Source organism: Muntiacus reevesi, chromosome 3, assembly GCF_963930625.1.
Source record: "Muntiacus reevesi chromosome 3, mMunRee1.1, whole genome shotgun sequence".
Lineage (NCBI taxonomy): Eukaryota > Metazoa > Chordata > Mammalia > Artiodactyla > Cervidae > Muntiacus > Muntiacus reevesi.
The window spans coordinates 158152479-158222723 of record NC_089251.1 but is presented as its reverse complement, the minus strand read 5'-3'; the positions used below and the strand labels follow the sequence as shown (position 1 = coordinate 158222723).

General features: G+C 52.4%; 2 protein-coding genes across 4 annotated transcripts; one reads left to right on the top strand and one right to left on the bottom strand.

Moving 5' to 3' along the window:
- Positions 1-15042: 15042 nt before the first annotated feature.
- Positions 15043-42191, top strand: CCR6 (C-C motif chemokine receptor 6). 3 transcript variants are annotated; one of them, XM_065927726.1, is made up of 3 exons: positions 15043-15196; positions 38742-38851; positions 38950-42191. In XM_065927726.1, exons 2-3 carry the CDS (start codon positions 38843-38845, stop codon positions 40066-40068), a joined length of 1128 nt encoding a protein of 375 aa, XP_065783798.1. In that variant the 5' UTR covers positions 15043-15196; positions 38742-38842; the 3' UTR covers positions 40069-42191. The 3 variants fall into 3 exon arrangements, with proteins under 3 accessions (XP_065783798.1, XP_065783796.1, XP_065783797.1); XM_065927724.1 differs by lacking the exon at positions 15043-15196 and adding an exon at positions 27267-27389; XM_065927725.1 differs by lacking the exon at positions 15043-15196 and adding an exon at positions 27300-27598.
- Positions 42192-54689: 12498 nt separating this feature from the next.
- On the bottom strand, positions 54690-56528 carry GPR31 (G protein-coupled receptor 31). The gene has a single exon (XM_065927723.1). The coding sequence runs from the start codon at positions 56464-56466 to the stop codon at positions 55516-55518; it is 951 nt and encodes a 316-aa protein (XP_065783795.1). The 5' UTR covers positions 56467-56528; the 3' UTR covers positions 54690-55515.
- Positions 56529-70245: the final 13717 nt, after the last annotated feature.

Sequence of the window (70245 nt, the reverse complement as noted above, 5' to 3'; positions counted from 1 at the left end):
GGTTTTATGTCCCAGATATGTTTCAGTATCTCCTAGTTCATAGTCTTTGGGACCTTGGATAGAATTTGTATCCTACTGCTGTGTGAAAATTGTATAAATCTTAATTATGTTGAATTGGTTCATAGTGCTTCTCAGGTTAGCTATATCCTTCTACTTCTCTGTATATTTATTCTATTAATTTTTGAGTCCTTGATATTGAAATTCCAACTAAAAATCTTAATTTATCTACTTTAAAAATAATTGTATCTAGATGTCCATCAACAGACAAATGGATAAGAAAGCTGTGGTACATATACACAATGGAATATTACTCAGCCATAAAAAGGACGGCATTTGACTCAGTTCTAATGAGGTGGATGAACCTAGAGCCTATTATATGGGTCAAGTAAATCAGAAGAGAAAAACAAATATTATATACTAACACACACGTGTATATGGAGTCTAGGAAGATGCTGATGAGCAGTGTGCAGGGCAGCAAACGAGGCACAGAGAGCAGACCTGTGGACTCAGTGGGGGAGGGGGAGGTGGGGCTGTCTGAGAAAGCAGCTCTGAAGCATGTGTGTTACTGCATGTGACACAGACAGCCAGTGGGAATGTGCTCTCTGATGCAGAGAGCTCTGATCCGGTGCTCGTGACAGCTAGAGGGGTGGGATGCGGAGGGAGGTGGGAGGGATGCGGTGGGAGGTGGGAGGGAAGTTCAAGGGGGGGACATGTGTATACCTAGGCCAACTCATGTTGATAAATGGCAGAAACGAACACAGCCTTAAGGCAATTATCCTCCACTTAAAAATAAATTTTTAAAAATTGTAATATGTAGTGGAATTACATGTAACTTTATTCTGTGTTTTCCAAGTCTCGGGTAAATGTGTTGCCATACTTTCACAACTTAAAACATTAAAAAAGAAAGAAAAAGAAATATTTAAAGTAAACAACTAAATTTACACATCAAAGAACTTTTCACCTCAAGGAACTTTACACCTGAAGCAGAATAAGCTAAGCCCAAATTTAGTAGAAGGAAGGAAATAAAGATCAGACCAGACTCGAATTAAACAGAGACTACAAAGATCAGATAGCTTCACTGATGAATTCTACCAGACGTTCAGAGAAGAATTAACACCAATCCTCCTCAAACTCTTCCAAAAAATAGAACAGGAAGAAATGCTTCCAAGTTGATTTTATGAGACCAACATTACCCTGATACCAAAACCAGAAAAAGGTATTACAAGAAAAGAAATCACAGGCCAATATCTTTGCTTAACACAGATGCAAAAATCCTCAGTAAAATACAAGCATGTGTAAAAAAAAAAAAAAAATACAAGCAAAGTCATTTAAATAACACTTTGAATAGATTACACACCATGATCAAGTGAGATTTTTTTTCAGTAATGTAACAATTGACAGGTTAATTATTGTGATTCATCACATTAGCAAAAACGAATGATAAAAATAATATCATCACCTCAATTGATGCAGAGCAAACATTTGACAAAATTCAACATACTTTTACAACAAAAATTCTCATCCAACTAGGTATATAGGTAATGTATCTCAACAATAAAGGCCAGGTATGAAAAGCCTACAGTTAACATCATACTCACAGGTGAAACGCTGAAAGCTTTATCTAAAAGATCAGGAACAAGAAAGGATGTCCATTCTCACTATTTTTATTCACCATAGTACTGGAAGCCCTAGTCAGAGCAATTAGGCAAGAAAAAAGAAAGAAGACATCCAAATCAGAAAAGAGGAAGTAAAGTTGTTTCCATTTGCAGATACCATGATATTAGACAGAGAAAACCTATAAGAGTCTGCCAAAATAAAAGAAAGAAAAACGCTTAGAACTAAAAATGCCATGACCGCACCCTCCCCCTTGAGCCCCGTGTAAGCGTTCTGTCTCCCTTCCTCCTGCAAAGGCTGCAGGGGCAGCCAGTTCAGAAGCAGAAAATGAACCTGTGAGCAGCTAGGGTCTCATGACGTCCGTTGGGAAACGCAGTTACCATCCTAGACGTGTCTTGCCAATGGGGCGGCCGACACAGAGACTTGGGCAGCTGGGATGGGCTCTGTGTCTGCCACCAAGAGCAGTGTGGGCAGGGGAAGCCAGCCTGGGGGCAGGACGACCCAGAAAGGGCCTGTGGTGTAGGGCCTTCCCGTCAATGGTGGCAGCCAGCACGCTGGGGCTTGCTTGGTTAAAACCACGACCCCCAGGAAGTGAGTGGGGTGACTTGGGGAGAAAGTAAGAGACAAAAGCTTTTGTGAATAACAACAATAACAACAAAGAACAGACTTTGTTTACTGGTTGCTTAGAGAAGTATGTAAGTGATGACTTTTACTGGTAAAAACCAGAAACGACTAGTTGTAGACAAAAGCCATTTCTCTCACTTTTGTACATCTAGGGAAATACCCCAGAAACTGAAGGTCTTGACCCTGGAAGACGTTTTGATTCCAGGTAATGAATGAAGAATGGAAGTCTAGACTTAGAAAAATCCTAATAAATCCTAATTAAAAAATCCATGTTTTAGTGCAAAGCAGCTACCTGGTAAGTATTGGCCAAATAATTGAAAGAAAAACATGTGAGGACAATTTCATTAATTTAAAATGTTTATCAGATGGTTGAGAAAAAAACACAGCCCATGAGTTCACTGTTTTAGATATCTCCTCGTAAGTGCTGTTATGTTAGTAATATCTGAAGGAAGTCAAGAAGCCTGGAAAGGAAACTATGGTCCAAGGTGGCAGCTCAAAAACAGAGACTGTGATCCCTGGAGTTGTGCAGTGCACATCCTGTGCAACTGTGCACGGCAATCCTGCAGAGTCACTTATGTTTGAGTTAGTATCAAAAGCCCTGGGGAGTTGGGTCTGTGGACACCGGATCCAGAACCCAAATGGGTTAAGGAAGATGTCTGTGTGGAGTGTGGATGGCAACCCAGTGTGGCATATCAGAACCACAGCAAGGAGAGAGGTTAGCTGCTCAGGAGAGCAGTGGTAGTGATGGGAGACTTGTTACACAGAGAGAGGAGAGATCAACTTGGTCAATAACCTGACATTACTGCAATCCCCATTTCTCAGGTCGAAGAAGGAATTTATGAAAGTGGAAAGAGAGAAGCCCAGGATGAACCATTCAGTGCTGATTTAAAGCTGGAGATACTGGTGACTGTCATGGTTTCAACATATGCAGACAGACATAGATGTAAGTGTCGTCCATGGCTGTGTGCTCAGTCGTGTCCAGCTCTCTGTGACCCCAGGGACTGTAGCCTGACAGGCTCCTCTGCCCATGAGACTCCCAGGCAAGAATACTGGAGTGGGTTGACATTCCCTTCCCCAGGGGATCTTTCCAACCCAGGGATCAAACCCAGGTCTCCTGCACTGCAGGCAGATTCTTTATCATCTGAGTCAACAGGAAATGCAGTGGTGCCGTGAACCCATGTGTTAGTTTTCAGGTAGCATTCTCCACCACAAGGAGCCAAACTTGGAGATATGGCAGATCCCAGGGCTGGAGTCGGGAAGTTGCAGCATGGGCTGAAAACAGGAAGTAAAGAAATGCTCAGACAATGATGTAATAATGTCAAAAGGATGTAGGCTCAGCTTGCAAGGGCTCAAGTTGGTCAAACCTGAAGAGACTTTTACATCAAAAAAATATGTTATTATTTTTATTCTTTAATTGGAGGAAGATTGCTTTACGATGTAATGGTGTTACTATTAATGAAAATAATAATGAGTTATTGAGTAACCCACTGAATAAAATAGGAATCCATGAGCCTGATCTGACATAAATAAGAAGGGAGATGAGAATGCTTCTGGAGGCAGAACACCAGACGGGTGGATGGCAGCGTGACCATTGGGTACTCTCCTAGTAATAAGTAATCCAGGAAATACCCATGTACGTGGGAACCGGCTGCAGGTCTGATGAGGGTAGACTCTTTACAGTCTCAAAGTGTCCCCTCGTAAAATTCTCACTCATTACAAAAGGGCAAAGAATGACCTGGCAGTGGGAAGCCTGGCTGATACCACCTGCAACACGTGGTCACAGTGAGTACAAGCCGCGGGACGGGGCAGCTGTTTGGGGGAAGCACAGGGTCATCTCTGTGAGGCTTCCGCCAGAGATGCATGTCCTGTGTCTGGACACGGGGGAGCCCAGAGAAACCCAGACCCGGGATCGGTCCTCAATCTGCAGTCATGAGCGTCTGTGTGTGGCCACGAGGGAACCCAGAGAAACCCAGACCCAGGATCAGTCCTCAATCTGCAGTCATGAGTGTCTGTGTGTGGCCACGAGGGAACCCAGAGAAACCCAGACCCGGGATCGGTCCTCAATCTGCGGTCACCTGAGCGTCTGCGTGTGGCCACGAGGGAGCCCAGAGGAACCCAGACCCGGGATCGGTCCTCAATCTGCAGTCATCTGAGCGTCTGCGTGTGGCCACGAGGGAGCTCAGAGAAACCCAGACCCAGGATCAGTCCTCAATCTGCAGTCATGAGCGTCTGCGTGTGGCCACGAGGGAACCCAGAGAAACCCAAACTCAGGAACAGTCCTCAATCTGCAGTCATGAGCGTCTGTGTGTGGACCTGAGGGAATCCAGAGAAACCCAGACCCAGGATCGGTCCTCAACCTGCAGTCATCTGAGCATCTGCGTGTGGCCACAAGGGAACCCAGAGAAACCCAGACCCAGGATCGGTCCTCAATCTGCTGTCATGAGTGTCAGGGGAAAGACTCAGATGCTGCCTGAAGGTGAAGGAGACTAAGGACGTGAGCGCAGCCTGTGGCTCTGGGGCAGATCCATTTTGCTCTGATCAACTTTACGGGCAAGTGGTGACACTTAAAGCATCTCCGGGGATTAGAGTTGGGCTGTGGATCTGGGTGAAGCCCACAGGTTCTAACTCTCCCTGCCTTGGCATTCCATCCACCCCCGGCCATTGCTTCCTAAGAGTGCAAATTGGCCGCAGAAGGTTTCTTCACATTTTCTGCCCACTTAGAGAGGTAAGACATGATGATGATAAGGAAAATAGAAAACTAGTATGTTTGTAAAGGAGAGAAACATAAAAAAGGATTTGGAAGAAATTATTTAATGAGAATAATAGAAGAGAGACATATGTTTGTTGGCTGAATGGTACAGCCAGTGGAATCAATATTTTATTTTTATAATCACTGTCCTTTTAACATCAAGCATTACCTTGGTTAACCTTTTATTTTTATTTATTAAAATTTTAATATTTGAACATATATTGGTTCTGAATCACTAACATGCAGAGACAGGCAAAACCACTGGAAATCTTGTTCTTGACAGCTCCTATCTGAATGCCCTAATGTGACAGATGCTCAGAAATTTAGTTACAAGAAATAATAAGGGTAAGTGGGGGAGTGGTCAGCTTACTCAGAGTCAAGACTTCAAACTGGCACCTTTTCTCAGGAAGGTGGGAGAGAAGGCAAGCAGATGAGAGAGGAAGCCTTTCCTTCTAATAATTGAAAATTCGCTTTTAATTTATAATTCTGGCTTTTAATTAGTAATTCTGGCAATCCAATACATGATATTAGATGCCAGCAGGCAATACTTCTAAATAATTAGATCTTGATATGTATTAACAAAAGTAATTGCCATGAATAAATCTTCGTTAGCACATTCACACTGAATCTCCAAACTCCTGGCATTAGGCTGCATATTCTCACCTTCCCAATTCAAATATACTTTTTTTTTCTATAGTAGTTGATGGTTCTTATTCAAAAATCACCAAATCTGTAATATTGTTCTGATTTGCTCAAGGGGGGAGAAAGTAGATCTACTTTATTCTTTCAGAATAAATGAATTTGTGATTAGCACTGGTTTTTCACAAACATGCAAAAAGCCTTATTTCCAAGTGACTTTTCTGTTTACTCTGCTAGGATCCCACTGACATCCTTGAAATTGTGTATTTCAACAAACAAGAACAAAACATTTAGTTGTAAAATGTGTTTTGAATGTATTAAAAGATATTTATTAAAGCAGAAGGATACATTTATCCTAAAATGAAGTTGTGACAATGTTTATGTATTTCATAAGTTCTGTCTTGGTTTGGGGTTTGCTAGAAGCACACTCTGATTCTAGTGGAGGTATTCTACAACCTGGTGCATAGAAACAGTGAATGTAAAGTAAGTCATCGGGATAAAAGAATGTGGGGAAAATCGTGTCACTTGCTACAGCATCTCTTCACCATCTGGATGAATGAATGTTTTATTGGTGATGAATTGTAATTCTTAAACTTACCAATCTTGCTGTTTTCTTCCAAGCTGAATGTCTTTTTTGGCTCCTACTAAATTTTTTTTTTCAACAATGGCAGATATTGTCAAAAGATAACTGACAAGTTTGAGATAGTGAAAGATGCCCTTGAGACCTCCTTGGAAGGGATATCCATACTCTGCACAATTCTCAGTCCTCTTGTAGGGAGTGGAGTGGGAATCAGAATGAAAGGTCTGCTTTTTCTGAATCAGTGTGTGGTTGTCAGTAAAGAAGCACAGTAACAGGGACCTCTCGGGAGACTGTGAGCATAGAGACGAAGCGTAAACTGTGTGCATACAGAAAGGGCCTAGTAGGTAACCCATTTACCACCTCTGCAGGCTGTCCCAGTTCTAACTGCATCATATTACTCTGATGAAAAATGTCAAAGTTTGAGTGAATTTCCGTTTTAAAGAGAAGGAGACTTGAATATCCATTGAAACAGTCTCCCCGCCAGCGGACTCCTCAGTGAACCCACGCCGTTACTTCCAGAAGGATGTGAGGAACGTGAATGCAGGAGATTCCAAATGTCACGAGGAATGTGAATGTGGGACCTTCCGAATGCCGCGCGTGCTGGGCGTCACGCGGACAGGCGTGTGTCACAGCCTGTCTCTGCAGAATCGGATGCTTCCTGGAGGAACTCGTGAGCTTGCAATTTACCCTACTAGGACTCCCTGCTTCCTTGGTGGGAGGGTTATCAGTTCTCTGGGGAGGGCTTTTAGGAGGTCTGGCTGAAAGACAGACGTGCCGTGTGACCTCCACCTCGAGCTGGAGGAGTCTGTGCCGGACCCCGAGTGGGGCCTGGGGCAGCTGGCCTGGGCTGGATGGGCGAGGTCGTCCAGGAAGCATGATGTTTGAGAGTGACGCGTCACCCTGCGAACTGGTCCTCATGCCGAGAGGTGGCCGTTCCCGGGAAGGGGTGGGGCAGGTTCCCGGGGGTCCTGGATGAGGTGGTGATGCTCACGGTTCCTGAGTGCGGTGGAAGTCCTGAGAAAGAGAGCTCAGAATGAGAGCTCAGGGCCACAGGGGCACGGGGAAGCACCTCCCCTCGGGGCCGGCCGTGGGCTCCGAGGCTGACCGATTCCCTTCCGGCGGGTGGGCCTGGTGCCCTTCCCATATGGAGGCAGCCAGGTGAGCACCCAGGAGCCAGGCAGAGGGTCTCTGAGGGTCCCCTGAGGACCGATCGGCAGTTAGGAAGTCACTTCTCGTAGCAACTTGCGTTCCTACAGGGATCGTAGCCTCTTCTTATTAACTCTCAACCTGAAGTAAGATCTCGTTTAAGAACTGGTCTTTCTCGTGCTGTGGGAATAAAGCTCAGGGCTCAGTCCAGGCCTGAGGGCCACTGAGATGGGGAAGCCAAAGGCCTCTCTAGGATCTACCGCTGGAGCGGCAGCAAGCACTCCAGCCTGGACCACCCTGGAAAGTCCCGTCTCGTTCTTGGACCCGCCGAGAGCGGACGTCTGTTCAGGTCTTCCAGGAAACGGTTGAGGATAAGACAGTCCCGCGTGTCACTTCAAACCTCAGAGAGGCCCGACAGAGTGGGACCTTCCTCCCTGCGGTGAGGGGTTTCAACCCGGACGCCTGGGTGCCCAGGAACGTCCCCGAGAACACAGCCCTTTAGGTGGCAGGAGACTCGTCCCCCACCCTCCGAATCTTAGGTGTCTTTTCAAAGCCACGCAACTTCCCGCTCTGAGTCCTCTTGGCCACGAAAGCAGCAGAGTAGAGGGCCCGGGTGCTCTCTGAGGCTATTCTTCCCCACCGTGCAGGTGACTACATGATTCCAGTGCGTAAAGCGTCAAGGAAGCGGCTGACGGAGAAGAGCTCAAGATCACCTTTCAAACTCATGCTTATTTGCCGCGTACTGAAAGCCCAACCACAAACTGGGACCACGGCAGGCCTCTCGAGGGAAACGCCCGGGTATCAGGGGCCTGGGCAGTCACTTGCTCGGCTCACATCCCCTCCTCATCCCCAGCGCGCTTCTGTTTCCCCCGTGGGTGCCTGATTCTGAAGCTGACTCTTCTTCATTCCTGGAAAGCACCTCCAACATAAGTCTAATGTAGGCAACAGAACTGTACTTAACATCTGGGGATATTGGAGTGCTGGTTACAACACAGAAAAGGCCAGGAAAACCTAAAATTAAATATGAGAAATTTATGCTCGTGTATTTATTTATTTATTTAAATTGGAGGCTAATCACTTTACAGTATTGTAGCGGTTTTTGCCATACATTGACATGAATCAGACCTGGGCATACGTGTGTTCCTACACTTGTGTTGTTTTATTAAGCATCTCAGGTGGCTCAGTGGTAAAGAATCTGCCTGCCAGCACAAGAGATGAGGGTGTGGTCCCTGGGTTGGGAGCGTCCCCTGGAGAAGGGAATGGCAACCCACTCCAGTATTCCTGCCTGGAAAATTCCATGGAGGAGCCTGGATGGTTACAGTCCGTGGGATCACAAAATAGTCTGGCATAACTGAGCAACTGAGCGTGTGCACGCACACACACACACACACACACACACACACACACACACACACACAATGTCTCCCAAACTCTAGTCCAGGTTGGTCTCTGACTATATTTGTTTCTCCACAAGGACCATTAACACATTTTCCTAATCAATAAGGACAGATAACTCCAAGATTGCTTATGCTACTTATTGTTCTGTTCAAGAATCCACAAGTAAGTTTCCTGTGCTTTTGCTTAAATAGCGTTTCTACCTTTCTGAAATGTATCCACAGTACAAACAGCCTGATACATCAATAATTATCAAGACATTGCTATACAAGCGTGGGCTTGCTTGCTAAATATCAGAATCCTAGAACACTGTGAAAGTGCAAGTCCCTCTGTTGTGTCTGATTCTCTGAGACCCTGTGGACTATACAGTCCGTGGAATTCTCCAGGCCAGAATACTGGACTGGGTAGCCTCTCCCTTCTCCAGGGGATCTTCCCAACCCAGGGATCGAACCCAGGTCTCCCACATTGCAGGCAGATTCTTTACCAGCTGAGCCACAAGGGAAGCCCAAGAATACGGGAGTGGGTAGCCTATCCCTTATCCAGAGGATCTTCCTGAACCAGGAATCGAACCTGGGTCTCCTGGATTGTAGGCAGATTCTTTGCCAACTGAGCTATCAGGGAAGAGATTAGAATACAGACACCCTTAGAACCTAACAGACACATGAGAAAAGTAAGTCATGATAGAAAAGGTAGTGTTGATTTTCTCGATAGTGGCCAAGTGTTAGTCGCTCAGTCGTGCCTAACTCTTTGCGACCCCATGGACTGCAGCTCACCAGGCTCCTCTGTCCATGAGATTTTCCAGGCAAGGATACTGGAGTGGGGTGCCATTTCCTTCTCCAGGGGATCTTCCCGACCCAGGGACTGACGTGGGTCTCCCACATTGCAGGCAGACGCTTTACCCTCTGAGCCGCCAGGGAAGCTGCACTTGACATCAAAGAGGGCAATTAGCATCCCACCAGAATGTCTCCTTGGAACCACCGTCAGAGACGCTGCGAGCACAGAGAGCAGCGTCAGCCGTGCGTTCAGCAAACCCATGTCTGCAGCCCGCTGGCGACCACTAGGCTCCATTTCAGGGAACCTGTCTAGGGCCGTCGCTGGGCCATCTCAGGCTGAAGGGACTGGATGGTTAGCAGGCGACAGGACGCTTTTATTACACAGCCCACTGGCCCTCTGTCTTACTCAGCTGGCTGAACCACAGCTCCGGCTGAGTTCCGCTGTCTGCAGCTTCTGTGCCTACACAATGACTGTGTCTAGAAAAGGAGGTGTCACTACTGGTCTCACTTGAAATGCACGGCTGTCTGGCGGTCATGTCGTTCTTTATCCCGCCTGTTCTCCCTCTCCCCTGGATGGCTGTTCACTCCTCCTCCTCTCTTGTCAAAGCCCCGATGCCTCTTCTTCCATCTTCAGTCTCAGCCGATGACCTGGTTTCCTTTCTTATTGTGAACGAAGGAACAATCAGAAAAGAACCAGCATGAGCACCCACGACCACACTCTCCCGTGTACTGTGCCCGTGGGAGCTGCCTGCCACTGAGGAATCCCTCGCGGGTCCCCAGCTTCCTCCGGCCACACGAAGTGAAGGGGGAGTCCGCCTCCCTTCTCCTCCTTGCAGAGACATTTCCCTCCTCACTGGATCATTCCCACCAGGATGTAAAGACCGCTCATCTCTCCCATCTTAACAACAGATGTTTGGATTCCAGCGGCATCTCCAGCGCCTGCCCAGTTCTCTCCTTCTTCTTGGGCAAGCTCCCTGAAGTGAGGGTTTGCATTCTCTCCTATCTCCTGCTGTCTTCCAGTTAGGCTCCCCTACCGCTCAACAAACACTGTCGAGCTTGCAGCGATCGCTTGCTACTGAACCTAGTGGTCACTTTTCTCAGTTTGTGCTGCTTGATCTGCTAGCAGGGTTGACACAGTTGATGAGTTTCCCCTTCTTGAAATACCTGTGTGCTTGGCCTCCAGATCTCAGGCCCCGGACCTCTTCTCTTATCCATCTATACCTTCTCCCTTGGTGATCTCATCCACCCGAGAGCTCGTGGCTCCTAAATTTACCTGTCCTTGGAGCTTTATATTCAGGTAAGCAATTATTTGTTGTATTGATGTTTCCACTGGTCTAATAGGTATCTCTAATAGTCTAATAGGTATTTCTCACTTCTTAATTTCCTAACTAGTTTCCTGATATTCTCCTCCACCCTCAACCTGCTTCTTCTGTGATTTTATTTAATCAGATCCATCCATTGATGCTTTTGAACTGTGGTGTTGGAGAAGACTCTTGAGAGTTCCTTGGACTGCAAGGGGATCAAACCAGTCAACCCTAGAGGAAAACAACCCTGAATATTCATTGGAAGGACTGATGCTGAAGCAGAAGCTCCAATACTTGGCCACCTGATGCAAAGAGCCAACTCATTGGAAAAGACCCTGATGCTGGAGAAGATTGAGGGCAGGAGGAGGAGAGGGTGTTAGAGGATGAGATGGTTGGATGGTATCACCCACTCAATGGATATGAGTTTGAGCAAACTCTGGAAGATGGTGAAGGACAGGGAGGTCTGGTGGGCTGCAGTCCATGAGGTCACAAAGAGTCAGACATGACTGAGTGACTAAACAGCAACAAATCCATAAAGAAGGCTGAGTGCAAACAATTGATGCTTTCAAACTGTGGTGCTGGGGAAGACTCTTGAGGGTCCCTTGGACAGTGAGGAAATCAAACCAGTCCATCCTAAAGGAAATCAACCCTGAATATTCTTTGGAAGGACTGATGTTGAAGTGGAAACTTCAATACTTTGGCCACCTGATATGAAGAACTGACTCATTGGAAAAGACCCTGATGCTGAGAAAGGTTGAAGTCAGGAGGAGAAGGGGATGACAGAGGATGAGACGGTTGGATGGCATCACTGACTCAATGGACATGAGTTTGGGTGAACTCCAAGAGTTGGTGATGGACAGGGAGGCCTGGCATGCTGCAGTCCTTGGGGCTGGACATGACTTAGTGACTGGACAGCAGCAATCCTTCTACTGTTCAGGTCAAACACCCTGGAGTCACCTTCTGTGCTTCTATTTCTTTCAGATCCTACATCCAGTCTGCCAGCAAATCTTGTTGACTTTATCTCCGATATGGACATGTCATACCTTACTGGGAAGTTCTTCCTAATTCCACCTAGGTTCCCTTTCATCTACGTTTCGCATTGCCCCCAGAGCCATCGTCTTAAAATGTAAGTCCAACAGTCCTTAACATGCAGTGTCACTCAAACCCTTCCGGAAGTTTCCCACCTCCCCCTGAGGAGGAGGTAAAACCATCACAGCAGACTGGAGGGCTCCGCAACCCGGCCGCCTCGGCCGCTTGGACCCAACCCTGCCCCCACTTCCTGGGCTCAGTCCCGTCACACCGCCGCCTCGATTCCCCCGGACGCGTCAGGTGGATGTCTGTCTGCATCAGGGACGCCGTGTCCTGAAATGCCCCGTTCCCAGGGACACCTTTCCTGATGGGTGACCCCTAGCTGACCTGTCTGCCTGATTTCCCCCCGAGGCACTCATCACCGTCTACCGGATTGTGTACCGTTTTAGTTATTTATTTTGTTTATGATGTAAACCCCATAAAGTGAACGATTTTATCTGCTTCAGTCACAGCGACAACACTTTGGCCTAGAAAGCTTCTCAGCGCGTATTGGAGCTCAGTAAGTATTTGCTGGAAGCTCAAATGAATTGTGGTTTGGTGTAGAGGACTTAGAAGACTCAGGCCTTGTTTTGCAAATCCACTACTGCTGATTTATAGACTCTGGAGAAAACTACTTAAACGTCTTTACAGGCTCGTTTCTTTCCCTCGGGAAAATGCTTTGCCAAAAGCGTTTGTCAGGATTAAGTGAAACGATAAATATGAACATTTGCTTCTGATGTTATTAGACATGTTAATTAACATTAACAATACTACGTATAGTCTTGTGGGAAAGAAAGCAGACGGTTGGACTAACCAAGGAGGGAGGTTCTCATTTCTTGCCCGTCAGGGTCACTGGTGTTTTCTATCAAGGGCCAGTTTAGGACTTTCCACAGGGGTGTTTGTGGCTCCACTCATTCTATTTTAGGTTTCAGAGAAGGTGCCCCAGATTCCCCTCAAATTGCAGGACTGTCCCCAGCCTGAACAGTTGCTCTGGGGGTACAGAGTGATGGACATCATGGCTGCAAACTGTGGGAAATGGGGGGTGTTCCTCCTTATGACTGGGTTATGCCTTCTTTTTGAGATGATCGCTGACCTACATTATTTTCGATATGCTGATTCTCTATTTATCACCTTCACCTTTAAAGCATAGTCATGTGTGTGTGTGTTTTTCTTTAGGCTTTTTGTTCTTTACAGTCCAGAATGTGAGTAGTTGTCTATAAAGTTCATTAGGCATCATGTGAAACTTTTCAGAGAACTTTGTAGTCATTCTGATTAATTTGCAATTTCCAAGAAGAATAAAAAATATTCCACAGACCAATAATTCTGAAACAAGAAAAAAAAATTTTTTTTTCTCTAAAATTGAAATTATTAAGTGACCTAGTTGCATAAGCTTGCCTTCCTCCCCCCATCTTACTTTCTGCCTTTCTCTGACCTGAGGTATGCGCTGGAGGAATAAGGTTTGTGGTGAGGCGTTCCCCACACCGCCCGGCACGTGGGCGCAGAGTGAGCTCAGGGACACCGGAGGCGCAGGCCCTAGAGAGTCCGCCTCCGAGCCGCTTCCGTCAGCTCGAGGGCCGGGGGCTCTACGCCGGCACAGAGCAGTCTGAGGATTCGGAGACCTGAGCTTCGCCAGGGACAGCTCCGGGGCCCTTCCTTTGTGCAATAAGACGCTACTCTTCTGTTGGTAAGTTTTTATTTCATCTTGGAATCTAGAAAACATGGTATCCCTGTAGTCTCAGCAGTTTAATGTGTTGAAGGTAAAAGAGTGTTGAGCAGCTCTGCAGCATCCTGGCCGACACTGAGACCTCTTAGTCACGCTCTGGGGGGAGAAGCAGAGACGCTGACTTTTGCTGAGTCCACGCGTGCTGGCTGCTGTCCCAGAGGGACAGCCTCTACTGTTTATGTAACCTGACGTTACATTCTAGCTGCAGTCCTGGGAGCAGGTGTGACTAAAGGGTTAGAAAAAGCCACTCCGTCCATGGGTAGAGTGGAGGGAATGGATTCCCTTCAAGCCTGACGGTGACCAGCTCTTGTGAAAAGGCTGTGGAAACACTGGCAAAGAACCTAATAAGCCCCCGCCACCTTGAAAAGAGCGATCACACACGTGAGCCTTGCCTGGGAAGGAGAAACACAGACTCTGCAAACCCAAACCAGACGTGGTCTCCTTAACTTACTGTCCACACCCGTGCTGGGCTACCGTGCGCGGAACGGGGTGCTGGTGGACAGCAATGCGGGTGGGGCACTGGCCCGGGGGAGGGGAGCGTGCTGGACGGGGTGGCCCGAGGTAGGAACTGCCCCGGATCGTGGGGTGGGGTCTACGGGGGGGGGACAGGGCAGAGCAGCTCCCATGCAGACAGGCAAGAGCGCCGCAGGGGCGGGGAGAAGGGCGGAAGACCTGGCGGCCTGGAGCCGGCTCCGCAGGAGGGCAGGGCCCGCGGGGCGGGGGGGCGGCGGTGTGCGTCTAAGGGTGGAGGTGTTCATGGGTCTGCTTCAAGGGGCTGGACGGTGCGGCCCTTCACGGGAAGACCTTCTCCTGACACAACCATCTTTCAAGTGAAAGTGACAAATAGGTGGTGATGGGTTTCACTCTGCTGTGGGTTCATGTATTTGTGGCATTAAAAAACACTGTCATCCTGTTCATTTGACAGCACTTAGGCATTTGCCTTAATCTTTGGTTCGGTCTCTTATTAAACGCATCAAACCTTCTGAGCCCTCCCTTACCTAGAGGTCCCTTATCTAACAGCATCAACCCTCGAAGACAAACTGAGAAAGGAAATTAACAGAAAAGAGCCTCTGCAGCGAAAATAGATACCGCAGAGCCCATCTCCCACAGCTTTTCTCCCAGGGGAGACCCTCAGGGGCACATCGAGATGGCCCGACTCTTATTTTGGGTGCAGTTCTGATAAGTCACGCTGTCTGGTTTTCCAGGGCAGAGCTCCGAGAAGCAAAAGGTTCCAAGTGGGAAGGTTGCTGCTGAGTGAGACCCGGGAGGAGCGAGGCTGGAGAGAGGACGGGGTGGGAACACCCTAGAACACAGAGGGGCAACTGAGCGTGCTAAACTGGGGCCGCGTAACGCACAGCAGTGAGCCCCGGGCACCTGCGTGACCCCTGCCGAGGAGAACACACATCCGCAGCGCTGACCGCAGAGGGCTTCAGAGGCAGGGCTGGACGCCGGAGACTTTACTAGAAGGAGCGTTTGAGCAAGAATTTCGTAAGTCGGGTCTGAAGTTTTAGAATACTTAGGACTGGAAACGATCGACCTCAGTTGAAGGAGAATTCAGAATTACCTTCCCCCAAGAGCAAGGTGAGTCAGACAGCGTTGTGTTCTTCCATCAGCTGCACTCAGCCTGCGGGGCTCGCGGCGTCAGGCGAGGTCCCAGGGTCTAAGGAGGAGGCCTTAATAGAGCAGACCGATGTCTAGGACGCACAGTCCTTTGTGCTTTTTACAGTCAGCTTTGGGAGCTGAGTGAGGCATTGGAGGCCTGAGAAAGAGACCAGGGAACAAAGAAAAGATGAAGGTGTCTAGGAGGGAGCGGTCTGGGCGGAAGGGAGGAGGGACTTGGAGGAGCAATGCTGAGACGGCGGAGGGCGCAGGCACGCGGGACCAGGGTGGGTCCTGGGCGGGCAGACGCAGCGCAGGGTCGCCCGCCGCCATCGGGGTCCCCCGGGGCGGGGCCAGGCCTCCGCACGGCCCTCCTCAGCTCCTTCTCCTGGACGGAATCACAGGCACTTCCTCCCCGCGCTGTCTCCCCTTCTTCACACCAAGCCCCGGGAATCCTAGGGGTGAAGGGATGACAGGCTGCCTGCACCCTCTGGTCTTGCCTGCCCAGCCGCGCCGGGGCTGTTAGGGGCCGCGGGACCACCCGGGGTCTGCTCGGTCGGGGTCTGGAGAGGTCGTCCAGACACTCAGCCCGCGCGCTTGGAAGCCCCTCTCACCGGCAGAGAAGTCCTGGACCCGAAGGCTGGTCACGGCAGAGGAGGCCGCGGCGGCCGCTGGCCGTCTCAGTGGCCGCTGCTGGGCCAGCCGGGGAGCAGCTGGCTTGCTGTCGCATGTCACAACCTGGCCTTTCTCATTTCTGTAGCAGCTTTATAAGTCAGCCTGGCGGTTCCCGTCAGACAGGCTGAGAAAGGAGCCTTGAATCTGGGTCACTGAGGAGCGCGATGAATCAGTGGTGGCCCCAGACTCTTGGCTCAGCCCCCGCTGCGCCCCAGCGGGCACCTTGAGGTCTTCACGGGCTCGAGGAAGGAGGCTGTCGATTTTACTTGTGGGCTTATCTGACACCACGAATTATTCGCGTGGAGGTCCCCCACACGAAAGGATGTGTGGCTTTCAGGTTTGTTTCTGGCTGGTAAACAGAGGCTTTAGGAAACTGCAGGTCATGGTCCTGTATGTCTAATGAAATGAAAATGCCATGAGGAAGCTTGGCCTCCGTGGCCTTTCTGTCGCTTTGCAGACTCTGTAACACAGGCTTCAGTCGTTTGCACCCCTCCTTCCCCGCTTCTGGCCGGCCGTGGCCTCTGCTCCCCAGCCGTGAGGCGGGGGGCTCGCTGGCCTCGGATGAAGGTCTGCGGGGGCCAGCACCGAGGCCTTTCTTGGCCTTCCTCCTCTGTTTTTCTTTTTTTTTTTTTTAAGAATGGCATGCAAATGTCAGCCATCTTTTTTTTAAAATGTTTTTATTGGCCACCCTGGGTCTTCACTGCGGCTCAGGCTCTCTCTGGCTGTGCGTGAGCGTCTTGCTGCAGGGCCTTCTCATGCCTCGGGGCTCGGGCTCTGGGGAACTCGGTCTTCATTATGCAGCACCCAGCCTTGGGAGCTGTGGCTCTCGGACTTAGTTGCTCTGAATCACGTGGGATCTTCCCGGATCAGGGACGGAACCCGCGTCCCCTGCATTGGCAGGCAGATTCTTTACTGTTGGACCCCCAGGGAAGCCCCCTTTGCCTTCTTGATGTGAAATGGGGTCTTTCTGTCTTCCCCACTCTGTGACCTAATTCTATCGACTCTGATAAAATTAGTCATGCCCTCCCTGAAGAGTTTCAAAGTATGTCTGAGAAAAGCCAGCCCCACTGGAAGGGAGCTTTAACGCTGCTTGGAGCTCTTTCCTTGGTCGTAATAATCTCACATGGGTTTCCCTGTTCTGAACTGGGGGTCATGTGCAACATCTCCTTTCACCATTTCCTGGATCTGATTTGAAGGAAAGCAGCATGTTGACTGCTCAGGAAACCGATGGGAAAAGCTGTGAATACAGGGGCTCTCAGAGCGTGGAGATTATCAGGAGCTATCTAGCAGGTGCAATTTTTCCAGCCGTTTACCTGAACGATACCTGCAACAGTTACTTCCACTAGCCCTTTTCTTGTCCTCAGAGTCCGCTTCCTTGTACAACCATGCCTCTGGTTACTAAGCACGTGGAAAAAGCACAAAGACCCAGAAACAAAATGACTTTTCTTATGTTTCTACTTCCTAAGCCGCCACTGTTAGCATCTCAATGTATTTCTGCCCAGGCTGCTGTGTTCCGGCAAGAATTGCAGCATTGTATCCTTATAGCTTTGTCATGTTCCCATTTTGGCTTAGAAGCTTTGGGAAGAATAAGGCTGCCTCTAGAATGGTGTGCTCAGGGTTAGAACTTTAAAGTTGGGGCCCATATAAAATTTTTGCAAAGAAGTCTCTATTTTCACATGGTCAACTCAAAACATTGAAAACCTTCCTCTCCTCCCCCACTTCAGAGACGCCAGGCATTAGAAAGAAAGTGAATATTGGTTCTAGCAAAGCCGTCTCTAAAGCAGTGGCTGTGGCCGGCATCTGAGACCCTTGCAGGGCGCCAGTGTGTGTGTCTGGGTGACGGGGTCGTGTCCTTCTTGAGGAGCGCCGATGTCAGCAGCCAGGAGGAGAGGATTCCAGATGCTCCGGGGCCCCTGAGGAGCCTGCCTCACCTCCCTGCTCCCCACAGACCCGCCGGCTTCCCTGGAGCCTCGTAGAGCCGACCCCGCAACGCTAACCCTAACCCCACGCCCCCTCCCCGACCCCTCAGCAGCCCCCTCTCCCACCCCATCACTCCTTCCTCCCAGCTCCCGTCTCCCTCCATCACCTCCCAGGACTCTGCTTTTTAGTCGGGGTAGCTCCCTTTCCCTGGGCGTCTCACCCCTCGCCCTCGCCTGCGGAGACCGCCTCCTCCCACCCTATGTCCTCTGGCCCATGGCCTCCCTTTTGGCGCGACTGAGAACAAGGCTGTTCCTTTTCCTCGCCGGTGTCTTCCCCGTGGTCCCCTCCAGGCCTGGGGCAGCCGGCCGTCCCCTCCTTCCCGGTTCGTCCCGGTCCCAGGCCCCTCCTACCCGCTGACCACGCTCTGCGCTAAGCAGGGCCGCGTGCGAAGGCTCCCGCACCCTGGCCTGGGGGCCATTACTGCCATGGCCGTAGACCCAGAGCATTTCAGGAGGGAGTGAGCTTACTAAGAACGAAGAGCAGAGGTGATGAGGGCGCTGTGAGCTCCGTGGGCCGACCTCCAAACAGGCTGGGGAGAGACGCCGGGACCTGGGGACGGGCCAGCTCAAGGGCGAGCTGGTGCTCCTCGTGGGTTGGTAGTCAGCTCGTAGAGCCTCAAGACAAGGAAAAGTCCTGCTGGAAGGGTGGCATTCGGAGGCTGGTGAGGGTGAGTACCAGGCTGGGCGTTTCTGCCTAATTTGGGATCTGAGAGCTGGCTGGTAAGATCAGGGGAGCCTTGGCAACCCTTACAAAGGGCCTCGGGCAGTTCCGGAGGGGACCTAGGTTCTGGGCACCATGTCTGTGGCCTTGGGATAGGACTCTACGATTACTTCCATTAGATCCCGGCCTGCTCGGGACTGCCCTGCGGTTTCGACGTTCTGGGAAACCAGGCTGGTTGGCCGCCCGAATCCTGGCAGCCCACGAGGAGAAGACAGGAGGCCGATGCTGGCAGGAAACCTGGACCCCGTCTCTGAAGGCTGGCTCCCGTCCCCCCGTTGATCCTCCAGGGGCCCTCACCCTCTGCCCTCCTGGGCTGTACCTGAGGGCTGAGCAGAAAAGCCTGCAGTCAGGAAACCAGGGCTCTGGGGGTCAAGATGGGGACCATCTGGGTGGGCGGTCTCTGGCCCCACAGCTGCAGCTGAAATCAGCTGTGGGCCAGGGGTGGGTGGGGGGCTGCAGGGGGGTCTGCTGCCTTCTGGGGTTCAGCCAAGTTCCCCTTGCGCCTGTTGCCCTCTGCAGTGCCTGCCATCTGTTTCTTTGAGTCTTGGTGCGCATTTTTTAGTTTTATTTTCTATTTATTCATTTTTGAATTGGAGTATAGCTGATTTCTAATGTATTAATTTCTGCCGTATAGGAAAGAGACTCGTTTATGTGTACATATATTCTTCTTTAGTTTCTTCTCCACTGTGCTTCATCACAGAGTATTCAGTGTACTTCCCTGCGCTATACAGAAGGACCTAGTTGCTTATCACTGCCAATTAGAAAAAAATTTTCTTTTTCTACATCTGTGGTCTCTGTTTCCTGAGACCACACTCTCTTCTTAGACCCTTGTGATAACGTTTTCACTCAGACATTCATACTGAAAGCTTATCTTCCAAAAGCACTGTCAACACCAGTGATTATAGCAAAGGGCGGTTTTCAGCCCTCAGACTCGCGGCTCTGCAGGGCTCTCTCCAAGTCCGCTCCTCCCGTGCCTGCTGCAGTGACACCGAGCGACCACTGCTTCTGGCCACTGCTTTCCTCCTACTTCAATCTGTCCTTCTGCTTCCTGGCTTCCCTGACGGCCCGGAGGGTAAAGAATCTGCCTGCAGTGCGGCAGACCCGGGTTCCATCCCTGGGTCAGGAAGATCCCCTGGAGGAGGAAACGGCAACGCCACTCCAGTGTTCCTGCCTGGAGAATCCCAAGGGCAGAGGAGCCTGGTGGGCTGCAGCCCACAGGGTCGCAAAGAGTCGGACACGGCTGAGCGACTAACTCTCTCCTGGGCTTCAGTGCAAAGCCCCCGAGCTTCCATCAGCGCCTCTGAGTTCGGCTGTGGCCTCCCGCCCAGAGCTGCCCCTGCTTCGCGTTCTGCGGCTCCTCTGTGGGACGGCAGGGGAGGGGACGTGGGGGGAAGAGGAGCAGGGGGAAAGGGTGGGGGGCTGCTGTTGGGGCTGAACCCGCAGGAAGACAGGCACCGTATGTCTAGTCCGCACCTTCATCCTCCACGAACCTCCTCTTCCCTTTATCAAGGAGGAGACAGACCCCCAGAGACTGGTTTGAAAAATGCCCGTCACGTGGCTGACCCAGATCTGAAGTCAAGACTCTCCAGTGACACGAGACCTCAGCCTCCGCACCTTGGATGACTCTCATTTCCTTCCTCTTCGAGCAGTTTCTGTACCTTCCTCGTAGAGATGTGTCAGAAACCTAGAAGTGAGCCTCCAGGTCTGATCCCCCCACGACTGTTGAGGTGGAAGAGCAGTTATCATTTTCATTCCTTGTTCCTCTCGCTTCTTCCTGGGTCTTCAGAGCATCCTTTCTCTCCCCGTTGACCCCAGACACACACAGACTGCGGGCGTGGCTGTGTGCCCAGGCTCTGGAAGCTCTGAGGTGCGTGCGCTTGAGGAAGCTGCCACTTCTCTGAGTTTCAGTCTGATGGCATCGGTACCCTCTGGCTTCCCGTTAGGATGAAGAGAGCAGGATGAGGGGAACAGCAAGCTGGCTGGCTGTGCCCTCAAGCCTACCAGTGGCTCTTGGCTCTGGGCCACCTCCCTTCTGCACGGCTCCCTGCCAGGGGCCGTTCTGGGAACTGAGCCCCTGTCCCTCCACAGAGAGGAAGTGGGGGAGAGGTCGGGCTGATTCAGTGCGTGGCGATGGTGTGGGCTGTTTTTCTGTCATTATCACTCCAGGGGCAGCTCAGATCACCAGGCATTGGGGGCCAGAGATAGGGAGCCCCGCAGGAGAGCACAAGGGGATTTTCTAAGCTAGTGACCGACAGCGGGCGGAGCAGACGGGTATGCCCCTGGCTGCCCCGGAGGAGGATGCTCAGGGTGGAGACAAGCAGGACATCGATTCCGCAGGCCCAAAACCGCAGCACGTGCCCCGAACAGGAAGGCTGGGCAACCTGGAATCTCGGTCAATTCCAAGACACACGGTGTCAGCACAGCTGCAATTAATTCCCTCCATGAGATGCTCTATGAGATGCCCGAAACGTGGGAGACCTGGGTTCAACCCCTGGGTCAGGAAGATCCCCTGGAGAAGAGAATGGCAACCCACTCCAGCATTCTTGCCTGGAAAATGCCATGGATGGAGGCGTCTGGAGGGCTACAGTCTAGGGCGTCGAAAAGAGTCGGACATGACTGAGCGACTTCACTTTTCACTTCTTCATGAAATGCTGTTTGTTGCAGCGGGAAATTTGCTGGCAGGATTCGGTGAGCAGGGTTTCCCTATTTCTCTGCGGAGGAAGCGACACACCCTGGGGCCCAGCTCCGAGCCGCCCCAGTGAGACCCACTCCTATCAACCTTGCCCGCTTCACCTCGCCAACAGCATCCCTGCTCAGACGTCTTATTTCCCCCACCTCTAGCATCCTGCCAGCAAATTTCCCAGTAGGGACAAAGAGCATCTCATAGAGGCTGGAATTGACTAAGAGTCCAGGTTGCCCAGCCTTCCTGTTGGTATTCGTGGGAAGGATGTTTTTTTGAACAAAGTCAGCTTTTGCTGTGATTTCTGGGTTTGTGACCCACCGCTCTACTTCAGAAGGGGCTTGTCCGCAGGGTGGGAGGACAGCCCGGGTCACTCAGGGCTGCTCGGCCGGCCAGCTCCGGCTGTGGTGGCTCCAAACAGTAGCCCGTCACCCGCTCTGGGCTCTGTGGCCGGGGGCTCCGCGGAGAGGTTCTCTGTGCCTGTCGTGCAGTCACGGTCAGGGCCCGGCGGGGACCCGTCAGGGAGGCTCCGTGGGCTGGCTGTCCCCCGCGGTCCCAGCGGGCTCCGGCCGCCCAGACGCGGCCTCCCCCGGGGCCTAGGCTCCTCAGTGCAGCACGGAGCCTGGGTTCCGAAGGAGGCCTGGCCGGGGGGAGCCGGGGGGCTCCTGAGACCCAGCCTCAGAAGCCCCGGAACATTACGGCTGGGGTAACGATTGACCCAGCAAGCCAGCAAGGGCGCTCCAGACTCCAGGAGAGGGTCAATGTCCCCTCTGAGTGTGTGAGTCACAGTCTCTCTTTCTTTTTTATTCTATTTTATTTTAAATTAATTTATTCATTTTAATTGGAGGCTAGTTACTTTGGCCACCTGATGCGAAGAGCTGACTCACTTGAAAAGACCCTGATGCTGGGAAAGATTGAGGGCAAGAGGAGAAGGGGACGACAGAGGATGAGATGGTTGGATGGCATCACCGACTCAATGGACATGAGTTTGGGTGAACTCTGGGAGTTGGTGATGGACAGGGAGGCCTGGCGTGCTGCAGTCCATGGGGTCACAATGAGTCGGACATGACTGAGCGGCTGAACTGAACTAAATTACTTTACAATATTGTGGTGGTTTTTGCCATACATTGACATCAATCAACCATGGATTTACATGTGTTCCCCATCCTGAACGCCCTCCCATCTCCCTCTCCATCCCATCCCTCCAGGTCATCCCAGTGCACCAGCCCTGAGCGCCCTGCATCGAACCTGGACTGGCGATCTATTTCACATATGGTGATATACATGTTTCAATGCTATTGGCTCAAATTACCCCACCCTCGCCTTCTCCCACAGAGTCCAAAATTCTGTTCTATACATCTGTGTCTCTTATGCTGTCTCACATATAGCGTTATCGTTACCATCTTTCTAAATTCCATATATATGCGTTAATATACTGTATTGGTGTTTTTCTTTCTGACTTCACTCTGTATAATAGGCTCCAGTTTCATCTACCTCATTAGAACTGATTCAAATGCGTTCTTTTTAACGGCTGAGTAATACTCCATGGTGTATATGTACCACAGCTTCCTTATCCATTCATCTGCCGATGGGCATCTAGGTCGCTTCCACGTCCAGGCTATTGTAAACAGCGCGCAATCTCGTTTTAGCAGCAGAGGCACTGACCCGCGCCGTCTCTGAAGACCATCCAGCACACGGAGGGGTCGTCTCGTGAAGCGTAGCTCAGCTGGGTGCGGTTGCCAGGTCCCTGCGTGCCCAGCACTCTGCACACCAAAGCCAGATTGGAGTGCGTCCCTCAGAGACGCTGCAGACCACCCCCTGCTGGGCCCTCACAGCTGCCAGCGAGCGCCAGATTCAGAATCGGTCATATTCATCAGGGAGGCCCAGGGTCCGCTGAGACCCCAGAGTCACCCGCCCTATGGGCCACCTGCCCGTCAGCAGGCACCGGCCACCCGTGTGCCACGCGTCTTTGGAAATCACCCACAAAGTTGAAAATATATGAAACCCTTGTCATCCCTTAGAGGGACACGCAGTTATCCGTGGTGAGGAAGTCCACGTGACTGAAGCACTTTCTTTACAAAACTGTTGCCTAAAATTATTTTACCTTTTATAATGAAAAATGTGCTTGTTCACAGTCCATGCACATTCCCCCAAGTTCCTATTTTTCCCTTTTTTAAGCGTTTTATTTTCTATTGGAGAACAGTTGCCCTGGTGGACGGGTGGTAAAGATTCTGTCCCCAATGTGGGAGTCTTGGGGTCAGTCCCTTAGTCGGGACGATCCTCTGGAAAAGGGAATGCAATCCACTCCAGTATTCTTGCCTGGAGAGTTCCATGGACAGAGGAGCCTGGCAGGCTACAGTCCGTGGGGTCACAGGGAGTCAGCCACGACTGAGTGCCTAAGCAGAGCGTGAGTGGCCTAAACCGAGCAGAGTGGCTCGGTATACATATGTACCTGTGTCTCTTATTTTTCAAATTCGTTTCCCATTCAGGTTGTTACATAATACGGAGCAGAGTTCCCTGTTCTGTACAGTAGGTCCTTGCTGGTTATCTGCGTTAAATATAGCCGTGTGCACAGGGGTTTGTTCATAACCTACGCGCATTTCCCAAGTTCCTCTTTTCCCTTTTAAATTCTCCTTCCTCCTCGGGCGATGAGCTTGTCTTCTCCCTGGGGCTTGCGGGGCTGGGACTCCCTTCTTTCTGGCTCCACAGACTCTGCCCCGGGAGGAGCTGCCTCTCTCCATGGCCGAGGGGTGAGCCCGCCAGTTAGCAGGAGGGTCCCCGGGATTCACCACAGCCTCACCTCAAAGGGTAACGGGCTCCCCTCTCGGCTGTGATGTTAGTTTTCCAAACGGCCCATGGGCTTTGTCCTGGATGAACTGTTCACATTTCGTGGCAGGCTTTCAGACTGGAAACCATTCACAGAAATCGCATGACCTAGGGTGGACCTCTTGCTTTTTATGTCCATCACCACGTCATGCAGATGAGCAGCAGCATCTTATTGAAGTAGTGTTGAGAGCTCACGGGATTTTTAACATGGGAAATTTTTGCTTTTTTAAAGAAAGTGTTTATTTCTCTGGCTGTGCCGTGGCTTCACTGCCTCGTGTGGGGCCTCGCGTTGCGGCTCACAGACTCTAGCTGTGGGGCGGCCCTTAGTACGTGGAATCTCGGCTGCCTGATCAGGGATGGACAGTCCCAACAAGGGGACACTTAGAGGAAACAGATGGGTCTGAGCTTCCCAAGGATGGCGTATAATTTGGATTTTACTTTGAAGCAGAAGGAATCTGGGGGCAGAGGACATGGAGGACCACACAGGGCCCCGAGTCCCATCCAGGAACAGCCTTGGAAGTGGGTGGGAAGGCCACAGTCTGGGCTGGAGCCTGTCAGGGACCAGGGCCAGACCTGCTACAGACTGGCTCCTGCCTGGCACAAAGGAGGCACGCCAGGGGCAGCGGTCCCTCGGGGGGCGCCCCCTCCAGCCCTGGGCTCCCCCGATGGGCAGCCCAGCGCCCGTGTCCTGGAAGGGAAGGCGCTCCAGGCCCCTCGGCCTCCCAACGTCGCCTCACAGCATCGCTTTCGTCGGCGTGCTGAATCCCGCTCGCTGCCCCTTGGGGTCCTCAGCAAAGTCAAGTCTATTTTTCCTGTTTTAGGCAGACTGGGTCTGGGGTGATACTGAGCCACAAACGGGCATACCTTCCCACCATCTCGCTAAATAAGGCTATCGAAGGGGACATCAGAGGGAAGCGGTTGGTTAAAGGGTGTGTGACACCCGCGTCCCCCGATCCGGAGGTGACCTGACTCTTGACCTCAGCCAGGAGCCTGGCGTGGCGGGCAGCCCTTCCAGCAGCCTCTGCCAGCAGGAGCAGGGTCTCAGAGGCGGCGGTGGTGGCAGTGGGGTGAAGAGCAGGGGGGCGATGGAGGGGCGGGAAGGACATGGTCCCCTCCTCTCCTCCGGGCGCCAGTCGTCCAGGTCAGGGACCGCGCGGGATGTCATGGGGAGGGTTCTTTTCAGAGGAGCGGGCAGGACACCCCGTGTGAGTGGGGAGCCTTAAGGTCCAGCAGAGCAAGATGAGTCAGGACCTGGAGAGACTGTCCTTCCAAAGGACTGTCGTGACGGAGGGAAGAGGACTGTTGGGACGGCGGGGTCTTGGGGCCGTGAGATCATCAAGCCTCTCAGTCAGAAGGAGAAAGGCTCTTCTGCAGGTCGGGAGGAGGCAGGGATGAGCAGAAACTGGGCAGGGAAGTAATCTGCGAGGTCGGGGGAGAGGGTCCAGCTCTGCTCCGACAGTTCCCGGGAGGAGCAGAAAGGGGGCTGGGGCCGCGCTGCAGGGCGGTGGAGGCCTGGGAACGAGCTGGGCTCTGGGGTCCACAGCAAGGAGAGCTGACCAATGCTCAGTCAGCACTCAGCCGAGGGCCGGGGGCTGTGCGTGGGCAGCGTGGTTGGCTCAGCATGAGATGGGAGGGGTCAGGCTCGGAAGGAGGGAAGGCGTCGGTCCCCCCGGTCTTGCTTTCTGTTGATCTCGGCTGTAAAACCTTGCAAAGACCTGGGAAGCCAGGAGTGCTGCAGTCCCTGGGGGCGCAAAGAGTTGGACATGACTTAGCAGAACTTTGCTATCAGTCTTTTTATGAAACGATTTCCTGAGACTTGGATCATAACAACACACTACAAGATGGTGAACACTTCTGTGATTCTAGGGTATCTTTTCTTTAAACTTTTTGCTAATTTTTTAAAGCCACTTAAACCGAAAACTGAGCTCCCCCAGGCGCTCATCAATGCTCTTCCTCGCATCCATCCCTACATCCAGCGACAAGGCTTGTCACCTGCCGTCTCCTAATGAGCACGTGTCCTGCTGTTGAGGGTCTTGTGCTTTTTAAGTTGAGAGATAATTCACATTTAACATTGCATTAGTTTCAGGTGCATGACACGATGATCTGATATTTACACATATTGTGAAATGAACGATAAGTCTAGCTAGCATCTGTCACCACACGAGACGTTTTTGATCCCAGAGGAGACAATCCCGTGTGTGTGAATTAGTCGCTCAGTCGTGTCCGATGCTTTGCAACCCCGTGGACTATAGCCCGCCAGGCTCCTCCCATTCTTGCCATGGGATTTCCCAGGCAAGAATACTGGAGTGGGTTGCCATTTCCTTTTCCAGGGGATCGTCCCTACCCAGGAACTGAACCCCCATCTCCCGTGTTGTAGGTGATTCTTCACCACGGAGCCACCTGGGTTTTTATCCTCCCAAAACTCGAGTTTATTGAGCAATTAGTCCACTCCTGGGCTCCTCTGGTGGCTCAGAGGGTGAGTGTCTGCCTGCAACGCGGGAGGCTGAGTTTGATCCCTGGGTCAGGAAGATCCCCTGGAGGAGGAAATGGCAGCCCACTCCAGTCCTCTTGCCTGGAGAATCCCACGGACAGAGGAGCCTGGTGGGCTACAGTCCATGGGGTTGCGAAGAGTCGGACACGACTGAGCGACTTCACTCACTCACTCACTGCCCCACTGCAGGCGCCGTCCTGCCTGCCGGTCTCGAGAGCCGGGCCCGCTGCCCCCGTGACCCTCTGCGGCTGCCCCTCTGTGCAGCTGGGGGACGGGGGCTGTGGAGGGGCAGAAGCTGGCTGTGGTGCACAGCTTTCGGGTGAAGCCGGGGGGGGGGGAGGGGCGGCCCTGGAAGCTACGTCCACCACGCTCTCTGGCCTTTTCTAGACGCTCGTGCGTCTTTCCAGGCTCCCAGAGGTGGCCGGCCCGGAGAGGCCGTGTTTGAGCACAACGTCATTGCCACACCTTGAAAGGCAGCTCAGAGTCGCTCTTGCGGGGGTAACCGCACCCAGGCCCCTCCCTTCTCATCAGCTCTACTGCAGCTCCAGGGGGTCATATGATCGTTTTATAACCTACAGGATATAGATGGTTAACCATCTGTATTTGGACAAATAGGCGTTCCCTTTACATAGGAAGTGGTAATTCAGCAATTTGCTTCTGGTTAATCCTGGTCTCTCACTGCTTTTTTCTTAATGACCATTAGAAAGTGCGCCTGGTGAGAGGTCACAGTGGGGATGCCCGCGCCTGGGGCGTCGTGAGGGCCGTGTACCGCTCCGTGCAGTCCGGACCACGGCCTTTTGGAGGTGAGCCTGCTAAGCCCCTTTCAAAAACGTCTCTTCTTCTCTGATCCCTGTATCTGAAGGATATTAGACATGGACCTGCTTGACTCTTGAGGACTCCAGGACGCTGGCGTGCTGTCTGTGTTTACACTTCATAAAGCATGCTCACTTTCCTTGCACTTTGAGGAATAGCGCCGTGTTTTCAGGAAGCTCGCTTTCCCCCTAAACGTACAGTAAGTGATTGCATTCTAATCGTCTCAAACTAGAGCTTGGGCAGTTTGGTCATTGCCTTATAACGTGATATCCATGGGGCATCGGTCTGGGGAGAAATGCAGTTCTTTACTTAAATAAGGCCACAAAGAGTTTGGAAAGCCAAACCTGAGCTAAAAATGTTTTGGAGGTGACGAGGAAGGTGATTTATGGCAAAGTACGAGTGAGGGTCTTGAATAGTTGGAGGTTGATTGGGAAGGAGCTTGTCAGGCAGTCATTTAAGAGAAATTGATGGGGTGGAAATTTTTATGAGAGTCAGCACAACACAGGAAAAGCTCTGGTAGTGGCTGCTAGCGCCACAGCGACTAGGGAGTCAGCGTCTCGTGACTATAAAAGGAGGCACGGTGGTCTTTAAGACAGTCGGCGCAGATTCCCTCCAAAGCCCACGGAGCTGCAGAAAACAGAGTTTGTAGTGATCAGCCCTGGAAAGAAACCAGTGCCAAGTCTGAATTAGTCACCAGTTCTTGAAATGATTAGAGGTGTAACATTAATTACTGTAAATGAAAAAGAAAAGGTAAAATGAGCTTTTGAAGAAGCAAAAGGAACCAGAAGGAAGAAAAAAATACAAACCTATATTCAACTCACTGGAAAAAACCTTCTGGCTTCTTTCTTAACCACGGGTATGCAAAAGCAGAAGGAAGCCAGCCTAGAGTTTCAGCTCCACTGACATTCGTCTAAAAAAGGGTAAAACACTATGTGCCTGTGAGTCAAATGAATTAAGACAACAGCGACATGGTGTTGAATGCCTGCCTCTATGGTATGTAAGACTCTGATCCCCATATGTGTTAAAATAAAGATATGATTTAAGATCTTGTGGGAACTGTATAGTCCTTCAGTAAGACCTGCTGGAGTCAAGGTGAGTTAGAACGAACCGCAGTCTTCCCATTTGTGAAGTGGGTATGCCGTTGTTTAGTCTCTGAGTCACGTCTGACTCTTTGCGACCCCGTGGACTGTAGCCTTCCAGGCTCCTCTGTCCATGGGATTCTCCAGGCAAGCATACTGGAGTGGGTTACCGTTCCCTTCTCCAGGGCATCTTCCCTGTGCAGAGAGTGAACCTGTGGCTCCCACATTGGCAGGCGGGTTCTTTACCACTGAGCCACGAGGAAAACCTGTAAAGTGGTTGTAAGTCGTCTGAAGGGGTGCTGAGGGACTGAGCAAGGTAATAGGCATAAAGCGGTGATCCCAAAGCCCCTGTGCAACTAGGGCTTGGGGCATGCACACCCACCCCCAACACTCAGCACACACACACATGCATGTACACAATTTAACATCCACACATGCGTGCACATTTACATACCCACATGTATGCGCATGCGTGTGTATATGCACCATGTACACACGTGTACACACACGCATTCCTTTTGTTCTCATTCTTTGTCTTGGGGGCCATCACTATTTACGAAAATAAGCACAGATTGAAAACCTTCTGCTTTAACTTTAGCAAACTGTTAAACTTGTTTAATTTGTTTAAATCAGAACTTTAAGTTTTCCTTGCTGATAATACTTTGATAAATGTTGTTAATGTTTCTGCATATTTAATTTTCATGGGTAGAGTCTGCCCTTGGCCAGAGGGGCCAAAGGCTGAGGGTGGCCTGCTGCCCACCCCTTCTGCTTTTCCAGCCCCCTCCCCTCCCCCTCCCCTCCCCCTCCCCTCTCATCTCCCTGCCCCTCCCCTCCCCCCTCCCCTCCCCCCTCCTCTCTCATCTCCCTCCCCCTCCCCTCCCCCCTCCCCTCTCATTTCCCTGCCCCTCCCCTCCCCCTACTCCCCTCCCCTCTCATCTCCCTACCCCTCCCCTCTCCTCCCCTCCCCTCCCCTCCCCTCCCCTCCCCTCCCTTCTCCTCTCCAGTATCCTTCTTCCCTTTGCCCCCACCCGCATCTGGCCCAGGGGAGAGCAGACCAGTAATCCGCCTCCCTGCGAGCCCATCCTGGTCACCCGGTCCCAGCGCAGACGCTGCCTGCTGAGGACCTGAGCTGTTCCCCGTCCTTGTCCCCTGCCTGTGACCAGGAGGCTTCCGAAGCCCTCAGAGTCCCGAGAAGAGGCCTCTGTGCAATGGAGGCCTGGGGGGCAGGGGGCGGCCTCTGGTGGGCTTGAGAGCAGCTGGGCAGGGGGAAGGACCACGGCCCTCTGCACAGCCGTTCTGATCTGAGGACACACATGTACAGTGAGCTGTTCTTTGCATTCTTGAGCGAGGTAGTCAATTAGCTGTTAGTTTCCGAGGTACCTTCTTTAGTACACGGTACCTAATGCCAGTGGTCCAAGGCAGCCACGTCGCTTAACTGTGATGAAATGTAAAGTAGCATTGTGAACACCGTGTTAAAGAAGTTGGTCTCATTTAGCAGCACTGAGGTTTTCTCGAGTCTTTGCGGTGTGACAACTGAGGGCAGAGGCCTGCTTCCCGAGGCTCCTTCAGTCTGGGGTTCTGGCACGTCTACTTTTCATTTATGGCCTCAAAGCTTCAGTGCACAACTCATGCATAGGTTCAGCTTATCACCGCGTGCCTCTGCCAAAGAATGAGAAGCCGTTCGATGGCCTGACTTGGGTTCTGTGTGTCCGCGATGAGAGGCGACTCCACTGGGGCTGGTGCAGGGGTTCGCCTTCCCCTTCCTGCACTTTCTGAGGACGCGTCTACTCCTGGCCACAGCCTGGCGTGGAGACCAGCTGGTACCGGAGGGGACGTTCCAGAAGGAGGAGGCAGGAGGTGGCAGCTCCCAAAACTGACCCCGAAGCATCTCTCCTGGGCCCGTCCTCGTCCCTGCTTTCTTTGCAGCCAGAACATCTCCCAGGGACTCACTGATCTAAGCTCACTGATTTACAAGCTGATCTAAACTCCAGCGACACAGCTGTTAGAGGCTGGACTCCCTGACGAAGCCACGACGCTCACACAAACGTGCGTTAGGGTCCCCGGAGGCGCTGTGAAGGGGGGTGAGCGGTCGCGGCCGCCCTGAGCAGGCTCTTGAGCTCATCTAATGCCCAACTGCAGATGGCTCAAAAGACAGGCGTGCGTGGGCTCCTGCCGTGGCCAGGACATGTGAAAACACCGTGCTCCGGGCACCCGCGTCTTTACCCGCTCACTGCCCGGCGGGAAGCTGCCTTTCCCCCACCCCACACCCTCGCGTGGACGGGGCTCCAGCAGCCCCAGCTCCAGGCTTCCTGGTGGTGAAACATTCAGGGCACTCGGGGGTGTCTGCCTCAGAGCTCCTCACTCAGACCCTCTGCTTGGAAAGGCACCTCCCGAGGTTCCAGCCCGTCCTGCCCCCACGGCCCCCAGCTGGAGAGGAGAGGGGCACCCGCTCTCACCCCTTCCTCTCCAAAGAGCACTCCAGCAGAGACTCCGATTCTGCAGGTCTGACCCGGCTCCCACCCGCCTCATGCTCCGTAAGCAGTGACCACTGCGCCTGACCTGGGCTTTGCTGGCCCCCAAGGCAGCTGGTGCCAAGCTTGCCAAATCATTCAAATAGTCTTCCTGATGTTTGGTCAGTTCTTTGGAAACCATCTCTACTCATTGGCTGCCTTCTTGCCCTTTGCAGGGAGGTGTAAACCTAGACCCTCTCTAAAGGCCACCTTGCAGGTGGTCAGTGATATCACCCCTCCCTGGCCCCCATCCTTGCAGAGGAGCACCCCACTCTGACGCATGGGGTCTCTTCACCATCACCGCTGCTTGGCTTCCCTTGCTTCCGGCCGGCCATGTTTCCCACGGCACAACTCTAAATTCCTCTGTAAGTTTGACCGCTGTAGACTTGACGACACTATCGCGCACCTCTTTTCAAACCTTCCAACGACTTGGCCTAAGAATTGAACATCAGTTACTTTTAACATGTATTGAGCATTATTTCACTTTCCTATTGTGGTCATGCCAAATTTCCTCATGTCTGTTTTATTCTCTGTTCATTAAAGAAGGTACAGAAATGTCTCCTTTTAAAAATCTTAATGTTTTTACCAATTTTCATAAGAATAACAGAAAGTGCTTCTGTTAGAAAGAACAGAATCCCTCTCCAAAAAGCTGACTGTTGCTGCTCAAGATCTGAGGTAATTTACCTGAGGGGAAAGAAAGGCTCTTTGCCCGATGTGGTGACGCTGGCCCAATCTGTCACCCACATGATTCCTTTGCAGAGATGACATGATTTCTGTGATGAGAACGGTGGTCTGAGGCAGGCTGGATCATTTCCAGCTATTGCTCATGCCCAGTACACACGAGGACCCGAAAGCCATGTCTTCAAGAACACTGAGCTTCACCACAAGAGCGATGCATCCGTCATCATCCACATTTGAATAACGCTTATTCCCAACAGGTGTACAACACTATCCCTGAAAAATATGGAATTTACAGATGTGGGTTATTCTGGTGTATTTTGCCATTTTAATTAGGGGAATAAAAGAGTCAATCGAAGGAAATTAAAATAATGTCTCAAGGTTTCCCAGATGGTGCAGGGGTCACGAATCCCCTCTGCCAATGCAGGAGATGCAGGTTCCATCCCTGGGTTGGGAAGATCCCCTGGAGGAGAGCATAGCAACCCAGTCCCGTATTCTTGCCTGGAGAATCCCATGGACGGAGGAGCCTGGTGGGCTGCAGTCCATGGGGTCACAAAGAGTTGGACCCGACTGAGCAGCTGAGCGTGCACTTCACTCACTCTCAGGAATAGACATAATTCTGGCCCAGCTTCTAAGGTCTCTTCTGGGAGTGTCCCCGAGAGTGGCCTGAAGGTCTGGCCCAGATCCTCTACCGACACCCACGACAAAGCCGCTCCCGACCCGGGCCTTCTCTTCGCTGAGAGGAAAGCCCTTCTTGCCCTGCCCACCCCGCTATTACCGCTGGTGCTGCCGTTTCGTAACGATTTGCTCACCTGATAACTTCTTGAAGCTGGAGCTTACGTTCTATGCAATCTTTGCATGCTCAGCGTCAGTAGACATTTCACAATCATTGATTGAACTGACTGTTATCATTGTTAATAATAACAGATAGATAGCATCATTATCTATCACAGTGGAGTTAAAAAGTAGTTTCCCTAAGTGGGGGTCCGGCTGGGCCCAGTGCACTGGGGCCTCCCTGGCCGCATTTCAGCTGGGCTGCCCACCTTATCTGCATACGGGGTGAGGAACTGACCCCGCCCCACCCAGGGCGCCCCACCCAGGGCCCGTGTGGACGCCCCGGGTCTGGCCTCCCCCTGGGCCCCCGGTCCCTGCATGGCCCCCGCAGCACGGGGTCTCCACTCCTGCTCCGCCTCAGCCCCCTCCCCGAGCGCCTGTACCCCCACCCACCTCACCCTGTCCCTCTTCCTCCTTCTGGGGTCGTCTCTAGTCCTTCCTCCCCACAGACCTCCCACAGCCCGCTCTGTCCTCAGTGGGGACCTGTCGCCAGCATCAGTGCGTTTATGTGGAACCGTGAGCAGCTGTTTTATTAGCCGCCTGAGCCATAACTGAGAGCAGTAAATGCCCCCCGCCTGAAAGCCAGTCTTCATTGGCTTTGCCAGCGCCATCATCCTGACGGGTCACGTCTCGGGCACCTCAGAAAGGCCCGCGGGCCATCCCGGCCAGCCCCTTCTCCCCGTTCCCCACCCACGGCCATCACCGACTGGGCTTCCACCGCCGTCGTTTGGCCTTTTCTAGAATTCCGTATAAGTGCAACAACGCAGAACCTGGGCATACACGTTTAAGTTCTTCACCTAGAAAAACGCCCTGGCGCCCCGGGCGTGTGGAGTGGGCCTCAGAGCCCCTGGCCGCCCGTGGACTGGGCCCAGTGTGTGTCTGGGGCGCCATTTACATATCTGCCTGCCCCCCGACGGGCACCGGGGCTCCTTCCAGCCTGGGCCGTGAACAGCCTGTGACTGCACGCCTTTCATTTTCACTCTCTCGGGGGAACGCAGGGGTCCCTCGCGGTTCGAGTGGTGAGTGTGTGTGTGTGTGTGTGGGACCAGAGAGGCCTGGCCCTGTTTTCTCAGAGCGGGCCTCGGCTTCACGGCCCCGCCGCTTGCGTGGGACGCCCGTGGCTGTCTCTTCCACAGTTGCCCTTTTGATTTCAGCCAGTCTGGTGAGTGTGAAATGACTTCTCACTGCAGATTTAATTTGCATTTTCCTAGTAATTAAGGACATGGTGTGCCTTTTCTCATGCTTTTTTGCCATCCATGTGTTTTCTTCGGGGAATCGACTTAAAATCTTTCGCCTGATTCTTCTTGAGTTGTCATTGAGTTGTAAGTGTTTGAAGATGCTGGCTACAGTGATGAGATATAAATTTACATTCCCCCCCCCCCCATTCGGTGGTCTTTTTCATTTTCTGAAGTCTTTCAAAGAGCAGAAGTCTTAAATTCTGATGAGTTACAGTTTATATCAATTCTCTAACAGTCCATGCCTTGAGCAATCCATATAAGAGAGCGCCTTCATTCCCAAGGGCATGACAATTTCTGCTGTTTTCTTCTAGGTGTTTTGTGCTTTTAGCTCTCACATACAGATCTATAACCTATGCTGCTTTTTAATTTATTTTTTGCCTCAGGTATGAGATAAGGGGTACAGATCAACTTTCATACAAGAACAGCCAGCCGTGCTGGTTCTGTATGTTGGACAGACTGTTGTTCCTACTGAATTACTCTGGTCCTTTAGTTAAAACTCAGCCTCTCTTCTGTTCCACTGCTTCATGGGTCTATTCTCTTATCACACCCACTGTCATGACTACTCTAACTTCGTAGCAAGTCTGGAGATCAGGTATTGTAAGTCCTACAGGTTTGTTCTCTCTTTCAAAGTTGCTTAGGCTATTTTAAATCCCTTGAGTTTCTTAACCATTTTAAATTTACCTTGTCCATTTCTACAAACACCCCTGCCACTGTTTTCCCTTGGGTTTGTTTGTCTCTGTAGATCAATTTGGAGTGAACTGACATTTTAACAATAGCGAACTGTTTGATTTAAATATATATCTCCATTAATTTAGATTATTCAATTTCTCTCCACGTTGTTTTATAGTTTCCAGGGTATGGATAAGGGGGGAATGTATCCATAAATATTTGATTTTTTTGCTTTCTGATGCTATGATAATTTGTTTTTCAGTTTCAATTTCTAAATGTTGCTGGGATATAGAATCATAATTGCTTTGTGCGTGTCAACAGAGTTCAGTCTGATGTTAATCCCCATTGGTATATTTTTTTTTTCCTGCTGCATCTGAGAGGCATTATAGATCTAGTTCTCTGACCAGGGATCGAACCTGAGCACCCTGCAGTGGGAGCACAGAGCCATAACCCCTGGACCAGCAGGGAGGTCACCCAGCCTGTATAATCTTGTTCTACACATTGTGATCTTCAGGATCTTTCTTTAGTCTCTTTATGTCTTTCACGGCGCTCCTCATCATGTCTATGCTTTCCTCTGCCTTCCTGACCATGTGCAGTCTGTTTATAGTGCGTGCGTGCTAAGAGGCTTCAGTCATGTCCGACTCTTTGTGACCCTGTGAACCGTAGCCCGCCAGGCTCCTCTGTCCACAGGATTCTCCAGGCAAGAACACGGGAGCGGGTTGCCATGCCCTCCTCCAGGGGATCTTCCTGACCCAGGGATGGAACTCATGTCCCTGACGTCTCCTGCTTTGGGAGGCGGGTTCTTTAGGACTAGTGCCACCTGGGAAGCCCATTGCATTTACCCCAGGATCAGACCGTGGGGTCGCAAAGAGTCAGACACGACTGAGTGACTAACACAGACAGATAGTGTGTTTGTAGTAGCTGCCGGAGCATCTTTCTCTGCTAATTCCATCATCTCTGCCATTTTTCTGTTTCTTTGTGTAGATCACGAGTCACTTTCCTGTCATTTTGAAGGTTTGCGCCTTAGTCAGTTTGAGTTGTGATAACAAATTACTGCAAACCGACTGGCTTCAACAACAAACGTCTTACTTCTCACAGTTCTAGCGGTTGGGAAGTCCAAGGTCAGGGCCCCAGCGGATCCAGGTCTGATGAAAGCCTGCTTCCTGGTTTGCATATTCTCACGGCGTCCGCGCAGGATGGCGAGGGGAGAGGAAGTGGGCTCTCATAGGCGTCTCTTCTTACGAGGGCCCTGATCCCCTGGGGACGGGGGCGGGCTCTCATCTCCTCACACGGTCACCCTGGGGACTCAGCTTCAGTGTGTGAACCGTGAGGAGCTGCAAGCATTCAACCTACAGCGGTCTAGACATTTTGTTGGGCACCTGACATGAATTTCACATGTTGAAGGTCGAACTTTGTCATATATCTTTAATTTGGGGATTCATTCATTCTGAAGGTAGCCGTATTATTGGAGTCAGATGGCTCATCTGTGACTGTCTCTCAGGCTCTGTCCTGGCGGGTCTGGGGAGGCATTTAGGTCGGCTTATCTTAACCCTGTTACTCCTGAGACGGTTCCCTTCTGAGGATGCTCTCAGGGCCCCGGGACTCGGAAGGTCGTGATTGCTGCTAATGCCGAACACCAGCCTCTGTTCACTGGTGCTGAACAAAAATGCAGAGACAGAGTTTTGGGTGAAGCAGAAAGGAGCAGTTCTGACTGCTCCGCCAGGCAAAGGGGGCCCCGGGGCTGGGACCCTCCAGCTGGTGCCCTCCCTTAAGAGAGGAGGAAAGCGTCTCACAGTCCAGGGAAACCGGGCCGCAGACTAGGGTGCCGGTGTGCGATCTCCTTCACCTCAGGAAAGCTTCAGAACCATCCCAGCTGGCGTCCAGCCGCCAGAGGCTGCGGTGGTCCTAGAGGCCGTCACTCTCTGAGCTTCTTTCTGGAACGGAGGATGCCCCGAAGGAAAGGGCCGTGAAGGAGTGTTTTCCCGAAGAAGTAAACAACGGGGGCAGAGTATAGTTCTCACTGGAAAATAATCACTTTCAAAGTGCAGTTCAACAAGGACAGGGGAAAAAAAGTCTGTGAACGAGAGTGTTGGGCTGGGATAAACGCGGAAGGTTTCATTCGGTGGGGCCGTCAGCTGTCTGTCGCAGCCCCGCCCTGCCCTCGGGAGGCCTGGCTCCAGCCTGCGGGGCCCCTGCGGGCGGCCCCGCACCCCTTCTGGGGGCTCTCCCCTGGCTGGGCGCCCCGTGCTCTCAGGACGGCTCTGCAGGCCCCTGTCTGTCTGTGCCGGGGCCCCTCTCTCATCCGCCCACCTCCCTGAATTTGGGCCTGTCTCCTCAGTGCCAGGAGGAGCCCGTTCTCTGGACTGTGCTCCTGCTCTGCACATGGGAACGGCTCCCAGTGAGAACCAGGGGGCTTCGCAGAGCTCAGACCACTGCCCGCCTCACCGTCCTCCTGGCAGGGAACACAGTCCCCATCCGTCACCCAGCATCTGAAAACTGTGATTTGATGCATTTTGTGAGTGTTTTTGGTTGCTTGATGCAGTAGGGTGCGCGTGGTCTCTGCTAATCCCTCGTGGCCGGAAGCACAAATCTTGAGGTCATGTTTCGTCTGATATGTTTAATCTGGTGATCTGATGGCTGCTTATCTCCTCATTTGCTTCTGCAACACGGGAGCTCTGATTGAGCATCTTCTGCAGGCAGTTGTAGAAGTGCAGAGGGGAGCTGAGCATTCCTGCATCCTCGCGTCCAGAGCGGGGAGCAGGCAGTGCAGAGGCTCGGGCTCCGGGCAGCAGAGAAGGAGGGGGTTGAGGCCATCTGTGTGTGGTCAGGAAGCCACAGTGGGAGAGACACGTGATGCAGGAAGCATGTGCAGGAAGCCCTCCAGGGTGACCTCTGCGTACACAGGACCCCTCCCCCCGTATCAGTGTGGCCTCCATAGCTGAAGACGGGCCAGGCACAGCCGGATGGGCTCGGGGCGGGGTCCTCCTTCTCCACCTGAGCCTCCAAGGCTGGCCTTTCTGTTCTTCCTGGGCTCCTGGGCTGCCGGTGCGGGGGAGTTGCAGGAGAAGAGGGAACGCACGTTTCACGTGAGCCTCAGACGTCCAGGGTTTCATCCGTGGCTGGAAAACAAAGCAGAACGAGGCACCACACCAGGTAAAGACGGATGAGGGCGTGTGGGAAGAGCAGCGAATCCTTCTTTCCCCCCTGCCTGTTTGTTTCAAAGTGATGGACTTCACAGGCCTTCCTGCAAGGCCCCGCTCCAGCCTGCACCCCCTCCCGGTGAGTTCCTTGAGCCTGGAGCCCTGCAGCTCCCCTCTTGGCGTCCCCAGCACATCCTCAGCGCCACCGCGGTTGTTAGGCAGCGGTCAAGCCAACCCAGCCAGCCTGGGGTTTCAGAAACACGCAGGGCTCCGCATTCCTTTTCAGCCCGAGTGGTCGCCTGCCAGGGACTGGTTCTGCAGGGACCCAGGGCCGTGTGGTCACAGAGCCTTCCCTGACCACGCCGGCCTGAGCCTCCCTCCCTGAAGCCTGGTTTCTGAAGGTTAGGGGGTGTTGGCTCCAGCAGATCAGCGGTTGCCAGCGAGACTGTGTTTTGGACACATCTGTGGCTCCTGAGTCCCTTCCGTTGTGTCTGACTCTTTGTGACCCTAGGGACCATAGCCTGTCCGTCTCCTCTGTCCATGGGGCTCTCCAGGCAAGAAGGCTGGAGTGGGTTGCCACGCCCTGCTTCAGGGGACCTTCCTGACCCAGGGATCGAACCCAGGTCTCTTCTGTCTCCTGCATTGGCAGGCGGGTTCTTTACCACTAGTGCTGCCTGGGAAGCCATGCAGTCTTTAAAATTATATATAATATCTTCAAGCGAGGACTATAAAGTCTAAGTATCCTAGCAACATCTACACTTCTACAGGTTTTGTTCAGCGGCATCTTGTTGAATGTAATTAAACGGAATTCTTCAAGAATATTTTACTGCAGGTTGAACCTGTGGTTTGGCTGGTATCACCCGTTTTTACACTCCAGATCGGGGATCGGCTATCACAGCCCATGGCTGGCGGCTGGCCTGCCATTTGTTCACATAGCTGTCTGAAGTTGCTTTCAGGCTCCACCAGCAGACCTGAGTAGTGATGTCAGAGACTACATGACCTAGAGATTCTAGAATATTTACTGTCTGGCCTTCCGTGGACAGCGGTTACTGACACCAGCTCTAAATGAGTATTTCTGTATAAAATAGCATGCTGTGCACCCTTGTGTTGAAATGGGAAGAATTCTGTTTCCTTAACTCTTTGGCTCTCCGAGAATACACAACTGTACTACATTCTGCTTTCCTTCCTCCTTAGATTCACGTCTCTCCTGTTCTCTCCACTGTGAGCCAAAGGAGGTGAAAAGTCCGCTGCCTTCTGTTCCAGGCCCGGCCTTTCTGCCCAGATCGAGCACCAGGATGAGAGGGGTGAGCATCCTTGTTATTTTGGCTGGGAGGATAATATCCATCAATTTGACTCCGAGAAAATTACACTGCAGCTGACTCTGTCTTTGTTCACTTTCTAGGAACCGATGAATTCCACCAACATCTACGATTCAAATGAGGACTACTTTGGATTAGCTAACAGCTCGGATTACTTACTGGATGATGACAGCTTTCTCTGCTCCCTGCAGGAGGTCAGGAGTTTCTCCGGGCTCTTCGTGCCGGTAGCTTACTCCTTGATATGCGTCTGTGGCCTCCTGGGCAATATTCTGGTGGTTGTCACCTTTGCCTTTTATAAGAAAGCCAAATCTATGACGGACGTTTATCTCTTGAACATGGCCGTGGCGGACATACTCTTTGTCCTCACCCTCCCCTTCTGGGCTGTCAACCACGCCACCGGTGAGTGGATTTTCAGCAACACCATGTGCAAACTGACCCGGGGCATCTACGCCGTCAACTTCAACTGCGGCATGCTGCTGCTGGCCTGCATCAGCCTGGACCGCTACATCGCTATCGTACAGGCCACCAAGTCGTTCCGGCTCCGCTCCAGAGCCTTGGCGCACCACAAGCTGATCTGCTTGGCGGTGTGGGTGGTGTCCATCCTCATCTCCAGCTCGACCTTCACGTTCAACCAGAAATACAAGCTGCAGGGCGGCGAGGTGTGTGAGCCCCGGTACCACACCGTGGCCGAGCCCATCCGCTGGAAGCTGCTGATGCTGGGGCTGCAGCTCCTCTTCGGCTTCTTCGTCCCACTGGTGTTCATGATCTTCTGCTACGCGTTCATCGTCAAGACCCTAGTCCAGGCGCAGAACTCAAAAAGGCACAGGGCCATCCGCGTCATCATCGCGGTGGTCCTCGTGTTCCTGGCCTGCCAGATCCCGCACAACATGGCCCTCCTGGTGACCGCCGTCAACCTGGGCCGGACGGGCCGCTCGTGCAGCGGTGAAAAGCTCCTGGGCTATGCCAAGAACGTCACCGAGGTGCTGGCCTTCCTGCACTGCTGCCTCAACCCCGTGCTCTACGCCTTCATCGGCCAGAAGTTCCGGAGCTACTTTCTGAAGATCATGAAGGACCTGTGGTGCGTGAGGCGGAAGCAGAAGGCGCCGGGCTTCTCCTGCTCCCGGCTGCATTCGGACACCTTCACCTCCCGGCAGAACAGCGAGACCGCGGACAACGACAACCCATCCTCCTTCACCATGTGACGCCCCCAGGCTCGGCGCAGACAGGCTGGAAACGCACGGGGCCCGTGGAAACGAAGCAAAAGCTAGTGGGGTCGCTCCTGCAGGATCAGGGCCGCGGGTGCTCCGGGTGCCGGGGGGTTCCCACAGGGAGCACCCCCAGGTCACCTGGCTGGGGATGCCCTGCACCCCTGTCCCTGACGGCTGGCATTCCACAAAGCAGGCTTTGGGAAGCGCTGGATGAAAGTGAACTGCTTACAAGCGGGAACACTTTCAGGAATGTTCGCAAGGAAGCCTTCAACCGCAATTTCTGGTCATTGCAAAACATCCCACGACTTAAAAAGAAAACGAAACAGGAACAACCATTAAAAGCCCTCACATAACTCATTTAGGCAAAAGATTAAACATTTTTCCATCCCCATGGATACTGTTGGTCATCAGAGCAGCAAAATGGGCCGGCTTGAGCTTTTTCTCATTTCCTTGTGACGCACTCAACTTGCATGAGATTGTAAAAGGGCAGAAGAAAAAACAAGCTCAGAGGCCGAAGAGGTGGCTGCATAAGTGCTGGTGATGCCGGGCCCCAGGGGTCAGGCAGCTGCGGGCGTCACGGGACACCAGGAAGTACAGTGCGCTGTATTTCTCTCCACGATGGCAATTCTCTAAAAATCAGTTAGATGAAGGTGCTTAATAAATACTTGTTTAACAAAACATAATCAAATTGGGGCTTCTAGTACAGGTAAGAGTGCAAGTTGCTCAGTCGTGTCCGACTCTTTGTGACCCCATGGACTATGCAGTCCATGGAACTCTCCAGGCCAGAATACTGGAGTGGGTAGCCTTTCCCTTCTCCAGGGGATCTTCCCGACCCAGGGATCAAACTGGGGTCTCCTGCATTGCAGGCGGATTCTTTACCACCTGAGCTACCAGGCAAACTCCAATTTGAGTTAGTTGTTTAAATTTTTTTAAAAATTAGTTTAAAAAAATTAAATTGTTTAGAATACTTTAAAAAAAAAAAGGAAACTACTGAGACAATAATGAAAGGGGTTTTGTTCCTTTCCATTGCGGTGTTAGAGAGTGTGGAGTCTGGTCGTGACGAGCTTCAAATTAGCTGGCAGAGAGCTAGGGTCATGTAGGTTTCTGCGGCTGTAAAGTGTTACCTGAAGTCTGAAGCTAACTGCAAAATCAGATTTTAGCAACTCTCTTTGACTTCACAGAAAGTTCATAGGACTCAAATTTTGAAAGTGTTTTAATATTTTGGCCACCTGATGCAAAGAGCCGACTCATTGGAAAAGACCCTGATGCTGGGAAACACTGAAGGCAGGAGGAGAAGGGGATGACAGAGGATGAGATGGTTGGATGGTGTCACCGACTCGATGGGCATGAGTTTGAGCAAGCTCTGGGAGTTGGTGATGGACAGGGAGGCCTGGCGTGCTGCAGTCCGTGGGGTCACAAAGAGTCGGACACGACCCAGCGACTGAACACCACCACCGCCAACAAAGTGGGAAAGTATCAACATATCTTAAGGAAACACAAATGCGGGAATCTGTGGTGGTCCAGTGGTTAGCGCTGTTTTCACTGCTGAGAACCTTGGTTTGATCCCTGATAGGGGAACCAAGATTCCCCAAGCTGCATGGCCAAAAATAAACAACCTCCCTGCCCCACCCCCACAAATGTGTATTAGAAAGGTCCTGACATGAACTGCAAAGATACTGACATGGTTAATGCTGACCAGCATGTTATTTGAAACTTTCTCCTGTTCTTGCAAGTCTCAGCTGTGTCTCTATATGCCATTCAATGGGATTTCTTAAGATCCAAAGTCTGTATTTTCAAAACATGGTTTTCACTTCGCAAAATAAAACTGTTCTGTGGGTGAAGCAGGAATCGTCTTCCAGTCCCAGGGTTCTGACGGGAGACCCAGGTGTTCAGCAGTCCCATGTCTTTCATATCTGTTAGCATGTGACTCTAGAAATCAAAGCAGAGGAGGTGTCACTCAGATGCTTCTTTCAGTCTGACCAGAGCCCTGATGAGATCTGGGGAAGTGTGTTTCTAAACCCACACAGAAGCTTCGCACAGCCCCTCCGCACCCGGCCCCAGAGGGGTGAAGCCTGCCTCTTAATGCAATAACTCTTCTCAGATTTCAGCCATAATGAATAAAGACGTTTTGCAAACTTGCTATGTACTTTGTTTCATTAAACAAATGGGATCCTTTTCTTGCTGCCTTGGGCATCAGAACAGGTGTATCAACAACCATTTGGTGCTCAGAGGCGGATACTCCCGGTCGACCCGGGACTCCCATGTCTCTGCTCTACATTAAATAACCCCAGACTGGACTTTATGGCACCTGGGCCTTTTCTCCTGTTTCTCGTGTCTTCGCTCACAGTGAGGTCTTTTCGCCTTTCCTCCGAATCTCTGCAGACATTGTTCCGTCGTGTTTGGGGATCAGCTGCCTGTACTTGGAGGCACAGCGGGTTCGTGCCTGCCAGGCTGTTGGTAATAAATTAATCACATGCACATGCCTAGTTTCTTGCATAGGCATATGTATGTGTTTTTAATATACACTGACCAGAAGATGATTTTTGTTGGTTTTTGCTACAAAGTAAATGAGATGGTCTTGAGCAATTACTTCTGGATAATTGAGATTTACTTATATATATATATATGTATGTATATGCATATATGATATGTCAGCAAAGGTGAAAATGCAGGCACTGAAGCATTGTCTTCCAAATTGTACCCTGATTTTCTCCTGATGACGAGAGGCTAACTCTTAAATGAAGCCAGGAAAGTACAATGTTTTAAAATCTTTGCAAGATTTCCGCCAGTGTGCCAGTTCTGGGCATTCTGGGAGGTATCAGGACAGTCTGGTCTAAACAATACAGCGTGTGCGCGGGCACAGTCTACTGGTGTGTCTCGTCGAGAGGCCTGCTGAAACAAAGTATCCCAGACCAGGCCCCTTGACCAGCAGAGACTGACTTCTCGGTGTCTGAGGCCCTGGTGCTGCGGAGCTGGCTCTTCCTGAGGCCTCTCGCTGGCTTGCAGACGGCCATCTCACTCCTGTGTCCTCGCTGGCCGTGCTTCTGGGGGGCGGTGTGTGTGTCCTAATCGCCTCCTCTTATAGGGACTCCAGTCACATAAGGCCGCATAAGTCACATTAGGGCCGCCCGAACGGTATTGTTTTTAACTTAATCAGCTCGTGAAGCTCCTCTCTCCAAATCTGGGCTTCCCAGGTGGCGTTAGTTGTAAAGAACTTGCCTGCCAATGCAGGAGACATGAGAGATGCAGGTTCCATCCCTGGGTCAGGAAGATCCCCTGGAGAAGGGCATGGCAATCCACTCCAGTATTCTTGCCTGGGAATCCCATGGACAGAGGAGCCTGGCAGGCTACAGTCCACGGGTCACAGAGAGTCGGACACAACTGAAGCGACTTAGCACACAGTCACATTCTAAGGCAGAGGGGTCAGGACCCCAGTGTGTTAATCGGGGGGTCACAAGTCCAACTAGCCCATCACGACTAGGTTTCTGGAGGCAGAGCGGCTCTTCACACCCGAGTTGGTTTCAAATGTGAGCACTCACTTCTGGGTGGTCCCTCCTCCCTGGTGAGCTGCGTCCTGGGCAGTCATTCCCACTGCAGGCTTCAGTTCTCAGCTGTGCTCCCCGCTAGATGCGGACAACGACGGTGCTGCTGGACGCCCCTGCCCGCTGGCCTGCGCTGAGGCACCCCCTGCAGACGGGCCTCCTCCGGAAGCCTCCACTGGTCACCTGCCCCCTCCATCCTGCCCTGGGGAAGGGGTGGTCCTGCTTCCCCAGCCCCACCCTCCAGCTCCATAGGGGGGATTCCCCCAAACCTGGGCCACTTCTGGGCTCGACGCAGAGGGCACTCTCTTCTCCCGGGGACCTCCGGGTGGTGGGCGGCAGCTGTGGCTGCAGAAGCAGCTCTGACGGGGCCAGGGGAGGCGGGGCCCCATTCGCCCACCTGTTTGCACCAACAGGGGATCCCTGGTTCGAGGCTGCAGAGGCCCCTGCTGTCTGATCAGCAGCCCGCAGCCTTCCTCACAAGTGCAGGGAGAGTCAGGGCTTCACGTGTATGGTCGGACTAATGGAATTGCAGCACCTCCCCCCGCGTGGTGCCTGCTGCCCCGAGGGAGCCACAAGCTCCGGGACTTTCCACGCGGGGAGGCTACAGAACCAGCGCTCAGACCGGGCAGCTGGGGCTTATATTCTCCTGTTATGATTTTGCAACTCACCGAGAATTGCCAGATTGCTTTCTCACATTCTTCCTAGAGTTGCATTTGCTAGTAAAATCATTTTCCTGATGTTTTTAGGTAAATCCATAATAGAGCTAGCTAGCAGTAAGAGCTGTGTCTTTTCTGATCCTTTGTCTTTTAAATAGTTTTGTTTGCAGCGGGGTCTTCATTGCTGTGCGGGACTTTCTCTAGTTGTGGTGAGTAGGGGCTTCTCACTGCAGTGGCTTCACTTCTTATGGAGCGCAGGCTCCAAAGCACAGGCTCAGTAGTTGTGGCAGAAGGGTTGAGTTGCTCTGCGGCCTGTGCAATCTTCCCAGATCAGGGATCGAACCTACGTCTCCTGCATTGGCAGGAAGATTCTCTACCACTGGGTCCCCAGGGAAGCCCTCTAATTCTTCGTTTATTTCTTGTATTAGAGTCCAGGTGGACCTTCCAGGAACACCAGCAGGGCGCTGTTGTCCTCAACGTCAATCTGTCCTCGTGATGCAAGCGGGCTGCCGTAGCTCCCTCCATCACATTTTTATTCCAGCTAACAGAAAAAAGGAGAGGGGGAAACAGGTAGCCTTTTATTTAATGACACAATGTGAAAGTCATAGGAATCACTTCTCCCAACCTACTGGCCTCAATGTGGTCCTGTGATTACAACAAGGCAAAGGAAGCCTGGAGAAATGTCTCCCATGAGTAGCCATGTGTCCACACACATGTAATAACAGTGAACACACTGTATGTAATTGTGTCACGATGGACCATTACTCTGTGGGAGGGGAGAGGAGGCACTGGGGAAATGGATTTCAATGGAAAGAAGTACCATTTGCTTTAAAAAACAAGGGCAAAGGTTGTATGTGTTAAAGAAATGCTCAGCTGCAATAAAAAGAGTACAGTGCGAGCTTGGTAACAGTCTCAGCTCAGCCTCTGAGAGGCGGGTCGGCCCGGGGCCCTCTGCCTACACACGGCCTCCTCCCACTCTTGCTGTGATGACCAGCACAGCATCCGGAGCCAGTCACTCTAAACCATCTGAGCACCACATCTGGGGGCTTCCCTGGTGGCTCAGAGGGTAAAGGATCTGCCTGCAATGCAGGAGATGCAGGTTCAATCCCTGGGGCGGGAAGATCCCCTGGAGGAGGAAATGGCAACCCACTCCAGTATTCTTGCCTGGAAAATTCCATGGACAGAGGAGCCTGGAGGGCTGCCATCTATGGGGTCCCCAAGAGCTGTGATAGCTTACGGTGAATGGTGTCAGATTCGTGATCTCTGAAGAAGATTTAGCTTCAGGACCAGGCTTGGTCACTCAAAAGCCTTTGTGTCGTGGAGTTAAGTGTGAAAAGGGACAGAGAAAGGTTCTGACAGATCAGAAGGGGGAAGGAAAGTGCCCCCTCGATAGCCTTCAGTTCAGTTCAGTCGCTCAGCCGTGTCCGACTCTCTGTGACCCCAAGGACTGCAGCACGCCAGGCCTCCCTGTCCATCACCAACTCCCGGAGCCTGCTCAAACCCATGTCCATCGAGTCGGTGATGCCGTCCAACCGTCTCATCCCCTCTCCTGCCTTCAGCGAGGCCTTACATACTTTTATCAAACCCACTCCCACAACATGTGTCTTAAGATCACAGGAGTAGATGGAAGGTTCTCTTAACGAGAAACATGTCCTGGAGCAGGATGCATGGCTATATGATCCTTAGAACAGAGTTTAAGCTGGGTTGTTTCGTGTAATCATCAGCTCCGGGCGTAAAGAGAAAAACTTTTTATGTGTCGAAGACTAAGGAATGTAGAAAAAAAAATTTGTCCTTCCTCGTCCTTGAGAATTCCGGACCCCTCTCCCCTCCCCGAGGGCCCCAGGTCTCTGTGTCCTCCTTGGGGACCCCGGACTGCTTATCAAGCTGCCTAGGGACTGACTCAGCTGGACACAGTGACTGAACACACGCCAGTTTCAAGGGGCCTGACTTCGCAGGCGACGTGTGGGCGGGCCTCCCGGGCGGGACGCGGCCGCCACCTGCTGGCCACAGTCTGCAATTACGGGACGTCCAGGCGAGAGGCCCCAGCGTCTCAGAGGGCAACCCCGCCCCGTCTGCGCGCGAGGTCAGTGGGGGACGGGCAGCGGCCGGCAGCCTGGCCTTTCCAGGGAGCGCTACTTGGCCGTCTTTCAAGTCTGCAACCCGGGCCCAGAAAGCCTGGTGTGTGGTCGGCACTTGGGTCTCACACTTCTCTCCATGAACACTATGGTCCCACCGAAAATGCCAGCTTTGCCAACAAAGGTCCATTTAGTCAGGGCTATGGTTTTTCCAGTGGTCATGTATGGATGTGAGAGTTGGACCATAAAGAAAGCTGAGCACTGAAGAATTGATGCTTTTGAGCTGTGTTGTTGGAGAAGACTCTTGAGAGTCGCTTGGACTGCAAGGAGATCCAACCAGTCCATCCTAAAGGAGATCAGTCCTGGGTATTCATTGGAAGGACTGATGCTGAAGCTGAAACTCCAATACTTTGGCCACCTGATGTGAAGAACTGACTCATTAGAAAAGACCCTGATGCTGGGAAAGATTGAAGGCAGGAGGAGAAGGGGACAACAGAGGATGAGATGGTTGGATGGCATCACCGACTCGATGGACATGGGTTTGGGTGGACTCAGGGAGTTGGTGATGGACAAGGAGGCCTGGAGTGCTGCAGTCCTTGGGGCTGCAGAGTCAGACGTGACTAAACTGAACTGGAAATGCCAGCATTGCTGTTCCAATTTGTCTTGGCGGGAAGGTGTGAGTCTCAGCACCTCCCATTTGTCCCATGGGACCCAAGCTGAGTGCGGCAGCGGGCCCAGGGGCCGGGAGGAGCAGACGCAGAGCCCTCTGCACGGGAATCGTGATGAGCCCCCTGTGAAGTCAGAGCTGGGTTTCCTGCGCTCTCCCCTGGTGGCGTTCACACCCCGCGCGCCCGCCCTGGGTGGGGAAGGAGTCTGCTGGTCGTTTACAGCTGAAGGAGGGACGCTGCCAGATGCTTGCCTGGAACTCGGGTACTGAGGTTTCCGCAGGCCAGTGACGGTTACCGTGGTTACTAGAGCAGGGCCAGGAGGGGAGCAGCCCCCTTTGCCAGCGCCCAGGAGGGCCCTTCCCTCCCGAGGTGAGTCGGCAAGGATGCCGGGAGACCTTCCTCCCCCATCAGAACCTGCAGGACGCCCCCTCCCGTCTCTCGTCCACGGAGGATGGCAGGGTCCCTCCCTCTGCCTCTCTGTTGATGAACCGGCTCTCTTCACCAGCTCTCCCCACACACTCCCCTTAAATGTCAGGTTGGGAATTTAACTGTCAAGTAACACCATGGCTGAGTCCACAGTTTCCAGGGAATTTTGCTGCCTCATTTTTGCTGTTTTCTTCCTTTATCTTAACAGTGTTTGCCTTCGTGTTGGCAAAAGTCTCAGCCAGTGCGTTTTTCCTAGGCAGACAGCGCTTCCGATTTTATGATGCTGGTGTTTGAAATCAAACTAAATATTTTAGAGTAAATTAAAGCTCTAATTGCTTGTAGGCTTGTTATGATGCAGCAGGATTGGGGGAGTTCTTAGTAAATAAAAGTATGATGGCATCAGAGTTCTAGTAAAAATGAGATAAGTGAGTCATGAGAGAGTTCTAGAGTTTCTCCCACTCAACACTGAAATTCAAGTTAGAAACCAGAACGGTGTGCCTGCAACTCCCTCTGAGCTGAGCTCGTGGCTGCTTGGAGGAATTATTTCTGTAAAATACATTTATTTTCTCTAGTAAGGTGAGTGTGTTCACATCTTGGGTTCCTGTTCAGGCTTAAAAAGAGGCTTTTTTTTTTTTTGGCCTGTATTTTAAATTTGGAAATAATTGTTATAATTAAATATATTTGTTGAGTTTTAACTTGGAGTGCAAGGAGATCAAATCACACAATCCTAAAAGAAATCAACCCTGAATATTCATTGGAAGGACTGATGCTGAAGCTGAAACTCCAGAACTCGGCCACCTGATGCAAAGAGCTGGCTCATTAGAAAAGACCCTGATGCTGGAGAAGAGTGAAGGCAAAAGGAGAAGGGGGCGGCAAAGGATGCGGTAGCTGGATGGCATCATTAACTCAATGGACACGGATCTGAGCAAATTCTGGGAGATAGTGGAATACAGAGGAAGCTGGCATGCTGCAGTCCATGGGGTCAGGAAGAGTCTAACTCAACTTAGTGACTCAAAAACAACAATAATGAAACTAACCAAGAGTTGTAGCTGAGACTTGGGGATTGTATTTCGTGCAGGTGTTGGACCGGGGTAGGGTTGTGGTGAGACCTGGCTACTTTTTTCTCACTGAGTGAAGAACTGTGTCATATGAGAATACAGCTGCTAGAGTAGTTTGGGCTTTTGTCCAGAGGTGGGAGAAAAGTCCCCTGGGCTTGAATCCCTTGGATTGCAAGGAGATCCAACCAGTCCATCCTAAAGGAGATCAGTCCTGGGTGTTCATTGGAAGGACTGATGCTGAAGGTGAAACTCCAATACTTTGGCCACCTCATGAGAAAAGCTGACTCATTGGAAAAGACCCTGATGCTGGGAAAGATTGATGGTGGGAGGAGAAGGGGACGACAGAGGATGAGATGGTTGGATGGCATCACTGACTCAATGGACATGAGTTTGAGTAAACGCCAGGAGCTGGTGATGGACAGGGAGGCCTGGCGTGCTGCGGTCCACGGGGTCGCAAAAAGTCAGACCCGACTGAGCGACTGAACTGAACTGAACTGGAAAACAAACCTGTCCTCTGCACTGAACTCCCGTGTCTAACAGGGCTGTGTGAACACACAGCCTGATCTGAGAGGAGCTGAATCTAACCAAGAAATGTTCAGTTTCACGTCGAACGGAAACCAGATGCAGGCGCTCTGGGGACTCCTGGTTGTCCCTAAAGCAGGCACGGGAAGATGGCAGAGCAAAGCCGGCGAGGGGGTGACGTGTATCGGGGAGAAGCGAGGACCTCAGAGGACAGGAGGGCACTGCGGATGGGGGGAACGGAGGCCCAGGTGAAGCTGACGCAGAGAGCGTGGAGGAGAGGTGCACCAGGAGACGGGGGCAGTGGAAACGGAAATAAAGCGCTAAGAGCAGAACTTCAGACGACCTGCCCTGACAGCCGATCTGAAGTCACTGTTGCGGGAACGGGAAGGGGAGAGCGAGAGGGGAGGAGAGGAGCAGGCAGGTGTGCACACAGGTGCAGGGATTCGTTTAAAGGGCCTGACTCCTACGCCCGCAGGCTGCAACCTCCGGCGGGTTTCTGCCTTCAGGTCTCAGCGCAGGACGCCTCCTTCTCCGGGAAACCCAGGGATCTGCCTCTAAGGCGCCCTCCTGATCGGACGAGGCCCACCCCGTCAGGAAGGGTGAGGTAGCTCCTCTCCTCACAGGCAGCCGATGCAGACGCTGACCCGTCCAGAAAAGCCTCCACGCAGTGCCTGGATTAGGGTCTGGTGAGTCCCTGGGCACCAAGGTCTGGCCGTGTGGACACAGACAAGTAACCATCACGCTGACCGAAGACGGGAAACTGAAAAATGCGTTTGAAACTCAGTGAGGCGTAGGTGGGGCTTCCCAGGCGGTCCGTGCTTTAGGGGGATGGGTAGGTCAGTGAGCCTACTGCTCAGAGCTCAGTCGGCAAGGAATCTGCCTGCAGTGCGGCAGACCTGGGTTCGATCCCTGGGTCGGGAAGATCCCCTGGAGAAGGGAACGGCAACCCACTCCAGTATTCTTGCCTGGAGAGTCCCAGGGACAGAGGGGTCTGGGGGGCTGCCGTCTGCGGTGTCGGACAGGACTGAGACACATGCAGCGGCAGGGAGGTGCAGACTGGAGCCCACGAAGGCATAGCTGCTCGCAGGGACCGGGGGGCCACCCAGCAGCCGGGATGGACCGGCGGGGACGTGCGCTCCCGGGCGGGGCTCCACCCCCACCAAGGCCTGCGGGGGGGCGGGGGGTGTGCCCAGGGCTGGCAGCTCTGCCAGTTTCCAAAGCCTAGACTTTTAAAAATGAAGAGTCTTGGGTCTTCTTAACTACTCATAGTATAAGGCAAATTAAAAATTACTTGTGAGTTAAACAGAAGCCTTCTGTGAGCAGAATGCAGCCTTCGGGCAGCTGTTAGAATTCTGAGGTGGACAAGGATTTAACCATCCAGACACAGCGGCAGCCTGGGGAGGTCCCTTCTGCACCTCTGGGTGGTCAGGTGGGTGCTGTGATGGTGCAGCAGACAGCCAGGCGGCCGGGGGCACGCCAGGCGGCCGGGTACGGGCCAGGCGGCGGGGGCACGCCAGGTGGCCGGGTATGGGCCAGGTGGCGGGGGCATGCCAGGTGACCGGGTACGGGCCAGGAGGCCGGGGGCACGCCAGGTGACCAGGTACGGGCCAGGCGGCCAGGGACACGCCAGGAGGCCGGGTACGGGCCAGGTGGCCGGGGGCACGCCAGGCGGCCGGGTGCGGACCAGGTGGCCGGGGGCACGCCAGGAGGCCGGGGGCACGCCAGGTGGCCAGGTATGGGCCAGGTGGCCGGGGGCACGCCAGGAGGCCGGGGGCACGCCAGGTGGCCAGATATGAGCCAGGCGTCCGGGGGCACGCCAGGAGGCCGTGCAGGGCTGTGCAGAGCCTCTGAGGTCGGGCCCGGTACCCTCTCCCCCTCCGTCTCCCACGCCCTGTGCTGCTCACTCACATCTCTGTCCTCCGCCCGCTGAGCCGCACGCGGGACGAGGAACGCCCTGGAGCGTGGTCTCCACTCTGCTCTCCGCTACAGGCTGAAGAGGTAAAGTGAGTCACAGGACAAAGACTGGCATGTTAAGCAAACTGTCCCGCTTGAATGGGAACATGGAAACCATCCGTGCCACTTGTCCAGGGGCTGGACTGACGGAGAGAAGCTCCCATCAAGTCCTGGACGGCCCAGCCTGGGGCGGGGCGTGCCCGGGGAGGCGGCGGGGCCGGTGAACTCCGGGTGTCAGCCTGGGAACCAGGCGGGGGAGGGTGTGAAACGGGCCGGCGCCTCCCCGCTGCCTGGTCTCCCGTTTTCTGACCGCAGTCGGCAGACGGCTGCTCGGCAGGGCTGCACTGAAGACCCCAGGCATCCCGTGTGCATGGGTCAGGACGTGGTCCCGGGGAGCTGGCCGCCCTCCCAGCCGTCTTTCCAGTGAACGGTCATCAGCCTTTCCGGATGGAGACGTGGGCCCCATCCGGGGATGGGTTCGAGTTTCCCCGACAGAAGGGCAGCAGGGTTGAGCCTCCAGCTGAGGCCGGAGCGCTCCCGGGGACGGCAGCCCGTCCCGCCCTGACTCAGGCTCCTGGGGGTCCCACGCCTGAGGCTGGGCGTGGGGGGCTCTAGGCTCTGCATCCAGGAGTGGCTTCTTCGACCACCCTTAGGACACGTGTCTTCTGTCCAACAGTTCCAGTGAAAAAGAGGCTTAGACATGGAAACTGTCTGAGATCGCGGTGGAGTACAGAGCAGGGTGGCGGCAGAACGAACCCGCTGCGGGCCCGGTTCTCACTTTCTTCTCCGTCTCTGAAGTCATCAAGTGTTTCCTGATTTTCAAAGAAACATTTCTCCACTTCACATCACTTGGGATGGCTACTATAAAAACGAACAAACGAACAAGCAAAACCAGAAAATGATGAGCTCTGGGAAGGAGGTGGAGCAATTGGAACCCTCGCACATGGCAGGAATGTGAGATGGGGCCGGCAGTGTGGATACAGTGAATAAAGTGAATTTTTAAACTTTAAATCAGGTTGATTTGTGTATGTATATTTTCCGCAGATTTATTAAGCCTCTACTGTGTGCCAAGCCTGGTGCAAGGAGCCTCCAGGGTGGGGAGCGCAGACGGGAGGTCCACAGAGGCCTCTGGGCCAGGGTGAGCCAGGTGTCGGGCAGGGGGCGGTGGGCAGGGAGGGACTCCCAAGACAGAGGCTGGAGCGTCCCAGGCCCGAACCTGCACCTGCAGGACGTGTGAGCCAGGTGGGCGCAGCAGCTGCTAGAGTCTGGAAAGGGGAAGGAGAAGGTGGCCGGGGTTTTCAAAGAGCAGCGGCGTGATCTGAGCAGAGAAAGAAATACATCTCTCGTACGGAAATCTGGGTCAGAGCTGAGGCACGGCTGAGATTTGCAAGGTGCGCAGCGAGGCTGGGGACCAGCCGCGTTGCAGGAAGTGAGTCACGGGAGAAGAGAAACCAAAACCTGCCGCTGGCAGCAGGATGGTTGCGGTTCCGACGGCCGTCGTGTGCTGTCTGCTCACACTTTCATTCTGAGTCATTTCCTTACTTGGAGAAGATCATCTGGAGAAGACACCCTCCATGCTCCGTGTCTTTAAAGAAGAGGCCTGTCCACATGCAGAGCTGGCGTCCCACAGGAGAGGCAGGACCAGGCGGCCAAAACATCCTCAGAGATGCCTACAGGATCCTGAACCTTCCACACACACAGAAGGTTGTCCTGTTTCACAAAATCCTTAGAAAACATGCAGAAAGGAATCGCTGGAAGGAAAGAATAGCAATAAAGCTTTGATGTAGCAGAGCTGCTGGACAGCCGGCTCAGGAGGCCGTGCTGAGGGCGTGTGGGTGAAACCCTGGGTCCCCAGAGGGACCACAGGCTTGTGGGGACGTACACAGAGACCGCTGGTGGAGCGGATCGCGTGGAAGTGGCCAGGCAGCACCTGCTGTACGCTGTCGTGGGCCGGGTTCCGGGCCCACAGGTTCGTGGATTGTTTCAGCCACACGGTCGCCCCGTGTGGCCTGTTTCTCCTGCCCCCATTTGACAGGAGAGGAGAGTTCAGAGCAGCTGGGTGAACTGTCCCAGGTCACAAGGCAAGGAAGAGATGGAGAAGCGTGCTGACACAGGGGCCCCGGGCATGGCTGCGGACCCCGGGACTCTCAGCCTGGCTGCACAGCGTCAGAACTGACGCTGTTGCTCAGCCGCGTCCGACTGTTTACGACCCTGTGGGCTGTAGCCCACCAGGCTCCTCTGTCCATGGGATTCTCCAGAAAGAACACTAGAGTGGGTCGCCATTGCCTTCTCCAGGGGATCTTCCCGACCCAGGGATCAAACCCGACTCTCCTACATCTTCTGCATTGGCAGGCAGATTCTTTACCCTGGAGCCACCTGGGAAACCCAACAGAATTCATGAGGGGACTTCAATCTCACCCATGCCTCCCAGACTAACTGAGTCAGAGCCCCCGCGGTGAGCTGAGGCATCCAAGTTTCAAAAGTTCCCAGACTGATCCCCCAGCAAGTCCAGGAGACGGTCATCAGGACCCTGAGAGGCAGCAGTTCTGTGACGAGACCTCCCCATTTTGCCCCCCGAGCGTGAGCAGAGCCGCTGGCCACAGCGCTGTGGAGGGAGCCTGGCAAGGCGGCTTGTGGGAAGCAGTCCGTGCCCAGGGTGGGCCAGCAAGCCTGTCCAGACGGTCAGGTGGGCTGGCTTTGCCCACCCCCACCCCAAGTGTACCTGACGTCTGGACGGCTGTGTGTTTTCAGGGTGTGGATTTACCTGCGTAGGGGCAGAGAGGTCATCAGCACGAGGATGGTTAAGAAACATCTCCTGAGTAGATCACTGGGTTATCAATAAGGCTTATGGGGAACTTATCATAATATGGGAAAGGCTTATATTGAATGTTAGTTTCTTTAAGTTCAGTTCAGTCGCTCATTTGTGTCTGACTCTGCGACCCCAGGAACTGCAGCACGCCAGGCTCCACTGTTTCTTTAAAGCAGCATTTAGCATTGTATGTGCACTAGGATCAAAGGAAGAAAAATGGAGACAATTCTTTTCTCTGAGATGGAAGAAACACAGTTTAGAATGGCCACATCAGAGAATTTTATTCAGCGGCATCACACCTCATCGGGTCCTGTTTCCCTTCTAAGTCCTTTGAAATTCTGTTCACTCGGGAGGAACTGAACTCCGAGAAGAGAGCGCAGTGTTGCTGCGGGACCCACATTCCCTGGGTTAGTACTGGCAGCCTGCCTCCTTCATGGGCACAGTGGGAAGGTCATGCCCACATTTCAGGTCTGGTTCTGGCAAGGAGCCTACGTGGGAGGCACACAGATCCTGGAGGGGCGGTAGCTTTGCCATTTCCTGTTGCCTAATTCCAGCAGTTTTAACCTTAAATACCTTCATAGAGCACCTTCTGGGAAAAGCAGAAGTCTCTCCCTGGGGGCGGTACAAGTGAAGGTCATGCGAGTCTCCAGTGTGGGCTGCAAGGGACCCAGTGATACAGGCAGATCCCGGGACCCGGTGCTCCAAGCGGACCCCGGGATCCAGAGCTACAGGCAGACCCCAGGCCCCTTCTAAGCATCTTAGAGTCTCTCTGGGGTGGCACCACCACCTTGAACAGAGGATGGGAGATGAGGCAGATATGAAGGTGATGTTCTAAGTCCTCTGTCAGCAGCATGGGCTGCAAATATGGGACATCATCTAAGAGTCAGAGGAGAAGAGGCAGCCGCTGTTAGTGTCCAGAGGCTCTGCCCACCTTCTCTGTTGTGGCCTTGCGCCCGGCCGGTCCCCAGCAGCCTTGCTCAGGACTTCCGTGTCGCGGGCATTGGGTGGAAACTACGCTCTCACAGCGAGTGCTCCTCCCAGGAGGCTCAGAGCACAGCGGTTGTTTCAGAGCAGGGGAAGCAGACGGAGTTTCAAAAGCACGTAGCCATTCAAACCTTCAAGAGTTCTACAAGCACTCCTGAGAAGTTTAGTGAGAAGGCACGCCTAATAATAAAGGTAGGCACTGACCCTGCTGCCTTGGGTGTGACCTATAATTTATGCAAGTGGAGCTCAAGTTTATCAAGCAGAGCTGAGCACGGGACGCTTACAGCCGGCAGAACCTGGTTTCAGACCCGAAGCCCCACTTCCCCACGTCGGTGACCACAGTCTGCACAGTAGGTGCAAAAGAGCAGGGACCTCTTTGCATTTACAAACCAGCATAGGAAGTTAAAGTGATTTGCCAACGCCGAACCGTCAGAACCAGACGAGGCATGCCACCTTCCTCCTCATCCCCCTCCATCACCGGACACCAGAGCATCTTTTCTCAGCGACGAGCGTGGGGCCATAATCGAGCAGTTCAGCGTGCCCCGTGATTGTGTCAAGGAGGCTCCGCTGGCTCGGTTTTGAGTAGTGGCTCCGTGAGGCTCCGTCGCTGGAGGAAATCGCAGTGAACAGCGTGGGCAGGACGCTTGCTGGTGCGGTGTGAAGTGTGTAGCGCCGAATCCTGACTTCCAATCCTGCTTGCTCGGCCCGGGGGGGAGTCGTCCTGGAGACAGGGAAGGGGGTGCAGTCCTCAGGAGTCCGAGTCTCTGAGGTCCCAGCCCGGAGTCTCTGCGGGCAGCCTGCGGGCCCGCAGGGTGAGGGTGTAGAAGAGCTTGCGGTAGGAGTGCCGGAAGGCCGGGCTGGAGAAGCAGTAGACCACGGGATTCAGTACGCCCTGCATGTAGGTGAGGCTGCCGGTCACGTCAGCCGCGTGCACCGCGGCGGTCAGGAGCCCGCAGCTGCGTGCCCCCCGGGAGGCGGCCAGCAGGATGCGGGCCACGAAGCAGGGCAGAAAGCACAGCACGAACAGCACGACCACCGCGCCCACCAGCGCCCGCGCCCGCCGCAGCTTGGGCTGCTTGTCTGGCTCCCGCAGCCGCTTCCGCAGGGTCCTGAGGATGCCCGCGCTGCAGAACAGGATGAGGCCAAAGGGCAGGATGAACTGGACAAAGAAGAGCGCCTCCTGCCAGAGGCGGTGGAAGGAGGACTCTTCCCGGGGCTCGGAGCTGGGGCACTCTGCCTCCGAGAGGAAGGCGCTCTGGTGGGTGAGCCCGGCCATGAGCAGCCAGACCAGGCCCGAGATGCCCCAGGCTGCCCGCAGCGACAGCGCGTTGACCCTGAGCCTGGAGTGGACCACCCGCAGGTAGCGGTCCAGGGTGACAGCGGTGAGGAAGGCCAGGCCCGCCCCACGGCACAGGGCCCGCAGGAAGAGCAGCGCTTGGCAGGGCGCGTGCCCCGGGTCCCAGCGCTTCTGCCTCAGGTAGAAGGCGGCATGGAAGGGCAGGCAGGCGGCCAGCAGGAGGTCTGCTAGCACCAGGTTGAGCAGGTAGACGGCATAGGGCTTCCACACCTTCAGACGAAAGAAGAAGGTCCAGAGCGCCACGGCGTTGCCCAGCGTGCCCAGCCCGCACTCCAGCAGCAGCAGCGAGGCCGTGGCCACCTCCGCCGCCTGGCTGTGCGCCGAGCAGTTCAGCGGCAGCATGTCGCGCGTCTCCGCCGTCGGTCTGTCCGTCCGTCCGGGGGCCGAGGCTTTGGGAGCGGAAGGCTGGGATGGAGCCCGAGGCTGTGCTGGTTCCCACAGGGCACACACTGACAGCATCCGGATGAAGTCAGAGCCAAAGTAAAATTTGTTTGGGGAACGAGGATCAGGAGCAGAGGGGAAGAAACCTTGCAGTTTTGTTTTGCCGTGAAAAAGGGGAAATTGTGTTTCACTTCCTGTCGTCCTGTGTTAAATCGAGCGCTTTATCCTGAGGGTCTGTGTGTGGCCCCGGAGGGGCTTGGGAAGTTCAGGAAGACTTTATAAAGTTAAGATAATGAAAGGAACAGATTGTTCTCGAGTTTGCGCTGTTTTCCAACAGTCAGACCCGGTGCTGCGATCCCCGAGAAGAGGACGTGGACGGCCCGGTCATTTGACAGTTACTTTCATTTCATCAGAGCTGGCCTTCTGTTGAGGAGAAGATCCTACCCTACCCTCCCACACTCCCCACGTGGGGACCCGCACCCCTGGGGGTCGGAAAGCCCCCCTCAACGGGCTTGGAAGGCAGAGTAAAACCGATGATGGGTCTGGACGCACAGGCTCCACCAGCGTGTCTGGTCCACGAGCCCAGGGATGCGCTCTGTGTGCTGGTGATGAAATAGTGCCTGAGGCATAAGCAGAGTCAAAAACCAAATACTGATGAGCCCGTCATTCCGACCCATCCTGACCCTAATTCACTGGGTCTTGGCCATGATTCTCCCTGTTTCAGTTTAGCCTGAGTTTTTTTTTCTTTTTTGACTTCATGACATGCAGGATCTTAGTTCTCTGACCAGTTCTGTGCCCCCTGCAACGGCATTTCTTACCGCTGTACCACTAGGAAGTCCCTGTTCAGCCTGGTTTGCGCTTTGGAGTCAAATAGGGTTCAGTTCTATCCGGCTTCTCCACTCAGCAGCCCTGCGGGGTGCATATGAAGATGTCGGCGTGCAGGGTCCCTGTGTCTGAGACACTCTTCGGTGCACGGCGCTGTGCACCATCATCTGGGACTTCACGGGTGCCAGACGCGTGTGCCGCAGTCGTCATTAACCTCTATCCGATGCTTAGACTTTCAGCAAAACTCTTTCCTCTCCCAACGTCGTGGTACAATTCCACACCTGACTTCAGTTCCATGTACTTCGACACCTTAGTTTCTGAGACCTAAGCTGGAAGCTTCAGGAGGTTTTCCAACGTGAGGATTACCAGCTGCCGTATGTTTGCCGTGTTTTAGGCACCGTCCCGTGCTCACCTGTGTCACTGCGATGAACTGAGTGGCACGAGGTGCAGGAGGCACAGGCCTAAGCTCTGCGCCGTGGATGACGGCGTGGCGGCTCGGAGAGGGGAGGTCACTCGCTCCAGGTTGCAGGGCGGTGAGCGGCAGGAGCCAGGTCCTCCCAGCCCAGCCTGCCCCAGAGCCCGCGTCCCAGCCACTCTGCCCACGGCTTCCACGCCTCACACCTGTGTGCGTGGAAAGTCCAGGTCCCAGCAAGCCCGCCACGGCCTTTGATCTGCATGACTTCTCAGGCAATTTGACTTGTGTTCCTTCTTGCTTTAATTTTATCAGGTTCTCCTTTTCTGCTGCACCACCAGCCCACAGATTCTTCCATCTCTGCATCATGCAGGTTCGCCTGCCTCTTATTTCCTAAGAAGGTGCATTTGGAGTGTTGTCTAAGCTTTTGCAATTGCAGAAACACCCTGCCTGGTACCTCTTGTGATGCCTCCAGGGACACGAGAGGATGCGTTCGTTCCAGCTGAGGGTTGGTTGGAGACCACCAGCTTGTCTCCAGGGATGCTGTGGCTCATGGTGACGCCCAGGAAAGCTGGCACTTACTCAACTGCTCAGGGACAGAAGTCACAAAAATGCAGGAAAGAAACAGATTAGATCATTTCAACGCATTGAAAACTTGGAGAGACCTTAAAAGCTACTATCCTTTAACAGAAGAGTCACAGTATACCAAAAACTTTCTAAATTATAAATATTCTAGCTCAATAGGTAACATAAACATTAATACTTATGTGTTTTCCCTTTCAATATAAAAGGAAAATACTTATATATTTTAATATATAATTATTTATATAATATATAAATATAAAAATTTTATATAAAATATAAAAAATCAGTTATTGAGTTAAAAAAACTCTGCTTCTTTTTCTCAGCATACTGGTGTGTTCTCCTTACTTCTGGAAGATGGTATTGTCCTTTAAGAAGTTTATTGTGATCCGCATAGTCAAAGGCTTTGGTGTAGGCAATAAAGCAGAAATAGATGTTTTTCTGGAACTCTCTTGTTTTATCTATGGTCCAACGAATGTTGGCAATTTGATCCCTGGTTCCTCTACCTTTTCTAAATCCAGCTTGAACGTCTGGAAGTTCATGGTTTACATACTGTTGAAGCCTGGCTTGGAGAATTTTAAGCATTACTTTGCTAGCGTGTGAGATGAGTGCAATTGTGCGGTAGTTTGAGCATTCTTTGGCATTGCCTTTCTTTGGGATTGGAATGAATACTGACCTTCTCCAGTCCTGTGGCCACTGCTGAGTTTTCCAAATTGGCTGGCATACTGAGTGCAGCACTTTCACAGCATCATCTTTCAGGATTTGAAATAGCTCAGCTGGAATTCCATCACCTACACTAGCTTTGTTTGTAGTAATGCTTCCTAAGGCCCGCTTGACTTCACATTCCTGGATGTCTGGCTCTAGGTGAGTGATCACACCATTGTGATTATCTGGGTCATGAAGATCTTTTTTGTACAGTTCTTCTGTGTATTCTCGCCACCTCTTCTTAATATCTTCTGCTTCTGTTAGGTTCATGCCATTTCTGTCCTTTATTGTGCCCATCTTTGCATGAAATGTTCCCTTGCTATCTCTAATTTTCTTGAAGAGATTGCTAGCCTTTCCCATTCTACCATTTCCCTCTATTTCTTTGCATTGATCACTGAGGAAGGCTTTCTTATCTCTCTTTGCTATTCTTGGGAACTCTGCATTCAGATGGGTGTATCTTTCCTTTTCTTCTTTGCTTAGTAAACAAACAGTCAAATATGCAGAATGTGATAAATTTGCCTTTCAGGACTCTGTGCTTTCCTTGAGACATTTCCTCTGTCCCAGCGTGTGAAATCCCAGACACCTTCTGTGCTGCCCGTGCCCATGAGCGGATTTGGTCCACGGGGCACAGGCTCCCAGAGGGTGGCTTTGGCGAGGGTCCCTGCAGGACCCAAGTTTTGGCAGGGACCCCATGCCACTGTCGAAATTTCCTTGCTGTAAGTGAAACGAAGGTCCCAGGAAGCCGTGCCACATGGAGCAAATGCAGGGAGAAGGGGCATCGCCTCTGCGGGCCTGCACTTGCCAGAGGAGCCCTCACACCTGGGGAAACTCACCAGAAGGGGCTTCCCCGAGGGGTCGGGAGTGAGCAACTTTCTCCTTCCAGAGTGAGGGTCCACATGGGAGCTCGGAATCTGGACGACGTGTGAGCAGGGTGGCAGCCACTCACGTGTTGTAAGTCTTCTCCTGCCTTCACCACGTTTGGGCCGCAGCGTGATCTTCAGTTCAGTCAGTCAGTCGTGTCCGAGTCTTTGCGACCCCATGAACTGCAGCACGCTGTTTATGCAGCATACGTGAACCCAGAGATGGCCGCACCAAGTGAAATGAGTCAGACGGGACAAGTACCACACGCGGTCCCTTACGCGTGGAATCTAAAGTGTGGCTCAGATGAACCAGGCAGAGAACAGGTCTGTGGCTGCTAAGGGGCTGAGGAGGCTGGGGGAAGGATGGCCTGGGAGTTCGGGGTTAGCAGATGCAAACTATTGCATACAAGATGGATTAACAACCAGGTTCTTCTGTAGAGCAAGGGAACTGTTTCCAACAGTCCATAATAAACCATAATGGGAAAGAATATGAAAAAGAATGCATATCTGTATAATTGGCTCACTTTTTGTATGGCAGATTTTAGCACAGCATTGTAAATCAACTATATTTTAATAAAATCATTGTTTTAAAAAGCCCTCATGTGGTGATGAACTGCTAGACATGGACAGAGTATGCACACGTGTGTGTCTGTGTGTGCATCACAGATCTCTACCCTGATCCGAGAGGAGCTCAGCTAGCTTTTGGGGGAAGACGACTGCTACATCAGGTCTTTTCAGATTTGCTTTGAAGGCAACTTGGATAGCTGTTGCTAGGACGCTGTGGCCCCTGGCTTCCGCTCCTCCCCATGCCTGGACCGGGGGCGGTGATTCTGTGCTCCTGAGTTTGCGCCCCTCTCCTCGCCCTCCCGGCGGAGTCTGGGGGGGCGGGGGGCAGGAAGGGGGTCAATGCAGCTGCTTCATCCCCACCACCCCCGCCTTCTGCTGTCACAACCCACTCCCTCGACATTCCCACCATCACTCTGATAGCGCACAGCTCAAAGGATTAGGAGAAATCGACGCTCATTTTCCTAGACACAGGTTTGCTTTTTCACAGAGGAGTCTCAGATCTCATCCCATCGCCAGCCTCATCATCTCAGCACTAACAAACAGGAAGCACAAGGAAGCGCAGTGGAAAGGGAAGTCGCTGTTAGACACCCGCCCGTCACACGTGGGCCTTTGCACAGAGACAGGGTCACGCGGTCCCTGCTGTGTGCGGCCTGGCTTCCCGCCGGGCCACTCTCGCCGATCAGCAGACGTGACTCTGCGCGTGGGGCGGGCGGCCTGCTGGGTGGTGTGACCGCCCCCGCCGCGCGCCCTCCGGTCAGTACTGTCTGCACTCTCTCGCCTCCTCTCTGCTCTTCCTCCCCCAGACCTGAAAATGGCCAACGTGATTTCTGTGCTTGTGAGATGGATTGGAAAGTGGTCTAGTGGGCTTTAAATTCTCGTTCTCGTGAGCTCAGTCTTGACAGTGATCACACATGTTCTCGCCCTTCCCGAAGTCTTCGTCTCTGTGCGTCTCTCGAGAGGCTGTGATGCGCGTGTCCACATAACTAACCTCACTGCGAGGCTGCTCGTCACACGAGCGAACACTGCGGTCCTCGGCCTTGGACTGACGCTTCCAAAGAAAATGCGTCCCTCTCAAGTGTAACCTCACAGGTTATAAAAACTTTAGAATTTATAGCTAGTTCCTTATTATTGAAGTGATCTATTCAGTCATAGAACATATAGGAAGCTGTAAAGTAAAATTAAAAAAATTGTTTCTAACCCCACTACTTAGAGACACTATTTGCTAAAATTTTGGTGAATTTCCTTCCAGTTCTTTCTATGAGGCGCTGCTTCACACAGTCTGTTGCTGTCGCATGCTCAGCCGCTCAGTCGTGTCTGACTCTTTGTGACCCCGTGAACTGCAGCACGCCAGGCCTCCCTGTCCTTCACCATCTCCTGGAGCTGGCTCAGACTCAGGTCCACTGAGTCGGTGATGCCATCCAACCATCTCATCCTCTGTCGTCTCCTTCTCCTCCTGCCTTCAATCTTTCCCAGCATCAGGGTCTTTTTAAATGACTGACTCTTTGTATTAGGTAGCCAGATATTGGAGTTTCAGCTTCATCATCAGTCCTTCCAATGAATATTCAGGACTGATTTCCTTTATGATGGACTGGTTTGATCTCCTTGCAGTGCAAGGGACTATCAAGAGTCTTTTCCAACACCACAGTTCAAAAGCATTAATTCTTCAGCACTCAACCTTCTTTATGGTCCAACTCTCACATCCATATGACTACTGGAAAAACCATAGCTTTCACTAAATGGACCTTTGTTAGCAAAGAAATATCTCTGTTTTTTAATATGCTAAGTTTGTCATAGCTTTTCTTCCAAGGAGCAAGCATCTTTTAATTTCGTATCTGCAGTGATTTTGGAGCCCAAGAAAATAAAGTCTGTCACTGTTTCCATTGTTTCCCCATCTATTTGCCATGAAGTGATGGGACCAGATGCCATGATCTTTGTTTTTCAAATGTTGAGTTTCAAGCCAGCTTTTTCACTCTCCTCTTTCACCTTCATCAAGAGGCTTTCTGCCATAAGGGTGGTGTCATCTGCATATCTGAGGCTATTGATATTTCTCCCAGCAATCTTGATTCCAGCTTGTGCTTCATCCAGTCCAGCATTTCATATAATGTACTCTGCATGTAAGTTAAATAAGCAGGGTGACGATATACAGACTTGACGTACTCCTTTCCCAATTTGGAGCCAGTCCATTGTTCCGTGTCTGGTTCTACCTGTTGCTTCTTGACCGGTATACACATTTCTTAGGAGGCAGGCAAGGTGGTCTGGTATTCCTATCTCTTTAAGAATTTTCCAAAACTTGTTGTGATCCACACAGTCAAAGGATTCAGTGTAGTCAGTGAAGCAGAAGTAGAAGTTTACTAGGTGGATATTTTCCCTCCATTTAATGTGTAATCTTAAGAAGCTTCTCGTGTCATTGTGCTTTGAAATATTTGGAACATCAGCATCACAGACACGGTGAGGGATATATCCTACAGCCGAGCCTTTGTCTATGCCACTAGCTACGACTTTACAGAGGGTTCTAGGAGACGGAACTTGTGTCCAGGGTATGGGAGGGCTTTGCATGTGTTTGATTTTAAATTTTGTTGCTCTTAGTAAATAAGTGTAGAGTTGACACAGAAGATTGTGCATTTCTTTGGTTTTCTTTATACATCTTTTAGGCCAGGAACTGGGGGGAGAAACACACTTTGGGGGGCTCGCCGAGGAGGCACTGGGAGGGAATTCTCCTACCGTGGGACCCCGCAGGGCCCCCAGCCCTGCCCCGGCCCAACTCACACCCCTGGGACTGAGCCGCGACCCGGTGGAAGTGCCGCCCCGCCGCTCCGTCAGTGACCCGGGACGAAACTTCCGTCCGGCTCCATGCAGCTGTGGGAACCTGCACTCAGGCCAGCAAAAGCGTGAGTTTCAGGGACAGGCCCGCCCTTTCCTGTTTCTCAGGCTTGCGGTTACGACGAGCTGGCTGCTCCGCAGCTGTGACCCTGCTCGGGCAGCCCCCCGTGGGTGGCCGCTTCCCACAGGGCTCGGGGGTGCGGGAAGCTCTGAAAGAGAATCAGAGTTTACCAGGCAGTCCTCTTCATTTATCGACATCGAACAAAAACTGAAACCACATTCACGTCTAAATTTTGCAGGCTGGGGGACCGAGGGGAAAGGGACCCTCTGACCTGACGTGGAGAAGGCAGAGGGGACATGGAGAGACGGGGTCTGTCCCGTGTGCTGAAGTCCCGTGACCGAGAGAAGAGGAGCTGGTGTTCACAGAGGACCCCACTCCGCACCGACCGGGCTCCTCAACCTGGCACGTTCATGGGGTCCCAGAGCCAGGAGCACATTTAAAGTCACACTCCAAATTCAAACACCTTGGCCACGGTTAACTAGACTTTCTCCCTGGTGTATTTGAAGATTATTACGATCTGGTCATACTGTTCTTGTTAAGAGGGTTCTCTAATTAGACAGTATTAGGAATGTATTTTCAAACCGTTTTCTCAGTGGGCAGTATTAGTCACAAATAGTCTTTCTACTGAACCACAAGATCATGCCTTTGTAGAGCTAAGTGAGAGCCTAGGAATGCCTCTTGCCTCCAGCACTTTCCTAGAACTCCCAGCAACAGCCGGCACGGTTGAGAGCACAGCTTCCCTGACCCGTGGCGTCCCAGGGCCCGTGTCCGGGTCCTCTAATCCTGTGGCTTCCCCTGGAAGCCCTGCTCTCCTCCCGTCCAGGGTCTGCAGGCTCGGGGTTGGCCCCCTCCCCCACCTCCAGGGGCGTCATCTGATTCACTTCCCCAACTGCGGACTCACATAGCCACGCTCCCTCTGTGTCTGCAGGGTCCTGCTACTCTTCTAGCAAATAATGGGTCAAAGGACAGCTTTACGTCCTCGAGGACACGGGCTAAGAGAAATGAGGCCTTGGTCTGTGCTGTGCATGGAAAGCTTGATATTAAACACATCGTGGGTGGTCAGTTGGGAGGTGGAGTCCCACCACCTTCATTCCCTATGCGGGTAATGTATTCCCCTGACTTTGAACTGACTACACCCAAACCACACGTTTGTAAATATTTAACTGTCTTCTAACTTTATGAAATCATAAAGCTACCCAGAGTGTTGGGAAGTGTGGTATGTGTGTGCCCCTTTAAGGCGGGGAGGCAGTTTAGAATCAATCGCTGTTCTCTGAGAAGGAGTGGCGAGGTCAGGATGGCTGTGGGGGGCCAGGACCCCACCCGATGACCGCCCTGGACTAGGTGAGGCGGCAGGACTTGTTGGGTCGGCCGAGGGTGGGGGTCTCCTCAAGACTGCCTTAGGAGCTGGTATTCATCCTGTTACAGAGATAGGAAAGGAGCACCTTTTAGAGTCACAAGGATGACATGCTCAAGCCAGCTTCTGAGTTAGACTTTAGCAAAACCCAGCTGGCGATGGGATGATGGAATGATTAGTTCATTAGTCTTTGCTGTTGGTGCTCTTGATTATCTTTCTTCACAAAACAAATGCTTTTAACTTCTTCCTTTGCTGCCACTGTGGTTAAATTGTTCATTTCATGTTTAGTATAGTTTGAAGTTTATGAATAAATGCGTTTCTGTTTGCACACAGGTGTAGATGTCATAGTTGCAGTTGTCCTTGTAAGCCTGCGCCCTCCCACAAGCGCTTGCCCTGGGACAATCACTGATGTCCTCTGTTGCTGTTGTTCGGTCGCTAAGTCATGTACACTCTTTGTGACCTCATGGATTGCAGCACACTAGGCTTCCCTGTCCTTCAGTATCTCTTGGAGCCTGCTCAAACTCATGTCCATTGAGTCAGTGATGCCATCCAGCCATCTCATCCTCTGTTGCCCCCCTTTCCTCCTGCCCTCAATCTTTCCCAGCATCAGGGTCTTTTCCAGTAAGTTGGCTCTTCGAATCAGGTGGCCAAAATATTGTAGCTTCAGCTTCATCATCAGTCCTTCCAATGAATATTCAGGGTTGATTTCCTCTAGGATAGTCTGATTTGATCTCCTTGCAGTCCGAGGGATTCTCAAGAGTCTTCTCCAACACCACAGTTCAAAGCATCATTTCTTTGGTGCTCAGCTTTCTTTATGGTCTAATTCTCACATCCGTACATGACTACTGGAAAAACCATATCTTTGTTGGCAAAGTAATGTCTTTGCTTTTTAATATACTGTCTAGGTTGGTCATAGCTTTTCTTTCAAGGAGCAAGCATCTTTTAATTTCATGGCTGCAGTCACAATCAGCAGTGATTTTGGAGCCCAAGAAAATAGTCTGACTCTGTTTCCATTGTTTCACCTTCTATTTGCCATGAAGTGATGGGACCAGATGCCATGATCTTAGTTTTTTGAATGTTGAGTTTTAACCTAGCTTTTCATTCTCCTCTTTCATCCTCATCAAGAGGCTCTTCAGTTCTTCTTCACTTTCTGCCATAAGTGTGGTATCATCTACCTATCTGAGGTTACTGATATTCCTCCTGGCAATCTTGATCCCAGCTTGTGCTTCCTCCAGCCCAGCGTTTCTCACGATGTACTCTGCATATACGTTAAATAAGCAAGGTGACAATACACCGCCTTGACTACTCTTTCCCAATTTTGAATCATGTAAGTTGTTCCATGTCAGGTTCTAACTGTTGCTTCTTGACCTGTACACGGATTTCTCAGGAAATAGGTAAGGTGGTCTGGTATTTCCATCTTTTTAAGAATTTTCTACAGTTTGTTGATATTCACACAGCTAAAGGTTTTAGAATGGTTTGTGAAGCAGAAGTAGATGCTTTTCTGGAATTCCCTTGTTTTCTCCATGATCCAACAGATGTTGACAATTTGATCTCTGGTTCTTCTGCCTTTTCTAAAACCAGCTTGAACATCTGGAAGTTCTCGGTTCATGTACTGTTGAAGCCTTGCTTGAAGGATTTTGAACATTTCCTCGCTAGCATGTTAAATGAGAACAATTGTGTGGTAGTTTGAGCATTCTTTGAGATTGCTCTTCTTTAGGACTGGAATGAAAACTGACCTTTTCCAGTCCTGTGGCCACTGCTGAGTTTTCCAAATTTGTTGGCATATTGAGTACAGCACTTCAACAGTATCATCTTTTAGATTTTGAAATAGCTCAGCTGGAATTCTATCACCTCCACTAGCTTTGTTTGTAGTAATGCTTCCTAAGGCCCACTTGACTTCACATTCCAGGATGTTTAACTTTAGGTGAGTGACCACACCATCATGGTCTTTATGATTACCCAGGTCATTATGGCCTTTTACGTAAAGTTCTTCTGTGTATTCTTGCCATCTCTTAATAGCTTCTGCTTCTGCTAGGTCCTTGCGGTTTCTGTCCTTTTTTTTGCCCATCCTTGCCTGAAATGTTCCCTTGAAATCTCCAATTCTCTTGAAGAGATCTTGAATCTTTCCCATTCTGTTGTTTTCCTCTATTTCTTCACATTATTCACTTGAGAAGTCTTTCTTATCTCCCCTTGTTCTTCGGAACTCTGCATTCAGTTGGGTTTGTCTTTCCCTTCCTCCTTTGCCTTTCACTTCTCTTTCTTTCCTCAGCTGTTTGTAAGGCCTTCTCAGACAAGCACTTTGCCTTCTTGCATTTCTTTTTCTTTGGGATGGTTTTGATCACCACCTCCTCTACAGTGTTACAAATCTTCATCCATAGTTCTTCAGGCACTCTGTCTATCAGATCTAATCCCTTGAATCTATTTGTCACATCCAGTGTATAATCATAAGGGATTCGATTTAGGTCATACCTGAATGGCCTAGTGGTTTTCCCTACTTTCTTCAATTTAAGTCTGAATTTGGGAATAAGGAGCTCGTGATCTGAGCCACAGTCAGCTCCCGGCCTTGTTTTTGCTGACTGTGTAGAGCTTCTCCGTCTCCAGCTGCAAAGAATATAATCAATCTGATTTGGGTTTTGACTGCCTGGTAATGTCCACGAGTGGAGTCGTCTCTTGTGTTGTTGGAAGAACATGTTTGCTGTGACCGGTGTGTTCGCTTGACAGAAGTCCCTGTTAGGCTTTGCCCTGCTTCATTCTGTACTCAAGGCCACACTCGCCTGTTACTCTGAGTCAGCCTTAATCCTCATTTTGATAAAGGCCCGGGTTTACTTAAAACAGAGCGGAGAGACCGTCAGCTGAGGGTAGTGTCAGAGGACGCCCTATGTTTGGGGAATTTGGTTTCTGGGATTTAGCTCTGTTTTCTGCCACCGTGAGGTGCAGCGGTGGTGGACGCACTGTCCCGGAGGCCTGGTTCCTCCCGGTGTCTGCACACAGCCTGGCCGGGAGCCACAGGAGTCTCCGTGGCCGAACGCCCGCAGCCTGAAGGCAGGAAAAGCGTCCACCTGTCCCCTGCCTGGGGTGTCCGGGGGCAGGGCCAGCACCCCGCTCTAGGGTGGCATCCCTTGTCCCTGGTGGCCCATACTTGACCCGCTGGGGGTGTTGGAAAAGCCGCCCCTTCAGCCCAGCGGAAGGAGGGTCCGTTCCAGCTATTGGGCAGTGGCCCTCATGCTGAGTGCAGAGAGGGGGCCATCAGTTTCCCACGGAGACGCTCCTGAGCACACCCGTGGTCGTGGGGCCAGCCGGAGTCCCCTCTGCACAGCCCGATGGTCTGTGAGTTAAAGTGCCTGCTCCCCACCGCCAAGGAGAGCCTGCGTGTGGCCGCTCGGTCCTCCGTGGGAGCTTGGCGGACACCGCCACGGCCTGTCCGTGAGTCAGCCTTGTAGGCACCACGCAGGCCGAGCTGGACTGCCTGAGGGGGGTCCCATGCTGCAGTGGGGGGCGGCCTGCACCCCCTCCCTGCCCACCGGCCTTCTGCTCCCTCCTCAGAATGCTGAGGGCTCACCTGGGCGCCGACAAGCTGGCAGAGACGGAACCGGGCTGCCCAGAGGATGGCGGGGCTGGGCCTCACCCTGACACAGCGGCCGGGCGCTCCCCAGAGGACGGCAGGGCTGAGGACATGCTGGTGAGTGGGGCACAGGCCCAGGGGGCACAGGCCCAGGGGGTGCAGGCCTGTGGGGTGCAGGCCTGGGGGGTGGGTGCAGCCTTGGAGGGGTGCAGGCCTGGAGAATGCAGTCTCAGAGAGGTGCAAATCTGAGGTTGAAGGTCTAGGGAGTGTAGACCTGTAGGGAAAATAGAGGGTCCAGGGGGTGCAGACCCAGGGGGTACAGGCCTGGGTGTATAAATGGGGGTGCAGTTCTGGAGGATGCAACCTGGGGGTGTGCAAAGCTCGGGGGTGCAGGTGCAGGGGGTGCAGACCCAGGGGGTGCAGGCCTGGGTGGCTCCGTCCTGGTGCTGACCCACTCTCACCAGTCCTTGCCTGACTGTGTCCTGGGGACCCAGCTCTGGGATGCCCCTGCTCCTCACCCTCCCTTCATGACCTTCAGGTTCTGTGTGGGGAAAGTAACCAGGATCTGGAGGACAGGGAACCATGCCCAGGCTTCTGGGGCCTTGTCAGCCCACCCCTGTGCCCAGAAGCTCTGTGGCATCAGCCTTCATGAACTTGGTGTTTTTAGAATAATTCCTGCAGGTGAGGAGAAGAAGAATACGAATTTAATTCACTATATAAATGCAATGACTTTCCCACTGTTTCTAGAAGAAAATGAGAGAATAATATAATTACTAATTTCCTCTCAAATTGTGCTCTTTTTTCCTTTTAATAGTTTATTTGCAAATGTGATGTTAATTATTTTTTGGAGGTAATCTCTATAAAATGAAAATATCTTTCTCAAGTTCTAGAGTTTTTTAAACTTAATTTTTCTCTCTTCTAAGTCACTCTACTAAGCTGTTTCTAAAGTAGGCAAATTAATACCTTTTTTTCTGAAAACAGCTTTTATTCTTATATACAAAGAACATTTCCTTTGTTATGCCCAACAGCTTATATTTCTTTCTTAAAAAGATAATTTCCATCCATTTTTTAAAAAGCATATTTATTTCTTTACTTATCTATTCTTATTTTTGCTGTGCATGGGCTTTCTCTAGCTGTGAAGAGCAGGGTCTGCTCTCTAGTTGCAGTCCACGGGCTTCTTGCCGCGAGGCATCTCTTGCTGCAGAGCCCGGGTCCTAGGGTGCTCAGCCTTCAGCAGTTGTGGCGCGTGGGCTCAGCAGTTGCAGCGCGTGGGCTCAGCAGTTGCGACTCACGGGCTCTGGAGTGCAAGCCCAGCAGTGGTGGTGCTCGGGCTTAGTTGCCCTCTGGCATGAGGGGTCTCCCTGGACCAGGGATTGAGGCAGCGTGCACTGCATTAGCAAGGCGGATTCGTAACCACCAGACCGCCAGGCAAGCCCCTTATATTTCTAATTTTGAAGTCTGTTTGTATCTTAACATGGAAAACTGGACATAATTCAGTGAAGAAGTGCAAAGCAACAACTCACATCTATTCCCTGTGTTTCATTCTCCACACTGAGTGTTCTGTGCGTAGGTTTCCCCTCTCAAAGCAATGGCCTGAGGGCACTTTGTATCATCATTTTAGAGGAGCAGAAACTGAGGCCCAGAGAGGTTAGGTGCCTTTCCTGAGGTCACACAGCAAGGAAGGGGGGCAGCCAAGGTCACAGTCTGGGTCTGAATCCCTTCAACGCTCACGCTGTCCAGTCCAGGCTGTCCGGACCCCTCAGGATAAGATGAGGGGGGAAGAAGCGAGACCCCTTCCAGCCTTCTTCTGCCCCAGTAGTGTTTTAGCAGGAAGCATAAGCCTCCTGAGCTGGTCTTGTCACGTGGACGTGACTTGGCGGAGATGGACAGAGGTCTCCTGGCTGCATCGCGCCCAGAGGCCGCGGGCTCCTGACAGCGGTCCTTGTTCTCTCCCGGCGCAGCGGCTGCAGCAGGAGGTCTCGGGGCTCCGAG

What these genes read in the sequence shown, in the direction of transcription:
- GPR31 (XM_065927723.1), bottom strand. Translation starts at nt 56,466, where the DNA reads ATGCTGCCGCTGAACTGCTCGGCGCACAGCCAGGCGGCGGAGGTGGCC.